General features: G+C 38.9%; 1 protein-coding gene and 1 long non-coding RNA gene across 2 annotated transcripts; both read left to right on the forward strand.

The window, feature by feature from the left end:
- Window positions 1–7716: 7716 nt before the first annotated feature.
- On the forward strand, window positions 7717–49236 carry LOC131246278 (uncharacterized). The gene is made up of 6 exons (XM_058246228.1): window positions 7717–8196; window positions 8407–8515; window positions 8868–8988; window positions 9173–9994; window positions 11022–12906; window positions 48466–49236. Exons 1-6 carry the CDS (start codon window positions 8001–8003, stop codon window positions 48888–48890), a joined length of 3558 nt encoding a protein of 1185 aa, XP_058102211.1. The 5' UTR covers window positions 7717–8000; the 3' UTR covers window positions 48891–49236.
- LOC131246279 (uncharacterized) lies at window positions 23716–30417 on the forward strand. The gene is made up of 2 exons (XR_009171271.1): window positions 23716–24526; window positions 26451–30417. It is a non-coding gene; the product is annotated as an uncharacterized LOC131246279 (long non-coding RNA).
- Window positions 49237–65435: the final 16199 nt, after the last annotated feature.

Genomic DNA, 65435 nt, shown 5'->3' on the forward strand with positions numbered 1-65435 from the left:
TGGTTTTTAACTATTGAATTATTATTATAAATTACAAGCATGATTCTAAATAAAATATTATTAAATAATAGTTTTTAACAAATGAGGTAAAAAAAAAAATATGTAATATATTTACAACATATATACAGTCTATTGTCACAGAGTAGTTTAAAGTAGTGTTTAAAAACTAAGCAAGTAGATTTGAGGTCGACCAATCCATATGGTATTGATTGGATTCTTAGTTGGGCCTCCCTTTAACTCAACCCAACAGATAAGTATTTTGACATGATCACTGGGCTAAAAGGAACACTCGATCGAGTTTTCATGTAAATCGAATGAGTCAACTCAATAGTTAAAATTTAAAACCTATTCTCTCTCTCATGCATACATGTTTTATAATTTATTTATTTTTTATTTCCCACCCTAACTCCCCTTCTTTCCTTCTACCAAAATAAGCCCTAGAATTTAAAAAAAAAATTAAAAAAAAAAGAAAAAGAAAAAAATAACCTCTCTAGCTTTGAAGGAGTTCTTATGGTATTAGCCATAGGGGTTCAAGCCAAACATGATCATGGCCGACAAAGAACTAGAGTTGATCAGGCCATGCTCAGGTTCATGGCATTCCCACTCATAATTACTTGAAAGGAGTATATCTTTTTTTTCTTTTTTTTTCTTTTTTGTCGGATGATGCTGCCAGAATCTAACTCCTTACAAGCAGCCTCATGACACACCTACTTTTTAAAAGAATCACTGACCCATTTATCCATGGAAGCCGATTAGATAGATGGCTACTGAAGTGACGTCACCAAGCTCTGCGGACCCCGCCATGATGCATGTGTTGTATCCATACGGTCCAACCATTTTTAGAGATCGTTTTATGGCATTAAAAAAAGAATGAGATAGATCTAAAGTTCAAGTGGACCCATCACAGAAAACCGTGGGAGCAGTCACACCCACCGTTGAAACATTTACAGGGTAGACCGTGATGTATTTTTGAGATCCAACTTATTCATAAGTTAACATAGAGATGGATAAAGTGAAAAAAAAATATCAGCTTGATCGGAAACTACTGTGGCCCCTAAGAAGTTTTGAACGGTGGATGTCACTATCCCCACTGTTTTCTATGGTGGGGTCCAATTGAACTTTAGATTTATCTCATTCCTTTTGTAATTCCATAAAATTATCTCTCCAAATGGTTGGACGGTATGGATACAATACATGCATCATGGTGGGGTCCACAGAGCTTGGTGACGTCACTTCAGTAGCGATTTGGCTACTGACCTTGTCAGTATCCAATCCGTGCCCTTTATCCACACATATAGTGTTGAGATTGTGCCTTGGAAAACCAGTGTTATTAAACCTTGATTTATGACATGATGCATTCGTTTGTTGGCTAAGTTAATGATTATGGAACATGTTTATACAAATGGGTTTGAGAAGATTTTTTATTTTTTTTTATGTCCTTGGACACTTGAGATTTGACATAACAACTTGTTGGCCAAGGGAGAGTTGTGGTCCATGGATCTCATTGCCCTGGCCATGACCATATATGTTCCCAGACATACCTATGATATATAAATATAGTGAATGATCATTTTACATTAAAGGACCGACTAAGTGTCGAGATGAACAACCTCCATTATTGGGAAGGATGACTTGGTGTTGGTGTGCCTTAGCCCTATCTTACATGAGTATGTGAGTGTGCCGTGACATGGATGATGACCATGCAAACATAAGTTACATCAATGATTTATATAGGGGATGATACAATTTGTGCAACCAACTCAAATAAGTTGGGGCGATACATGTTAAGTAGCCCTCCTAGGTGAAGGTGGCTTAGGTTCTATTATATAAAGGGAGCGACCGAAATCAATATGATAAATATTAAGCGATACTACCAATTTGTACTAGTTTAGGCCAACACTTTAAAAATACTTTGCTTCATGTTTGTCATGGTTTTACTTACAATAATTCACTTTTCACTCATTTTCACTAACCCAATTATATACGGTCGGCATGGTCAAATGGTTTTAACCATTTTCCTAATAACACTTAAGTGACATTGTTCACACCCAATAAAAACCCATGTACCTTGTTAACTACTAAAATCTAAAGTGGGGCATGAAAATTAGTCACGATATAGTGTTGGGAGAAGAATCTCTTCTTGATCACAAATAGAGTAATATCGATTAAAGGAAAAAAAAAAAATATGCAAACCACAACATAGAGATTGACGTGGTTTCTTTTCGGTACATTCATAGTGTTGCACCAATCCATTATGTTCAAAGAAAAAAAAAATGAAGAAGAAACTCTCAATACAATAGTCTCTCTCTTCTCATGACAAAATATATACTACCTTAAAATAAACTAGGGTTTACATAAAACACTGTATGAAGTTACGAAGCTATTGGTTTGATGAACAACACAACTCTGATGATCAGGCTCCACAAATCCTAATAATGGGTAGATATCAACTCCTAAAGAGAGATTATCCAAGTACATTCGGTCAATTGCAAGCTACGATACAAATTACAACTTTTCTTTCATCACTAAATTCATCCATGTGTAGACAATTCAAAATGGAAAGGTGAAATTAGGTTGATTCAATGAAGACTTATGGATCCAGTGATGATTTGCAGTGGAGAAGCAAGTCAAATAACGTATATTTGTTGTTAGGCACTAAATTGCTGGTAGTAGGGTTTTTTTTTTTCCCCACAAACATGTATTTCTTTTCTGGTTTACTCTCTAAATTTTCTCTAATAATTGTTATGAATTTGATATTGTTTTGTGTCTTTGAATTTAGCTTTGGTTATCCTTTGATAGAGCCCTTGATTCGTGGCCATTAGGGTTTCTACTTAGAGGACTTGTTCAACAATTTGAGAGAGAAAATTGGGCTACATGGGCACATGTGTACATGCATGTGTCAACATCACATGTAAAAGAATTCAAAATGTAAAGAAGGTGGAGTCAAGATGATTCTTTGATCGATTTGCATGCAACAACAAATCAACCAATGGTATGACTTAGTGTAACGGTGAGGTCTAAATAATGAGTGATTAGGCTTATTTTTGCATTAGGTGATAATCATGGTTCGAACCACCTTTTGCTCAAATTAGATATTCCACTTATATGACACGTTCGAAGCAAATAAAAAGTCATAATGGTATGTTGTGGCTTATGTCCAATATTTTCCTATATTTCTTAGGGTCTGTTTGGATTTGTGAAAAGTAAGGTAAAGAAATAATATTTATAGAGATACCTTAATTGTAGGAAACTTAGGAAAAGGAAACATAAATTTTTATTTATTTATTTTTCAACAATATTTTCCTAGAGATTTTAGATCTATTATTAAATTTGTTGTTGAGTAAAAACAAAACTTAGAAAAAATTTCTAATAATTATTGGCATGTGCTTGATTAACACATTTGGCACACATGGAATGTTAGATATGGACAACTTCAAATGTGGCATACAAAGCAATGTGAACTTATTGAAGTTGTATGGTGGCACATGTAGCACAAGAGACACATCGTCCCATTTGACACAAGTGACCCCTTGAAGCTAGAGGGTAACACTTGTTTACATTCGCATGATGTCACATATTATATATATAGAACGATTGAAGGTGAAATAAGGCACATGTGGCATATTGGCACATGTAGGGGGCAAGAGAAGAGAGATGGTGGTAAATGTGGCAAATTAGCACATGCACGGTGCTTTGCACATGCGGGCACAACAAAAGATAGATGGTGGTACATCCGGCCAATTAGCAAAATGGGATGCCTTGCACATGTGGTGGAAGAGAAAATAGATGGTTGCTCATGTAACACATTATCACATGTGAGGTGCGTTGCACATATGGGTTATACATTGGGGTTTATGGGTTATACATTGGGGTCTAAGAGAAGATGGATGGTGGTAGGTGTGGCATAGTAGTATATGTGAGGTATGATCGAAGATGGACAATGGTACGTGTGGCACATGCAAGGCAATTGAAGATAGTTAATTATACATTTGGGCTAAACTCTTGAAAAATTCATTTTCCTTTGTATACAATACTTATTTTTATGATAGAGGTGGGAAAATAAATTTATCAACTCTCCAATAAAAAATATAAGTAGGATATTATAGTTTCCATAAATTACCACAGAGAACCTATTCACAAATAACAAAAAGGTAGTTTGATGGTAATTTATATTTCATTTTCAACATGAAATGCTTATTTCATACAATTGGACATAAAAACACAACCATGATCCAGATTTCTTGCAACCCCACCTACCGGGAGGCTAGGTATCCATGGGCTCTATAGGGCCCACCATGATGCGCGTGTGAAAAATAGGGAGACCTGATATTTTGAGTGGGCAATATAATAAGAAACAATGGCTGACAATTAAAGCCTTCATGAGATCTTGGAAGTTTAATTAGGTTGATACGAATGTTCTTGCTTCATCACAGTGAAAATCACTTAATGAATGAATTGGATGGCATATAAACACTGCCGTTGGTGAAGAAAGTTTACTAATTGGCATTTCCACCCACACTACTAAGTTTAATGTGGGCTACATATGGCTCATTTTTGAGTCCATGTCCTGACATTAGGAACGGGGGTAATTGGGGCCAAGTGGATGCCATGAGGACATTGGGATCTGTTGGTCGCATGGGCTGCCCCAATACACGTAGATTAGGTACCATGGCTGCTTGTCCCTAGCTAGGAATAGACAATGGATCTGAGGGGTCACCATGATGTATGCGTTTTATTCATTCCATTCATCTATTTTGTCATGTCATTTTAGAGTACAAATTCAAAAATTAGATAGATCGAAACCTCAAGTAGACTGGACAGTGCAGATTAAACATCTATTGCTGAAAACTTTTTAAGGGTCACCATGTCACCTTACGAACGGTTTGGATGGCAATTAATCATCATGGTGGCCCTCGGAATGTTTCAACGATGGGTGCCATTATCACTGATACTTCGTGCGGTTCATATGCATCGTTACGGCTCCCTAGAAGCGCGGTTGATTTTTGCGTGAGACTGAATTGGGTGGTGCCCAACCCGCGCTCGCCCCTAAACGGGGTTATAGGAAACTCTCGTCCCGTGAGTAGCTGGATCGGAAATACTCATAGGGTGGTCCTCGCAATCAATAAGCATTATCCCAAATCTATGCCTTGTCTACTTATCAACTGGGCCATACATGTAAGAAAAAATGGACTGCATTAAATGTGCACGTGTCGATCACCATACCAATGAGATGATCTGATTCTAAGGACAGGACAGTGAGGTATTTCTGATGAACGTCCAAGATCCTTCACACATGTGCCGCTTCGGCAGGTATGGTGCGTTTATTTTAGCGCTTGAAGATGGACTTTGTCGGATTAGCGTTCCTCATCCTCGTGCTAAATTGTTAAAAAACCGTCATGCCTATCTTATCATCAGGTGGGCCACACCACGCGAAAACCACGTGCGATCCCCCAAGGGCTTCCAAATTCACGCTGTGGCCATACGATCATCGCATTCGTCTGATTTTTGAAGCAACCCCGGGTTGGACGCCACGTACGCACCAGGGTGGGTCCACGCAGCTGAATAAGACCGGCCGCCAGTCTTTAAGACTGAAATCGTCTACAACCCGGGTTTTATGCGGGAACATAAAGCACTCAACTATGTGGGGTCTATCATGTTGTATGCGTAAAATCCACTCCGTCCATTGTTTGCTATCTTCGGTGATAAGATGTGGAGAAAAAACTCAGACATTTCACAGCCCAGGTCAACTACAACACCGGAAACAATGAGAACGAAATGCCAACCGTAGGTTTTCATGTAGGGTCACCATCTTGTATATCCTTCATCAAAACCGTTAATCATGTATAAATCAACAGGATTGAGAGAATATAGAAAAAATAAGCCATAGAAAATACTCATTTGGGCCACGCCACATGAAATCAGAGGTTTTATTATACATTTTACGTTATTTTTCATTGATTGGTCCACTTGAGTTTTCAATCGGGATGATGTTTTTCATGTACGGTGAAAATAATTCTTCTCAGATGATGGACAGAGTAGATTTTACATATACAACAACATGATGGCCCATAAAAGAGGTGTTGCAGATTATTCCGGTCCCGAGTCGCCTAGAAACTACAGTGGGCAGTGACATCTCCGCAAGGACTGCGGTACCCTGGCTACGCGTACTCATGCTACGACTAACCAACCACCATGTAAAGAAGAATATGAATCAGATCCACTCCGTCCATAAGGTGGATCACCGTAATTTAACGGTTAATTATAAAAATAATTCAAATATAACTATACTTGAGTAACACCACAGGTAAATGTGTAAAATCATGCCTAAAAACTATAAATTTACCTATTGTGGTCGACATTCGCCTTGCAATGTATTATCGTTAAGAAAGACATTAATCCTGATAAGATAAGTCATATGAGTGAATAGGATGGAATGTAAAACCATAGTGGACCCCACACACATTCGAACTATTTTAACGATGACACGTCCCATCTCAATTCTTCGCTTTGGTGTGGCCTATATGAGATTAAAAAGTCCTGAAATTTGGTCTCACTCGTAAAAATAGTGTGTTAAACCTGATCAACGGATTGGATCCACTCCACGTGAAGCCGTCCATCCAAGTCAGCAGATAGTCAGCGTAGTCATGCAAGAGTTTTCTTTTCCCAAAAATATCCATCCTTTTATCCCATCCCTCCAAAAGAGAAAACAGAAAATAAAAACAATAAAAATAACAAAAATAATAAATTTCAGACAGCACAGAGTAGAAAGAGACTGCGAAAGAATGAAAGCTTGCTGTGAAGGAAACCAACGGCAAATCTCAACCTTCTTCTTGCAACTCTCCTCCTCTCACTCCATTCCTTCTCCTTCTCTCTGTAAGTAGAAGATAGATAAAGACAGACAGATGCTGCAAAAGCTAGGGTTTCTGCTACTCGATCCGATCCGCTCCCAAAAACCCGAAAATGCTACAGATCCAAGTCCTCTATTCCTTCCTAACCTTGTTTGGCTCGCGAACTGAACTGTTTTCCCCTCGAATTCCTCTTCAATATCGACAAACCCTAGTTCCGGTGGAAGTTCGGAACAGAGGAAGAGAGTGAGGGATCTTGTCGGAAAGATCTCCGGAGACGGTGAGTTTGTGAGAAATTCTCGTTTTCGAGTTTTGTCTTGGTGTTCTTGCAGTCAGGGTTTCGAAATTTTGAGGAATGGTTGGCTTTCGGGGTGTTCTAGCAGAGTTACGAAGGGGAATGCATGTTTTTGGGCTCAGATTGTTCGAACTTTAGGGTTTGGATGTGTGGATAAGGATATGGTGGTTTGATCCCTGCGAGTGCGAGTCTAGTTTCGTTCGAATTTCGCTGAATTCAAGGAGAATCTGATCTTTCGTGTGTCGGGTTGAAATCTCTCAAAATTTAGAATTCTTACTGTTGGAGAAGTTCTGTGCTGGATTTAATTGGTGTTTTGTGTCTTGGGCTTTTGGAGGTTTGAGCTTTGATTTCGTTTTTACAAAGGTACAGTGTTGGTCGGTGAGAAGAGTCAAGAGCTGGTTCTTTTCGCCGACATTGCCTCAAGAAAAGTACATTTCTTTGTTGTTGGATTTTGGAGATTCAAGGTTGGGTTTCTTTGTAGAAGGATAAGGGTATTCTTGGTTTATTTCTTATCTGTTTTTGTATCCCTGGATATGGTAGTATATCTGATTGAGGATTAGGCTTCGGTTTTTGTGATTTGTGAGAAAACTGAGATCGGGTTCCTTTTCTTGACTGAACTTGGCAAGACGCTTCTGTTGCTCGATTTTGGAGATTTGTGGAGTTGATTCTGTGTGCAAGGATAAGACGAAATCAGGGTTCACTTCTGTATCTTGTTGTGCATGCTATGTGCAAGTCGTTCCTCTGCCGAGTTTGAGCAAGATGTGTCTGCTTGGTTGTAGGTTGTTGGATATCTGGGATTTGGTTTTGGATCTCCATAAATTGGTGTGAGATCCCTGTGGGAGGAAATTCTGGTGGTGAAGATGCCTCCTTCTCCAGTGTTGAGGTTCTCTCCAGCAAGGGATAACAGAGCAGAGAATCACAAGAGGGCCCAAAGTCTCGAGAGCGGATTACTTCTCAAGGAAAAAGATGACGATCTTGCTCTGTTCAATGACATGCAGAACAGGGAAAGGGACAATTTCTTGCTTCAATCGGCTGACGATTTTGATGAGACTCTTTGTAATTTCTCTACTCTATTTGTTAGCACTTTTTACTGTTTTTTTTTTCTTCTTCTTCTTCTTCTTCTTGTCCTTTTTCTTTTTGAAAGGCTAGTTTTAATGTTCATGGTGTTCGTATTTTAAGACTTTGAGATTTAGTTTGGTTAAAGAAATGTTTGACCTTGCTGCTAATGCTCATTATTTTGGGAAACTTGTAAATGCTCTTCCTCAGCAACAAAATTGAGATACTTCTCGGACTTCAAGCTTGGCATCTCAATTCCAGTTCGAGGAGATAGTAGTGATCTGCTTAAAGCAGACGGCGACAAAAATGACTATGATTGGTGAGTTATTTCCCTGCTGATCTAAGCTCAATTTCTCAACTCTTTTAGCTTGAGATATTGACTGTTCTCTTTTTAGAACTACTTCCATGCCTGAATTGTAATACACAGAGCTTACTTGTGCGCCTATGCTATGCATGCAAAATTCTTTATTCTATGAGCTGATGATTGAATTTCTTAAGATGATTAAAAAAAGAAAAAAGAAATTGTTGTACCTTTCAGTAGCTGGAAGTCTGGAGTTAGAATGTTTAATTTGTGATTACCCTATTTCCTTTTTAGTCTTATTTAGCTACTTTGCTATTAGCTGTTCATTTTACATGTTACTGATGGAATGCTTGGTGCTTTTGAACTTCAGGCTATTGACTCCTCCAGACACCCCACTCTTCCCTTCCTTGGATGATGATACTCCACCAGTTAATCTTGTACATAGGGGCAGACCCCGAAGCCAACCCATTTCCATCTCAAGATCAGCCAAGGCATGTTGTCATATTTTATATATATATATATATATATATATATATATATATATATATATATATATATATATATATATATATATATATTGGAACAAGTAGTTGTGCTTTTGCCAAAAATATGTTGGATTTCAAAAGTTCGATCTCCTCTCTTATCTGATTCTGGTAATGGTATATTTGATTGCAGGCGGAGAAGAGCTATGCAACCAGTAGAAGCAGTGCAAGTCCGCATCGATTAAGTCCATCCCCTCGGTCCGGTGCTAGTACGTTTCAGAACAGTAGAAGCAGTGCAAGTCCGCGTCGACTAAGCCCATCCCCTCGATCTGGTAATAGTACATTTCAATCGAGAGGGAGGCCATCATCTTCTGCACCTCATTCTAGTCCAACCCCTGTTTTACGATCGACTACACCGTCACGAAGGCCATCTACTCCCCCAAACAAACCCTCATCACCTGCTCCGAGGTCTTCTACCCCCACGCTCCGGAGGATGAGCTCAGGGTCAAGTGGCCATCCATCGTCATCTGGAAGAAGGGGGACTTCCCCAGCAAAGCCAACTCGTGGGAGTTCTGCTTCACCAAAGCTACAAGCATGGCAGTCGACCTTGCCAGGTTTCTCTTCAGATCCTCCTCCAAATCTTCGGACTTCCCTACCTGATCGTCCGGCGTCACATACAAGGGGCTTGTCGCCAGCATCCAGGAATGGGAGGGATTCATCTTCCAAATTTGGAAGGCAATCAATGTCACCAACTGCTTCTCGAAGTGCTAGCTCGTCACATAGCCATGATCGTGACCACTTTAGCTCGCATAGTAAGGGCTCCGTAGCATCATCTGGTGATGATGATATGGAGTCTATGCAGTCTGGAGCTGTAGGAATACCAGAGAGCCCAGTTGCAAGGAGAAATGGAGCATTTCCAAATAGTAAAGCTATGGCATTTTCCAAAAAGCCATCCAGAACTCTGTCCTCAACTTCTGCTCCAAAAAGATCATTTGATTCTGCTCTTCGACAAATGGTATATTTCTCATTGATTAATAGTCTCTCATGGTGTAATTTGCATGCATGAATTACTAGAAAAAGGAACCATACAGTCTTGAGCCAGCATGTGTACAGTTTGCGGATTATCAGGATTTTGTACATGTGAAGACCGTGGTTCAGTGATCTAGACCGTTAGTCTGATGGCTCCATAGTGGATGGGGAATGCCTCGAGAACCCTTTCCATTGGTATTGGCTACAAACAGACTTAAGAAAAGAATACCACAATGGTCCTCATTGAATAGGAGAAAAAGGTCAATGATCATGAGGAAACTTTATCAATAAACCCCATAATTTTTATTTATTTATAACTTTCTAGCTCGTGTGTGGTTCAGTCTCCCCAGCTCAATTCAGATTGGTCCCAAGTCTCACCTAGGATGATAGGCTGCCTGTTTCTTTATTTACCAATGAATCTTTGTGAGAGCTTGTAAGCCTCTCCCATAAATAACTCACCAATTGTTGCAACTTTGGTTGTGGTTATTCTGTGTGAAGCTGTCTTCTGCTAATGCTAGAATTTGCATATTTCTTGTCCTTGTGTTCCAGAAATGTTATTAAAGTTAGAGCAATTGCCCATTCTAGGAAGGAACAACCCATGTAAAATCAGCAGACTAAGCATTGGGATTTCCCACTTTCTTTTATGATCTTTCTTCATTCAAAATCTTTGCTTATTGACCTTCTGTCCAATTGATTGCCCAAGTTTGGTTTGCTTCCCCACATGAGAACTAAAATGAAGAGGGGGTTTTCTACTTATAAAATGTTACTTTCTAATTATCATAAAGAAAAGCATGTTGTGTGACTATGGAAAAATCCCATGCGCGCTTGGCTTACTTTATAATTGTCTTAATTTTGGTTAGTTATAATTGTCTGTCGTTTTGATTATTTATTTTATTTGCTTTTTACATGAGATCTGGTGAGCTTTCATGTTCAGTTTGATGTACTCATGCCATCCTGTTCTTTGAATTTCATCCTGCACCTGCTGAATGTTATGTTGTTTTTTTTTGCTGCAGGATCATCGCAAAACTCCTCAGAATATGTTCAGGCCACTCTTGTCTAGTGTCCCAACTACTGCTTTCTATGTTGGGAAAGTTAATAGCGGAAATCGACCGATGGTCTCTAGGAACTCCTCAATCACAACTAGTAGTAATGCAAGCTCGGAGCTAGGTGTCAGTGTTGCACCTGATACTGAGGGTAGTGACCATGACCAGGATGATCTTGCTAGTGAATGGAGAAAGGCACCATATCCCAGTGCTCAAGAGGAAGTATTTATCTTTGATAGGGTGGATGAAGTAAATGAAGATGCTGGGTATGATATCTGTGATGGAAAACCCAGCAATGGGCATGGAAGCACTACAACTGAAGTTGAGCCAGGGGAATCTGAGAAGCTAAACAGTAGACCCGTTTCAATATCCATTGCTGGAACTGCCTCTCAATCATCACATGTTGCAGCTAGCACTTCAGATGTAATTGGTTGTTATGAAATCATGGCATCTTGTTCTAAATGTGGCCGCAACTTCTGTATTGTTGAGGGCAATGTTGATATTTGCGAAGACTGTGCTAAGAAAGGTGATCAGTCGATGGCAGAGACTCCAGAAACCAATATATTTGCGTCTCAGAGCAACACAATTCACTCTGAGATGGCTTCGGAAGTGAACAAATCTTGTCGTGAACTGACACCTGGGATGGTTGTACCTGATTTGCCAGAAAAGACTAGCAATCCGCATGTGCTTGGCCAACAAGAAAGGAATGATGAGCAGGGCCATGGTTGCTTACCAGACAGTTGTCCTGTACAGTTGATAATGGAGGGAGGGGAAGAGCATCTTGTGTACCGGCAATCCGTGGGCCATCAAGCAGTCTGTTCTGGCCAACATGACAGTAACAATAAAGATCTGCAATCTAAACAATTTCATGCCCATCCAAGCTTAAAGGTTGATGGTTCAGAAGGAGCAGGCATTTCTGTACTTCTGAAACGATCAAGTAGTTGGAAATGGCCTGTTGTTCAAGGACGGACTTTTTCTGCTATAAATATACATTGTGATGATCCCTCTTATGCAAGAGACAGCATGAGTCCTATGAAAAGTATTAGTGTGCAGGGAAGTGCTTCAGCTTCTTCATCTGTTGATTTGGGGTCATCTAGACAAATAGAGGCCCGTGTTCAACGTCAGTTGAGCAGCAAGAAAGCCGACATGGAAAATTTCAGAGACGATTCAACTGTAAAGCCTCTTAGCACCAGGTCATCATTCTCTGGAATTTCAAGTAATGCACACGAAACCTTGGTTCAGGCAGCGAGCACAAGTGAAGAAAAATTGGCTGACTCTCTTAAAGATGTGGAATTTGAGGCTTTAGAAGGAAAGCCATTGGTAAATGTAGAACAAGGTAGAGCTTTTGAAAATCCAGAGGCTGTTGATAAACTTACCTCCTTTACCAACAGAACTATTCTCGAGGAAGATAAAGTCAACCGCACTGATAGTTGCCAATTCATGGACACGTCTGCCTCAGAATTGTCAAACCATGCAAATAACATCCAGTTAGAGGATACTTCATCAGCTGAGCTTCTGAATGATGAAGATTGTGTTTCATCTGGGAATGCTCAAGGCCTCTTAAAAAACGCACAGGTCATTGCAAATATGGAAGTACCACATACGACCGCAGAGTCCTCTGCCATTGAGGAAGGATCCATACTGCACGGTAATGGAATTGATGTATCTGATGTTCCGGTGTACGGCTCATCATTGATATTGGGAGAATTGGAAGATGACCATGACAGTTCTTCAGTTTCACAAACTGAGTGTGCATCCTCCCCAAATTCAAAGAGCATTGTGGAAGCATTCCAGGAATCTATGGTTTCCACAGCAATGGAAAGAAACTCCTCTGGTCATGCCCGTGGTATCAATGGTATCTATTTCCCTACTCATTGCTAGACTTTTTCCTCTCTTTTTTTTTTTTGGTGGAATATGTTGATCCTTTTTCCTTTTTGTAGTATATTTTTTCACTTTTTTTTTTTTTTTTTTTGGGTACTTTTTGGTAGATGAAGTTGGTTCTGAATTTCTTCAGTGCGGATGTTCTCCGCTGCCTGAACTCTTATGGTTTAACATTTAAATTGTTTATGCCCCATACCCTGGGTCTCTTCAAAGCGAGCATCATCCTTTTCTGTTAAAGTGTTGACGCTTCTGTTGAATTTTTTCCTTTTTTGCTTGCAAAAAAGAGAGCAGAGACAAGGCTATGATGATGATGAGAAAGATATTTGCTGTTTATGCCTTACATTTCCTGATATGCTAGATTTCCTGCAAATTGACTATCTTTTTTCTGATGCTAACTTCTCAATCCCATGAACAAAGACACTACATGTTACCTACATTTTCATTCTCTTACTTTGAATCATATTGACTATTTTTTTTCTGATGCCCACTTCTTGATCCCATGAACAGAGCCACCACATGTTACCTACATTTTCATTGTCTCTTGCTTTGAAGCATATTGTAGCTTTTTACACGAGATAATGGTTGTAATTTCTCACATGCTACCCGTTCTGTTTTACATTCCCCTGCATAAAATATGGAGATATCTGGAAACTGACTTCAAAGTTTGTTTGCAATTTGCTTGCTTGCTGCTTTGCATTGCTTGTCTACTAATAGGTATTATTTCTGACTGGTTATTGTGTTGTTGATGCCATGTGTGGTACACTCTAAGCACGGGGATCCTTTCCTAATTGCCTAATTCACACAAAATTTCCCTTGCCCAGCAAGGTTCTCTTCCCTTCATTTTTTATATGCTGTTGCATGCAAGACCACTTCGGGTTGTAGCTTGATGTGTCCATGAGTTATTGTTGCCAATAATCTGGATTCTGGAAAAATAAAAAACTTATAACGCTCAATTAGCACAGTTTAACTGTTTGCAGTTTATCCAACATCATTGTCTGATTAATTGTTGTAAACCTTTTTATATTTTTTTAACAATGAATTCTCCATTAAATATATGTTCTTGCATGGGAAGTTGGGAGCTAGGCATTTTCGGTTTCAGAATCCAGCATGAGCTTGTCTATGTTCTGTTGGAAGGGGCTTCTTTTATGTGACCCACTAACCAGGATAATGCAGTTATGTGTGGGAAATTACTCATCTGTGTCTGCCAAGAGCCTGTCCTAAGCTGTTGTGAGACCCTTATTCCCGACTTGGGGTTGGTTTCTGGGGTCCTCATCTGTTCAGAAGTTGAAAATCTATGGCTGTAGGTTCTTGTCCTAAGCTGTTGCGAGACCCTTATTCCCGACTTGGGGTTGGTTTCTGGGGTCCTCATCTGTTCAGATGTTGAAAATCGATGGTTGTAGGTTCTTGTCGTAAGCTGTTGCGAGACCCTTATTCCCGACTTGGGGTTGGTTTCTGGGGTCCTCATCTGTTCAGATGTTGAAAATCAATGGCTGTAGGTTTCCGGGATTCATGGTATGGTGAAAATTGGTGGAAGGTGCTTAAGTTAGAAGGGTAGGCAGGTTTCAGACTCTCAAAAAAAATTCAAGAACAAGAAGAAAATGTTGAAGATATGAAACCATGACACTTTTGGCAAGATGGAAGAAAGCAAGAGGGAGATGCTCCATCGGGGAGAGGAGTGGGATAAGTAGCGGAAACCCGTGGTGTCTTGAGAGAAAAGGAGTCATTGATTCCAATTAAAGGGAAGATTCCAATGAAATTGCCAAATTGGAAGTAATTGCATGGAGGCAAAAGTTGAGGGCAAGTTTGTTGAAAGATGGAGGAGAAAGATTATAATGTTCTTCCACCAGATTGCTGATACCAGAAAAAGAGAACACAATTTCTAGAGCTAAAAGTGGATAAGGGAATGATGAGGATCAAGAAGCGGCAATAAGATGTTTATTAAGTTTTTTGAAAAGCTTTAGATGGAGGATAAATGTAGCTGGCCATCCTTTAGAGAGAGAGAGAGAGAGAGAGAGAGAGAGAGAGAGAGGTAGCCGGCCGCTCCGTTTTGGGTTACATTTTGATAGAATTATGTTGGATTTTGCTGATCACTTGGAAAGAAAATTTTACCGGGAGGAAATCAGGGGGATATCATGATAAATCTTGGGAATGATAAAGCTCTAAGTCCCATGGTTGCTATCTCGCTTTTTATTTTTTTACCAGTCATGTTGGTAGGTGGTGAAAGATGAAATTATGGAAGTGCTTCATGAATTCCATGAATGGCAAGATTGAATAGGAGCCAGGGTGCAGTGTTTGACGCTCTTTTTCCTAAGAAAGGGTTTGTTGGAAGCAGAAGACTTTCACCAAATAAACTTATTGGGAAGTATCTGTAAGATCATCGTCAAAACTCTTGCATGTTGGTTGAGAACCGTTTTACCGAGCATCATCTTCCAAGGGGCTTTCATAGGTGGGTGTCAAACTTTGGATGGATTTCTTATAGCCAATGAATGTATGCATTCTAGGGAGCTCTCACGGACTGGGTGTTTTATGTAAGATCAACATGGTGATCATGGTTATCTTTTTGGAAAGGATCGGATTCAGAGAAAGGTGAAGAAGATGGATTACATTATGTAGTTTCACCTCATCGTTCTCCATCTTGCTACATGGTTGTCAGTCAATTTCTTCCGGAGTTTAGGGGCCTGTACCAAGGCTACCTTCTTTTTCTCCTGTTCATGCTTGTTGCAGAAGGCCTGAGTAGAATATTTCTTTGAGCAGAAGAGCATGGTATTTGGAGTTGGTAGTCTTCACTGTTGCCTTTCCTGTCTCCACTTAGCAGATGACACTCTGATCCATTGTGAAGCCATGGTGGTCTAAATCAACAATCTTAAGGTATTTTCAATGCTTTTAGGCAGTGTTCGGTTAGCATGTTAATCTCACTAAGAGTGAGTTGATTCGCATTGCTACAAATGATAGGATGATAGAGCCTTGACAAAAGTTTGAGATGTAAGATAGATACGCATCCAATCACCTACTTCTGCCCCATTGCAGTTAAAAGGAAACATGTTTCCATTTGTTCTTGGTTTTTAAAGAGTCAAGAAGCGTGCCAACTGGATCTTTGAGGATGTAAAAACGGATCTTTCGAAAATGACTGAAGCAAAAGTAGTCTCATAACTGGGGCTCTTGCTTGCCCAGAATTATGGGGGATGTGTCATGGTTCTAAATACCAGTATTGGTGGGCATATCGGCTTGGCCGAAACCCTATACGATATGGCATCACGTATTGGTATTGGCCCTGTACAGGACAAATTTTTTAGCCAAAAAATCATGGAATAATATCAGAAAAAGTAAAGAAGAAGAAAAAAAGAGAGGAGAGATCATCATCTATGTTTTTTGTTGTGCGTGTGTGTGTGTGTGTTTTGAACATGTATTGAGTGCTGTATCGGACCATTCTTTACTATGAAATATGAATGTTGTTTGTTGGGTTAACCTGTTGCAAGCCATGATGTTGAGTCTTTTGACTTATAACTTTTTAATATATGATATATTACTGATGTGATTATCTATCAACTATCATCTTCGCAGTCTCCCCAATCACGCTCTCCCGAAGTTCCATAATATGGCTCATAAGTTTAATCCCATGGTAGATGGTGGACCTCTATCTCCTGTAATCTTGTAAATAGGTACCTGTGGAAATATATGTAATTGTGTGTGCGTGTATGTGTATTGTATACTTATGTACATGCGTGCGCGCGCGCGCGCGTGTGTCTGTGTGTATGTGTGTCTATGTTTGTGTCTGTCTGTGTGAGCAACACCGACTCTTGTTACCCTAGCTATTCGTTTCTCTCTCTCCCTCTTCTAAATTTCTTTATTTTTGTTCTTGATATCAAAGCATCTGATCTGGACCTGACCACAACCTGCCGTAGTGGGGCCCACTGTTGATGTCGTTCGTACGCACGAATGATGTCAGCGGTGTACGAATGGTAGTTCTTTTGGAACAGAAAGCACGAGATCTTGTAAATCTAGTTTTTAAAGGAATAATGAAGATTTTTCTGCATAGTTTGGAGTAGTTTTTGTGGTGTTTCCATAGAAAATGAAGAAAAATATTTTAAAAAAAGTTCAGATTTCATGATTTCTATTGTAGTGTTTTTTTTTTTTTTTTTTTTAAAATAAAATTATAAAGGGCTTTTGAGCAGTTGTTCCAAATGGGAAATGTGCGATTGATCAAGAGCAATCTCCAACAACAAGTATCATGAAGTTTAATCGAGATTTGGGTGTACGACATCTTTTGCGAGATATTGGTGCCGATGGCCCTTGTTCTTTGGTTTCTTTGCTGGATTTTCTTCCTTTCTTCATGATCTAATATGCTGCTTGTGATTGCGAAGTTGAAGTTTTGTATCATGCGACGTCATCACCACTCACTTTGTGTTGCATGTGATGCATACAAGTTCTCTCAAGTCTGTGGGTGTAGTTCACTCATGTTGCACTTATTTGTGACAAAATATGTATGTGGATGACAAGTTATTGACTCGATTGTTGTCGAGTTTTGTTATAGCCTCCTACTTGAAGTGAAGATTCAACGAATACAGTACAAACTACAGTCTATATCCTGCCATGTTGTGTTTGAGGGGGAGCAATGATCCATGCTTATAGTTTTATCTTCTTTGTATGTATTCCAAACTGGGCATGATCAATATACATGCTCCAGTTTGAGGGGGAGTGGAAACATATATAATTGTGCGTGCGTGTGTATTTGTACTCATGTGGAGTATTGTAACATTTCCTTCAGAACTAATATGTGTGTGTGTGTGTGTTGGTCTCGAGACTAAGCAATTCATCGACTCTTGTAGCCTTAGTCGTACCTCTCTCTCTCTCTCTCTCTCTCTCTCTCTCTCTCTCTCTCTCTCTCTCTCTCCCTCTTCCAAATTTCTTTATTATTGTTATTTTTTTACTGTACCATATTTCTCCATTCTTTTGGCATTTTCTTCAATCTTACAATCTTGTTGAACAACTTAGTCAACCCAAATAAACCAATCTCCCGCCCACTTCCAAACCTTAATGGCATACCATCTGATCTTGGCCCTTTCTTGTTTTCATCTCTCAAAGCTTCTTTCACTTCAAATTTCCTAATCCTACAAAAGTATCTAAGGTTTATGCCTCATTTGAGTTTATGATTCCTTATATTCCTGAGATCTCATAGTGGTCTTCATTTAACAATTTTTGGTAATAGCTTCTCCAAGTTTCCTTGACCTCATTATAAAGAAGGTGGGCAGAATCAGTTGACCATTTGCTGTTGCATTGCTCTTTCATTTCCTTCATCTGGGCAGAATTTTCTTCAGTCTTCCAAGTTTACCGGTGCTTCCCGGTTTCAGTGGACCTCCTCAAAGTGTGGCACGGTATCAAGATTGGAAAGAAGAAGATGCAGATCTGGAGAATGGCTCTCCTTGCCATTTGGTGGTCAGTTTGGGGAGAACGAAACGAGAGGTGTTTTAGGAATCTCTCAAATTCAGCCGAGGTCGTAGTTTCCAAAGCTAAACGGGTGGTGATCGAATGGGCCGCTAATGTCTCTGGTTTAAAAGATGAAGATTTCCTTTTTCTAGGAGCATAGCTTTCTCTTCACTATCTCAGCGATTCGTTCCCTGCTCCTTTTCTTTTCCTGTTTTGTTTGTGTTTCTGCTTTGTTTTTCGTTTTGTCTGTTAGTTTTCCCTTTTCTTATTAATATAATTCAGTTATCTTTCAAAAAAAAAAAAAAGTTTCCTTGACCTCATTGTTCTTTACTAAGAACATTCGGTGATCGCTCTTAATGCATCTAACATGATCTAGGTCCCACCTTTCATCTTTCTCAAGATGACAAGTTTGAGGACATCACTTTCACATTCTCTTGTCCCCAATCTATTATATAGATCAGCCCTTAAGTATAGCCTCACTACTTTCTTAACGTTCTTTTTGACATTTTTGTATTTTAAAGTTTCTTCATTCCTAGTAGTTTGCTAGGCCTTAAAACATGATCACTTCTCGCTAATCAGGGTATCCCAAATCGATTACATAACGGCCGATACGTAACGGTAACGGTGGGACCCGTTACGCGATACGGGGTCGAAACGGCCGTTATGGAATTCTGTGACCGTAACGGCCGTAAAACCTTACCTTTTTTCCCTTTCTTTTCTTCTTCTTCTCTTTCTTCTTCTTCTTCTTCTTCTTCTTCTCGAGCAGCTGCGGCTGCGCCCGGTTGCGGCTGCGGCTATGGCTGCTTCCTGTTCTTCTTCTTCTTCTTCTTCCTCTCTCTCTCAATCTCTTCTTTCCCCCTTTCCCTCTTTTTTTCTTTTCTTTCTTTCCCTCTTTTTTTCTTTTTGTTTCCCTCTCCATTTTTTTTTAAAATTTGCAGCAGCTGGTTGCTGTAGGTACGTGTCACGCAAAGACGAGCGCTGACACTCCTCGAGCTCCGAGTTGTACGAACGGTTCAAAGGAGATCAAAGTTATATGGGCTCCACAGTGATGTATTTATTACATCTACACCGTTCACCTATTTTCAGAGATCATTTTAGAGCACCAGCCAAAAAATGAATTATATCCAGGGATCATCTGGACCACACCAAAAATAGCAGCAGGGATAATGATTTTCACGGTTAAATAATTTTAGGGCGCACGGTAACGTTTATTTTCCATCTAATCAGGTCAGACCCGAGTGGGCCTCACCATAATGTATATATTTTATCCATATCGTCCATCCATTTTGCCACGTCATTTTAAGTCAGGATTCAAAAAATTAGTAATATCCAAATCTCAGGTGGACCACACCGTAGGAAATAGTGGTTATAGAATGCTCACCATTAAAAATTTCCTAAAGTCCACTGTAATGTTTATTTTCAATCTAACCTGTTAATTGGGTCACATTGACGTGAATGAAGGGAAAACACACATGTTAGCTTGATCTAAAACTTTTCTAGCCCCCAATAAATTTTTAACGGTGAACGTTTAATTATTATTGTTTCTTACGGTGCAATCCACCCGAGCTTTGGATGTGCCTCATTTTTGGGCTCATGCCCTAAAATTATTTGGCAAAATGGATGGATGGTGTAGATATAACACATTCATCACGAGTGAGGCCCAAAAAACTTTGACACGTGTGCTGCACTTTACATTCGAGTCCCTCCTAATTCAAGCCTTAAAAAATTGTACACGAGACATATATTAACTTGAAATTTGACAATTAAATTATGGACTGCAATTGCTAACTCACAATGCCAAAATCAAATTATTTGAATAGTTTTAATTGTTAATTTGTGAACTTTTATTTTTTAAAATAGGGCCTTTTGATTTTATTTTATTTTTTTTATGATTCACTATCCAATAAATGTCCACCAATTTATAAGTGGGATAATGACAATAAATGGCATGAATTTGAGGCTGATTTGGAAAATAAATTGGTCCTCCAAGTCAGCCCCAAATTGGCAACGCCATCTACCTGAATTTAATTTCATTTTTTAAAAGAACCATTGGGAGAAATGATATCAAGATGTTAAGTATATAAATTACATATTTAAAAAATTAAATATATAAATTTTGTAGTCAAATTCAAGTTACCTGGTTAAAAAATTAATCAGACAGTCCGATACAACTTCTCACCAAAGAGTGGACCGTTACACTACCACAAACATGTTCCAATTTATAAATGAATGCATATTTGGAATGCTTAGAATATTCTGGATTTAATCCATATTTTTTTGGCAAAAAAAAAAAATGCACCGTTACGGGCCGTTACGCCCTCGTATCGCCGTTACGCCCCCGTATCCGTATCGGTTTCGGAGGGCACCGTTACGCCAACCGATACTGATACGGGACACCTTGTCGCTAATAGGCTTTTCGACCTCATCATTCCACTACTAAGTTTCCTTGTAAGAGTGGCTTTTCCCGTATATACTCCTAAAGCTTTTTTTGCCACTTTCTTAATGTACTACACCCATCTCATCTATACTATATATAACACCAATAATTTTGGATGTTTTTGGCCTCGTAATTAGTCTCTAGATCTTTGGTTAATAGAGGGTAAAATAGTCATTAAATTGTAGTTGTTGGCAAGAGACTATCTAGATTCTACTGCACAAGGGGCCATGAATGACCTAGATCATACTTGTTTCCTTCCACTTCTTTTAATGCATGTAACACGCATCGACCTCTCCTCTTCTTTCCATATAGCCCGCACAAAGTGTCTAATTAGGGAGACTGTGTGACAAAGGTTCTGTGGAGCCCACATTGATGGCTATGTATCATCCACTCCATACATATGTTGTGTCAGTTCTTGATAGGATGTGAGCCCAAAAATTTGGCAAATTGGGAACTCGAGTGACCCACATGCATTCTGTGTGTGTGTAGCACTCACCTGTGAGTTGCCCCTACCTTTCCCTCTACCTATTTCTCTTTTTTCCTCTTCCCTTCGGATCTCTCCCCCCTCTCTCTATCCCGCCAATTTCCTTCTTCTATCAATTTATTTCTAAATAACACTTCTCTCCTTTTAAATTCCACCCTCTACCAATCAAAAATAAAATAAAATAAACAATAGCTCTATCTACATAGACCCTATGTTTTGGCCATGGTGGGCTTGGGTAAGATTTGGGTCTGGTCCTAGCTACCTGGGTTGGACATGGACAGGCCTTGGCCTAGTACTGACCCATTTGCAACCCTACCCATTGCATCTTATTTAAAACACGTACCAACCATTGCTCTTTTTATGCTTTTTCCATCTTGCCTTTTCCAATTACCATAAGAACTGTGGTTAGCATTTCAAGATTCTGGATTGCTAACGTGTTGGGTGTTGCGGGCGTTCATTCTTGATAGAGTAGACCTAGGACTTTGTAGTTAATCATGAAGAAAAGAGAAAAAGAAAAGAAAGATTGGAGGAAAAAGAAGAGGAGAGAGCAGGGTATCCCAAATCAGTTATGTAACGGTAACGGTGGGACCCGTTACGCGATACAGGGTCGAAACGGCTGTTACGGAAATTTGTGACCGTAACGGCTGTTACGGGCCATAACGGCCATTACGGACCCGTAACGGCTGTTACGGGCCTTGAAAAAAAAAAAAAAAAACCTTTACCTTTTTTCCTTTCTTTTCTCCTTCTTCTTCTTCTTCTCTTCGGCAGATGCGGCTGCGGCTTCGGCCTACTTCCTGTTCTTCTTCTTCTTCTTCTTCTTCTTCTTCTCTCTCTCTCTCTCTCTCTCTCTCTCTCTCTCTCTCTCTTCTTTCTCTCTTTCCCTCTTTTTTCTTCTCTCTTCTTTCCCTCTTTTTTCCTTTCGGTTTCCCTCTCTCCCTTTTTCTTTTCTTTTTTTTTTTTTTTTATTTGCAGGAGTACCACGCACCAGCTGCTATAGGTACGTGTCACGCTAAGACGAGCACTGACACTCCTCGAGCTCCGAGTTGTACGAACAGTTCAAAGGAGATCAAAGTTATATGGGCTCCACAGTGATGTATTTATTACATCTACACCGTTCATCTATTTTCAAAGATCATTTTAGAGCACTACCCAAAAAATGAATTATATCCAGAGATCATCTGGATCACACCAAAAATAGCAGCGGAGATAATGATTTTCACCGTTAAACAATTTGTAGGGCCCACGGTAACATTTATTTTCCATCTAATCTGAACAGACCCGAGTGGGCCCCACCATGATGAATATATTTCATCCATGTCATCCATCCATTTTGCCACGTCATTTTAGGTTAGGATCCAAAAAATTAGTCATATCCAAATCTCAGGTGGACCACAACATAGGAAATAGTGGTTATAGAATGCTCACCATTAACTTAAGGTCCACTGTAATGTTTATTTTCAATCTAACCTATTAATTAGGTCACACTGACGTGAATGAAGGGAAAACACACATGTCAGCTTGATCTAAAACTTTTGCAGCCCCCAATAAATTTTTAATGGTGAACATTTAATTATTGTTGTTTCTTATGGTGCAATCCACCTGAGCTTTGGATGTGCCTCATTTTTAGGCTCATGCCCTAAAATTATTTGGCAAAATGGATGGACGGTATGGATATAACACATTCATCACGGGTGGGGCCCAAAAAACTTTGACACGTGTGCTACACTTCACCATCCGAGTCCCGCCTAATTCGAGCCTTAAAAATTTGTACACGAGACATATATTAACTTAAAATTTAACAATTAAATTATGGACTGCAATTGCTAACTCACAATGCCAAAATCAAATTGTTTGAATAGTTTTAATTGTTAATTTGTGGACTTTTATTTTTTTAAATAGGGCCTTTTGATTTTTTTCATGATTCACTATCCAATAAATGTCCACCAATTCATAAGTGGGATAATGACAATAAATTGCATGAATTTGAGACTGATTTGGAGCATAGATTGGTCCTCCAAGTCGGCCCCAAATTGGTAACGACATCTACCTGAATTTAATTTCATTTTTTTAAAGAACTATTGGGAGAAATGATATCAAGTTGTTAAGTATATAAATTACATATTTAGAAAATTAAATATATGAATTTTGTAGTCAAATTCAAGTTACCTAGTTAAAAAATTAATCAGACAATCCGATACAACTTCTCACCAAAGAGTGGACCGTTACACCACCATAAACATGTTCCAATTTATAAATGAATGCATATTTGGAATGCTTAGAATATTCCAGATTTAATCCATATTTTTTCATATTATTTTGGCAAAATAAATAAATAAATTGCGTCGTTACGGGCCGTTACGCCCCCGTATCCATATCGGTTTTGGAGGGCACCGTTACGCTAACCGATACCGATACAGGACACCTTGGGAGAGAGGCTCAAAACCTTTCACACCCCCACCTCTTTCTTTTATTATTAGGGCAATCACTAATCATATGAAAATTACAATTATACCCCCCTTTCTTAGAGACAATATGAAACGATAATATACATGCCAAAGGCTCTAACTCAAACATATGACCAAGCCTAACATAAACCCAAACCTATATGTGGACCACATGAGTGGCTGGTGGCCCACACATGTGGTCATTAATGTATCAACACTCCCCCCTCAAGCTGGAGCATATATATCATGAATGCCCAGCTTGACAAAGAATCTATCCAAAAGAGCCTAACTTAAAGCCTTCTTAATCATGCCTACCACTTGGTCTTAGGACCCTCATATTTATAAATAGTAAATACCTTAAAGTGTGAGGATGTTTTGCTAAAGTATGATTATCTAAAACTAAGAAAAGGAAATTAGGTCCTAAAACGACTGATTCTATGTTTATAGGATACACAGAAAATAATGCAGTTTATAGATTCGTAGTTTTGAAATCTAAGGATAACATTCTAGATCCAAACACTATTATAGAAGCTAGAGATTCAGTGTTCTTAGAAAAAATCTTACCTATGTAGGTCTGTAGAAATAAAGGAAGTTAGTGGAACTGAACTTGTATCAACTAGTATAGGTATAGACGAGATAAATGAAGAAGAATTAGAACCAAGGATGAGCAAAAGAGTTAGGAAAGAAACTAACCTAGGAGATGGTTTCTACACATTTCTATTGGAAGATGACACTCTTTCTTAATCAGAAGTGCTCGACTCTCTTGATGCAACCTGTTGGAAGGAAGCCATCAATGACGAGCAAGGTGTCCCAAAACGGTTACGTATCGGCCGTAACGGCCGATACGTAACGGTAACGGTGGTACCCGTTATGCGTTTCGAGGTCGTATCGGCCGAGTCCATATTCTGTACATGTAACGGCCGTTACGGGCCCGTTACGGGCGTAACGGCCGTTACTGACCCGTAACGCCTGTTACTGGCCTTTAAATAAAAAATAAAAAAAAATACCTCTTCTTCTCTTTCTTCTTCTTCTTCTTCTTCTCTTTCTTCTTCTTCTTCTTCTTCTTCTTCTGAGGCTGCGGCTGAGGCTGAGGCTGAGGCTGCGGCCTTCTTCCTCCTCTTCTTCTTCTTCTTCTTCTTCTTCTTCTTCTTCTCTCTCTCTCTCTCTCTCTCTCTCTCTTCTTTCCCTCTCCCTCTTTTTTCTTCTTTCCCTCTTTTCTTTTCGGTTTCCCTCTCTCTGTTTTTTTTTTTCAAGCGTACCGCGCACCAGCTAGTGGTACGTGTCACGCTAAGACGAGCGCTGACACTCCTCGAGCTCCGAGTTGTACGAATGGTTCAAAGGAGATCAAAGTTATATGGGCTCCACAGTGATGTATTTATTACATCTACACCGTTCATCTATTTTCAGAGATCATTTTAGAGCACTACCCAAAAAATGAATTATATCCAAAGATCATCTGGACCGCACCAAAAATAGCAGCAGAGATAATATTTTCACTGTTAAACAATTCGTAGGGCCCACGGTAACGTTTATTTTCCATCCAATCTAATTTGATCAGACCCGAGTGGGCCCCACCATGATGTATATATTTTATCCATGTCGTTCGTCCATTTTGCCACGTCATTTTACGTCAGGATCTAAAAAATTAATAATATCTAAATCTCATGTGGACCACACCATAGGAAACAGTGGTTATAGAATGCTCACCATTAAAATTTTCTTAAGGTCCATTGTAATGTTTATTTTCAATCTAATCTATTAATTGGGTCACACTGACGTGGATGAAGAGAAAACACACATGTCAGCTTGATCTAAAACTTTTGTAGCCCCCAATAAATTTTTAATGGTGAACGTTTAATTAGTATTGTTTCTTATGGTGCAGTCCACCTAAGCTTTGGATGTGCCTCCTTTTTGGGCTCATGCCCTAAAATTATTTGGCAAAATGGATGGACGGTGTGGATATAACACATTCATCATAGGTGGGGCCCAAAAAACTTTGACACGTGTGTTACACTTCACAATCCGAGTCCCGCCTAATTCGAGCCTTAAAAGCATTGTACACGAGACATGTATTAACTTAAAATTTAGCAATTAAATTATGAACTGCAATTGCTAACTCACAATGCCAAAATCAAATTGTTTGAATAGTTTTAATTGTTAATTTGTGGACTTTTATTTTTTAAAATAGGGTCTTTTGATTTTTTTCATGATTCACTATCCAATAAATGTCCACCAATTCATAGGTAGGATAATGACAATAAATTGCATGAATTTGAGACTGATTTGGTGCATAGATTGGTCCTCCAAGTCAGCCCCAAATTGGCAACGCCATCTACCTAAATTTAATTTAATTTTTTTAAAGAACTATTGGGAGAAATGATATCAAGTTGTTAAGTATATAAATTAGATATTTAGAAAATTAAATATATAAATTTTATAGTCAAATTCAGGTTATCTGGTTCATAAATTCATTAGACAGTCCGATACAGCTTCTCACCAAAGAGTGGACCGTTGCACCACCATAAACATGTTCCAATTTATAAATGAATGCATATTTGGAATGCCTAGAATATTTCGGATTTAATCCATATTTTTTCATATTTTTTTGGCAAAAAAAATAAAAAAAAATTGCGTCGTTACGAGCCGTTATGCCCCCATATCCGTATCGGTTTTAGAGGGCACCGTTACGCCAACCGATACCGATACGGGACACCTTGATGACGAGTCAGAGTCTATTATATCAAATGACACTTGGGAACTCGTAGACCTTCCACTTGGAAATTAACTGATAGGATGCACGTAGTCAAAAGTGACAAATCTCTTTAACATTTTCTCAACGTAATGAGATTGCGATAAGATAAGACCGTCATCTTTCCTGATTACCTCGAATATACCTAATATCATACTTGCTTCCTCTAAATCTTTCATATCAGACTTAGAGTACATGGATTTCTTAGTTGCAACAACTAATTTAACATTAGTACTAGAGATACATATCATCTACATAAAGATAGATAGTAATACCATAACTTTTTGAGACTTTATTATGCATACACTTATCTACATCATTTACTAAGCATCCATGGGACTTTAAAACGCTATCAAACTTTTTAAGCCATTGTTTTGGTGCTTGCTTCAGAACGTACAATGACTTAACTAATCTACACACTTTATTTCATTTCCTAAGATTTGATAACCCTCAGGTTGTTCCATATATATTTCTTCTTTTAACTCCCCGTTTAGAAATGCCATTTTAACATCCATTTGGTGTACCACTAACTTGTATATAGATGCCATTGCAACTAATATCCTAATCATTATAATCCTAGTTATTGGAGAATAGATAGCAAAGCAGTCAATTCCATGAACATCCGCTGCGAAACCTGAGCTTGCACCTTAACATCTTCAACTAAATTAATTCGCATGTTGCATGGGCCATAGCCTTGTAATCTGCTTTTGCGCTTGGTTGAGTGACAAAACTTTGCTTGCTTTTTTATATTGCCGGATTTTCCCCTACAAACATGCAATAACCTGTGGTAGACAACCTGTCAGAAGGAGAGCCAACTCAATCTGCATTAGAAAACCCTTTTTTACTCGAAGATGTCGATTTCATTTGTAAAGAATTCCACGGTCAAGAACTCCCTTTAAATATCTAAGTATGGGAAGCATGGCCTCCATATGAGACATACGACGGTGGAGGAGACTGCATAAACTGACTAACTACACTGACTGGATAAGTGATGTCCGGCCATGTAATCGTTAAATAAATCAATTTGCCAACTAGCCGACGATCTCCTTGGATCATCAAATACCTCTTCATCGATATTCAGCTTTGAACTAGTATACATGAGAGTTTCAACTGGATAAGCTCCCAACAAATTTGTTTGTTCTTATAAATCCATCACATACCTTAGTTACGACAAGTTAATTCTCACATTCGACCTTGCTACCTCAATACCTGAAAAGTATTGAAGGCAATCTAAATCTTTTATGCAAAAGTGTTGCTACAAGAACTTTAACTCAAAAATGCATGTACTATCACTACCAGTAGCCATAATATCATACATGTTCAAGTTTCAATTGACACGATAGTACCAGTCTCGCTTTGTTAAACAAAAACTTAATGATTTGTGTAACTACGTTTCATTCCAAATTAAAGCACCACCTTACTAAATTTGTCGAACCAAGCACGAGGAGACTGTTGTAATCAATACGTTGATTTATTTAGATGTCAAATTTTGTTTGACACCCCCTGAGCATTAAAGCTGGGCGGTTGCTCCATATACACCTCTTCAAGTAGATCCCCATGAAAAAAGCGTTCTTCAGATTAAGTTGGTACAACGGCTAGTTTAGATTTGCAGCAATAGAGATCACCACGCTTATGGAATGAAGCTTCGCCACAAGGGAGAAGGTCTCAGAGAAGTCAATTCCTAGAGTCCGAGTTTATCCCTTTGCAACCAATTGAGCCTGTAAATGATCCACAGGGCCATCTGAATTGTATTTAACGGTATAATACCCATCTGCACCCTACTGCATGTTTTCCAGCAAGTAACTTAGCTACAGTTACAAGTTTGATTTTGATTAAGTGCATGCAACTATCTATTTTTATCATAGCTCTTCGCTTCCACCCATCACTTTCAAGAGCTTCCTGGCAAGGGTGGGGTACAAACATTGAGGGCTAAGAGAAAATTGTCGACAAGAATGAGATAAGCCATTAAAGGAAACAAAATTAGAGATAAGTTGTTGGGTACAAGAGCATATACCCTTACAGAGAGCAATGGGCATCATCTTCAATCGACAGTACCGGTCAAGACTTAAGAGAATGATCTTTAGATGGGGTGGCAAGATTGATAAAGGACATGCAGGTATGCACTCCACCTCTCTTAGAATGTTTGGAGTATACTTGCAGCGGTGGCGGATCTGAATGTTGCACAGGAACTCGCTCTACGGATGAAGACGTGTCTAGCCAGAGGAAGAGTGATGTAACCTTCTTCAAGTTGCAATGATCTTCCTCCCTTAGAGAAATATGGAGTACTTAAAAAAAAAAAAAACGTGACATTAGTTGACATGTAGTGTCTATGAGTAACTGAATTATAACACTCGTAAACCTGTTGAGTATAAGAGTATCCTAGAAAAAACATGCTTTACAGCCTTGGGTTCAAATTTATTAGATACATGGTCAAATCGTTGTACAAAGCATCCCAAAAACTTTAGGAGGAATTGATAATAGTTGATGGTGGGGATATATGACAGAACAAGGAGATTTACCACCTAAAGACAGATGAAGGAATCTGGTTTATGAGATAACATACAGTCAAAACTGCATCACTCCAAAAACCTTTCTAAACCTTCATATTTAACAACAATGCCCTCACAACTTAAAAGTAAATGCTGATTTTCACGCTCAACAACTCTATTTTGTTGTGGTGTGTGTGCACATGATGTTTGGTGAATAATTTCATGGATAAAAGATGGGAACAAAAATAGTTCAATGTATATTCCTTAGCGTTGTCAGATCTTAGAATACACACTCTAGCATCCAGCTAATTTGGTATTTGCATTTGGATTTCTTTAAAACATGTAAATACCTCAAGAACGATTTGTCATTAGATATAACCATTTCATTCTCGAGCAATCATCGACAAAGATAAAGTATATAAAGGCAGATTAGCTGGAAATATGAATTGGACCCCAAACATCTTAATATACCAAGTAAAATGGTTTATTTCTTTATCCTCACGTGAAAGAAAAGACACTCTATGATGCTTAACTGACACATACGAGAAAGATGGTGCAAGATTCTTCAAATTATTTAAAGATGGGTGAGCAAATCCTGGAATGACACTGATGGGAAGAGACATTGGCCTACAATGCAGCTCAAATTCCTAATATTCCAGGATCAAGGTAATAGAGTTCTTTAAATTCATGTCCTCCACCAATCATCCTCCTTGTCTTTAGATCTTGAAATTCCCAATAGGAAAGATGGAATTTGACAGAATAGTTTAGAGCTTTGATTAATATATTGACATATAATAAGCTTAAAGGAAACTTAGGAATGTACAAAATTGAAGATAATGAGAGATTTGAAGTAGGACAAATAGTGCCCACCCCAAATACAGGAGTTGATGTACTATCAGCTAGTGTTACAGAAGAGATGGATGAAGACTAGACTAATTGAGACAACATACTATGCTTATTGGTCATGTGATCAGAAGTTTCACATCAATGATCCATGGGACACTCTTAGAAGTAAAACAAATCGTACTTGATTGGGCAAAAGTAGCTGTAGAGGAAGAGGCATGGTTGGAATGATCTTTTAGAAGTTTGGCACAATCTTCCTTAGACATAGTAACTGTACCACCTGAAGTACTCAGCTTAAGAAGATTGGCAGACTAAGACACATACCCTTCAAAACCATCATCCAATGAACGGACTTGATTAGCCCTAGCTGGTTTTCCAATTAGGTCCCAACATGTATCAACCGCATAATTGTTGAGGCTACAATGTGTGCAATGTTGATTACCATGACTATGACCCTGGCCACTACCAAAATTTGTGCCATGACCACCCCAAGTATTCCTACCTTTGACATGACCTCCCCTTGAGTCTCTTCCTCCAAATCGACCACCGTGACCTCAACCGCCTCGTAGAAGCTCATAGATACAAATTACGTTCTTTTCACCCAAATACATCTTTCTTTTTTTTCCTTTTTTTTTTTTTTTGAAGGATAGCAACTTATTTTATTAAGAAGCTGCAAAACTTAGTGGAAAAGAATACAACCCAAAGTTACATTCCAAGCAAGGGCTCTACTAAAGCAGCATTTACAATTTTCACCCCAAAAACCCAATTGAAAACATCTTTTCTTTTGATCTCCACACTAGCTCTTCCTAAGATCCTTGCTTGCCCATGAAATGACTATTTCTAACGCACCATATATTTCAGAAGACCGCCATAATGACCAGACACCAACCAACTGTCACATCACATCCTTAGAGGGACTTATGCTGTGCCAAGCCTTTAGTAGGTCCTCTACTGTTTGCGGCATTACCTAATCAACCTCAAAACATGTGAAAAAGGCAGACCACGCTTTCCTAGCGAAGGAACAATGAATGAAGAAGTGGTCTATCGATTCTGAATACATCTCCTTCAAGTTATCCCAGACTTGTGAAAATTTGAGTTTGTTGGAAGCTTGGTCTAAAATTCTTGAAAAAATAGCTTTTTATGATTACATCGGCAATAATCCAGTGAAAGGAGGAATATTCAGAGCAGGCTCAATGGATAACAGGGATATAATGATTGCTAGATGGTCAGGACACCCCATCTTAAGGTGGTCTACTTAAGGTGGTCTACCGATTTTGAATACATCTCCTTCAAGTTATCCTAGACATCTTTGGTGGTCTTGAAGAAGATGACATTCGCATTGATATGTAGCTCTATACTGCTCCACAACAATGCCCTAATTTGAGCATCTTTTGCTCCCTAATCATCATAGTCCATCACGATTTCATCAGGTTTGGAGGAAGGAAGATATTTCACCTTTCTCTTCCCTATCAGAAAAACTTGTAGATTGTTTAATCGATGTGATTTGGAGGGACATTGACTCAGACGGAGACAATGTTTTTCTTTGATTCATCCTTGGTATCTATCTTGACAAAAAGAAGAACTTTGAATACACACTAGGGGAAACTTCCTACTAAATTGACATCACACAAGTAGAAGGATGTATACATCCACAAACACAATCAACTAGATCATTACTTGTTTTTTGCCTTTTATTTGTAGATTTTTTCTTCGATTTATACCATCAACAATCTTCACACATAACTCCTATCTTCAAATCTGATCTTAACCTTTAACCGTAGATTCAACCGTAGATGAGAAATGGCCCCCTTTGACCCATCACACAGGTTGAGTATAAAAGTGGACCAGACCTTACATGCCTTTGTTGAACATGAGCATACCACCCATCAAGTGGTGATATAATGAGGGAAAGGGATTAGGATAGGTCAGCCCCAACATGTTAGGTTTTTCCCAAAAAAAGAAAAGAAAGAAAGAAGAGAGAACAATGGGGAAACAGAAGGGCAATATATCGGATCAACTACGTTCTAATACCACGTAGTTCGAGAAGAAGAAAAGAAATATGGGAGGAAAGAGAGAACGAGAGAGGGCTCAAAACCTTTCACATGCCCCCGCTTCGCTATTTTATTATTGGGGCAATCACTAATCGTGTGAAAATTATAAGTATACCCCCCTTGCTTGGAGACAATCATAGACAATGACATATGGACCCAAAGAATCTATCCCAAACATGTGACCAAGCCCACATAAACTATGTGGACCACACGTGTGGTCATAATGTATCAACAGACTTAATGAACAGGACATAGAGGATCTTTGGTGTCACATTCCTTTTCACCACTTCGATCCAAGTAAGCAAAAGATTGACAACCATTAATTTTCTTTCACCTAAGCTATACCAAAACCCCTAGTGGTGCAAAAGGTTTTTAAAAAAAAAGAGTCCAGTTAGCATTTCAAGATTTGGGATTGTTAATATGTTGGATTTTGCATCGGCCTTTATTCTTGCTAGGGTAGACTGGGGAATTGAGGATCTTAGGTGTCAACATTCCTTTCCACCACTTCGATCCAAGCAACAAAAAGATTGACAACCATTAATTCTCTTTCACCAAAGATATGCCAAAATGCCTTGTGGTGCAAAAGGTTTTTTAAAAAAAGATCAATCCAAATGGTCTATTTGCTTGCAGTTATAGTTTTCCCCCCAAACTATCTGGTGTTCAAGTTCTACCACTTGCACCCGCTAGCTGCCTTTGTAATGACTAAATGGCCTAACTGCCCTCACTCTTTGTTCTTAGTTGGATGCTTATGGTCTCCCATTGAGAAGCAAGAGGGTTGCCATTTCTCAGACATTAGACAGCTTCTCATGGCTCCAGGGTCTTGCATGAGCCAACAGCTTTGATCTTTGTGGTTCGTTGCTAATGTTGCATTTGTGTAGCTTTTCATTGACCGATGCCCATCTGGCTCTAAAGCGGAGAGTTGAAGGCCTTGAACAACATCTCAGGTGTTGCATGCTACCTCAGATTTCAGATATCTGGTAAAGACTGGATCAAGGTTCTGAAAATAGTGTTTGATGGGCGTATCAGCCCTGCACAATCCTGATACAATGCAGGCTGTATCGCCTTGTTGAGCACTTAATAATGCACTATAATGAATGCCCAACAAGCCGAATAACATGAATATCATGAGCTCACTCATTATATTCCTGATATAACATACTGTAATGTGCTCATTATTTAATCGCAATATCATGAGCGCATAGTAATGAATGGCGTGCTATATATAACTAATTATATGCTTGTTATCCCAACATTATCCAATAACATGATGGGGATATATGCTATTTTACTGTGTAAATAGCTCAATCTGTTTAATATGCACAATTCTTACCAATATGATGTCACTGTAAACATGATTGTCAAATGTGGTCCACTCCACCTTGATTCGTCAAATCACGCTTAGATCTTGTGTTTTGGTCTCTAAAATAGGCCTAGATCTATTAAAAAATGAGTTCTCAGCCTTCCTCTACACTTGAAATGAAGAACAAACACTAAAAACGTTAGCAAGTAGGATAAAAATAAAAATGGTTTCTTATAGGCATACCTGTATTAACCATGGCCCAATATAGCTTCCAATTTTTTGAGGGGACCTATTTCACCCCTTATCACCTGATGTGGTTGGCTGATATGGCTGTATGGGCCAATCCAACTTCAATTTTCCAAACATAGGGCAGGATGTTTTCATGTGTCTGATGCTTGTGTTCATGGTGTGGTTATGAGTGAACACGCAAACTCTCATTGCCTGAAGGATGAGTTTGTTATTTGCTGGCCAAGGATTCCTTCTTTTTTTTTTACTTTCTTTCTTTTTTGATAATGAAAGGGTGACTGAATCTTTTTTTAGAAGGTGATTGAATAAGGCTTCCATTTGTTTGATGATCCATTCTAGAAGATACCTTATGTCCTGGACTTGATAACTTCTCATCCCTCTCACCTACGTGGCACTATTGCAACACCCCAACTTTGCTCGAGTCAGCCTAGGTCCCACTTGCACTACCAAGCGCTAGATCCCAAAAATAGCTAGGATGCAAGAGAACTCAAGAGAAACAAGGGAGTAGAATGGGAAAGCTTGTATTGCACTAGAGGAGATTACAACCTGAGGGGTCCCAAATGAGGGTGATTCTCCTATATATAGGCTCGGGAGCCTTCTAGACACTTTAGTGGCTTGGATTGTATCATGTGACATTCATCCAATTGCCAAGAATATTGTAGGAATTTTCTAGACTCTTCCACACAAGCCTAGCTATCGAAACTTACTAGAGAACCTTGAAACTTTACCATAGTGTAGACAACTCTAGAAAATTGTTCAGAGTATCAGTATTGTTACATGTTTTGGTATCATCGATATTCATAAAAATCTCGCTATCTATGGTTAGGGAAACATTGGGAAGGGAAAAGGGGGGGAATTTTTCAGTGAAACTTCAAGAGATGTTATGATGCAGGACATGAAATTTAAATATGATATGCGAGATTTCAGGCTTAAGATCACGTTAGTTCAGAAACAATTACACAAATTCCACGTCCCACATGAAAGTCCAAACATTCAATTAAAGGGGAATCTATGCCGGTCCAGGCTTACACATTATAGGGCTGGATTAATAAAAATTATGGACCAAACAATGCTTAAAGGGAAATAGACATCATCCACACATGCACAATAACCAGTCCCTAATCCAAGGGATTCACGAATTTCAATTCAATGAACCCTAGGGTGAGAAAAGGGGCAAATAAATTAAGGATAATGCAATCTAGAGTTAGGGTTTATGAAAAACTGGTATGAGAGGGTAAATTAAGAAGAAAACCTGAACCGGAATACAGTTTCCGCGCGTGGACAGCAACAATGGCCCAGACGCACGTGCATGTGATCACTACCGCACTTGTGTTGGGCTCACTATTCAGAAAAAGGCCACCTTGACCCTGCTCGGCCAGGGATGGACTCCAAAACCCCCAAATCTCAGCTCGATCCGAAGCACGGTTTGTGCGTGGTGTTCCGCCGAAGTTTCAGCCCTCATGTAGGGCCAGATTCTGGAAATCTGCTGTAGGGAGAAAAACGACTGCAACTATTGATGGATTTGCAGATGAAATGCTTGTAGGAGAAGAGAAATATGGATGGAAGGTGAGATATATGGATGGCAGAGGGTAGGAACGATGAAGATAGATGTGGCTTCGCACCACGGTAGTTAGCCCTTCGAAAAGGGAGGGCTTCGCACCCACTTGAATTTTTCCACAACTCAGAAACTCAAAGAGTAGAAAAAACTTGCAGGGATTTTTATTAAACTTCAATCAATCAAAAGAACTGCAAGGGGTGCTTATTTATAGGGAAAACCCTACACCCCAAAACTCATGCCATGTGCGCAACCTATTACTTGGCGACGAAGTAAACTAAAATAAAAACCAATCAAAGAAATTTAAAGCGTTCATGATGTTCTAAATAACATAAATAAGCAAAACCTAAAGTATGAATTTAATCTGACTAGTGGGCCACGATCATGAGATCCCATGATGGGCTTTTCGTGACTATCGGGCCCACTCTTATGAATCAAAACTTCGTCTTCTAACTAGGAGGCCCTCCCTGGATGTCGTCATCAAGACAGATCGACGGTGGGGCCCTTCTTCGTACTTACGTACGTAGGGGGCGGCGTGCGTGTGCGTGTGCGCGTGATGTCCCCATCATGTTAAAAGACCCATGTATTGTCGAAAAAAGATCAGTATAAAAAAAAAAAAATATATATATATATATATATATATATATATATATAATATTTGTAGCCAATCAATAGATCAGCCAACACTCATTAATGTATAAAATTTCTGCATTAATTAACAGTGAAGAACACATATTTTTCAATGTGAAAATAAAAATATTAGGATTTCACCAATTCTTCCTAATTTTCACTTAAATGTTAATTTTTTTCGCTAAAAACCCATATCAATATTATGAGAATAATGCATAGACATGGATTTTCATTGCCACCCATACTAACATAAAAAAATAAAAATTTCTATAGATTTTGTCACTTTTGAGTTATGGGTTGTCTTTGTTTCAAGTCGAAATTTCTCCTAAACTCCAAACTTTGATTCAATAAAAACCAAGAGTGATTGAAATCACCTAAGGAACCAAATTTTAGAGGAAAAAATCCCCAAAAAATGGAGATTTTTTGGGTTTTGGAAAAATTTCCAATTTTCTGTCAATTTTTTTTGCCTACTTACAGATGTTTCCCTGGTATCAGGATGCTATCGATGGTGTCACCAATACTCGGGAACTTTTATAAGGGATTCTTCTCAAAATATCACAGATATTATTGAAAATATTCGCAATATTTGAAAATACCAGCAGTTTCGGTATCCCTGACCTGCTGATACTGATAATTTGGACGATATTATCAATAATATCACCGATATTTGGAACACTGCTCTACAAATCTATTCTTTTCTGCTATGCACAAGCTTCTTGTGTACAAAATGTTCAGAAAAGGCTGTCTTTACATTAGCCTCCATGCCTATGACATTCAACTGACCAAAGGGATGACAGGAGTGGATAAAGGGGGCAACAAACTGCCCATTCCATTCAATGAAGAAAACTCCTAAATACATGTACGGACAAAAGTAAAACACACAAATGCTTGGATTGTTGGTGTCATGGTGGGATGTGTTCCATGCAAAAATAAAATAAAATCCACGCCCTTCAAGTTCATAATAGCCTCTTGTATTATTCAATTCAAGTACAATACTGATGATCTGTGGTAGTAGGCTAGGAAACAGTGGTGGGTGATCAAAGTGACATAATTTTAGCAAGTGAGGCTTTTTATCCCATCTGCCAAATAGGTTTAGACTCTGTTTGGGGTAGTGTGCAAATTGTTATCGTGCTCTATTTAAATGGCGCTGACTTTTAAATTGATATTGGTGTATGTTCTCTTTTAGAAAGCAGAAGCCATGTTCAACATTGAGCAGAACAACTAGTTTGAAATGGTGAGCTCAATGTGGTGGTTTCAAGCCTGTAGCTCGCTGGTAGACAGGGCTTGTTTCAACATTGAGGCCTTGGGTTCAATACCAACATGCCTATCAAAATCATCATCATCATCATCTAAGCCTTATCTCAACTAATTGGGGTTGGGCTACATGAATCCTTTTCCACCATCCACTCTATCAAAGACCATAAGTTTAGTTAGACCATAGGTCATCAACTCTTTACTTACTACCTCCACCCATGTCCTTTTGGGCCTTCCCCTTTCCCTTTTAGAAGCTTCAGCCTTGTACGAACTCACTCGTAACTGATACAGTCCTTGGTCTCCATTGCACATGACCAAACCATGTAAGTTTACTTTCCCTCATCATGTTACCTATTGGTGCTTCTCCTAAATTCCCATGAATGCATTCATTTCTAATGCTATCCTTGTCTTGCCACTCATCCATCTCAACATCCTCATTTCAGCTACACTCATCCCATGGACATGTTGTTCCTTGACTCCTCAACATTGTCCCGTAAAGCATGACTGTTCTTATAGCCATCCTATAAAATTTCCCTTTCAGTTTGAGTGGTACAAGCAAATAAAACTCCAGAGCTAGGTCTCCATTTCTTCCACCCACTTGAATTCTATAGGCAACATCCTTTGCAATCTCTCCACTCATGAATTGTCAACCCAAGATATTGGTAGTGTTCATTTTGGGAAACTTCTGGGTCAGCAATGTTTACTAATTCCTCGTTCCCACTCATATTGTTACTATAGTTGCACTCCATATACTCTGTTTTAGACCAACTAATTTTAAATACTTTAGATTCTAAAATACCTCTCCATAAATCTAGCTTTGTGTTTATGCCCTCCCTCACTTTTCAATCAAAACTATGTAATCTGCAAACAACTTACACCTGTGGGATCTCTTACTGCAAATGCCTCATTAACTTGTCCATAACCAGTAAGGTAAGGATTGCTCAATGTTGACCCTGGTGCAAGCTATTGTAATTGGGAACTCATTTGTCTCTTGACTAGTGGCCCTCACATTCGTTACTGCTCCCTCATACCTATCGTTATTCATATCAATATATCCTATTGAAACTCCTTTCTCTCCCAACACCCATCAGATTAGCTCTCTAAGGACCTTATGTAAGCTTTCTTTAAGTCACTAAAGACAATATGGAGATCCTTCCTCCTCTCCCTATATTTCTCCATCGATTGCTAAGTAGGAAATAGCTTCAATGGTAGACCTCTTTGGCATTAAACCAAACTGATTTTCTGGTATATTCATCTCATGCCAGTCTTTGCTCAATCATTCTTTCTTTTGAGTTTCATAGTATGGTTCATAAGTTCAATCCCATGACAGTTGGTTCAACTCCATATACTTTTCCTCCATTCATCCGGCATTTTCTTTGATCTTACAATTTTGTTGAATTACTTTGTCAACCAAAATAGTCCAATATCTCCCATACACTTCCAAACCCCAATTGTTATACCATTTGGTCCAAGGGCCTTTCCTGTTTTCATCTTTCTCAAACCTTCTTACACTTCAGATATCCTAATCTTATGTAAGTATGGACTTTGACTTCATTTGAGTTTATGGTTCCTTCTATCTTTATGCTCTCAAGAGATTGTCCTTTAACGAGTTCTAAAAGTGGCTTCTCCACCTTTCATTAGTCTTATTGAAAATAGCTTACCTACTAAAAAAAGAATAAAAGATAACAAAAAGTGAGCTCAAGCGGAGAGCTGAAATAGGTGCCATGGCCATTCTGCTCAATGTACACGTACTGACTTCTGTATGCAGCTTTAATCAGTGTTGCTACTCATAGTAAACCAAAAATTGTTTCTTTGACGCAATGGCCATTCCACGTAATGTACAGATACTAATGAATGCAACCTGTAAGCTAATGCAAAGAGAGATGGAATGGAGAGAAGAAAAGAGAAAAGAGAAAAGAAGAAAATGCAGAGAGAGAAAGGGCTGAAGTTAGGGTTCATGCCCCCTCTCACCTTCTTTTATATTATGAAAGTTTTATAATTACAAGTGTCAATAATAAAAAAGCAAAAATTACCTCTACGTCCTAGACCAAAATAACCTAATTGGGCCTATGTAAGCCCGTGTCGCATTTTTTTTATCCCCCCTAAAGCTAGAGCATATATATTGTCTATGCAAGCTTGGAATATATATGTGTGTGTGTGTGCGCGCGCGCGCGCGCCCGTCTTGAGTGGTTGGTAAACACGTTAGCAAGTTAGTCTTGAGATCAAACAGACGGAGTAAAGATTTCGCCACTGGAAACTTTCTCACGTATGCAGTAACAATCGACTTTGATGTATTTAATGCTTTCATAATAAACCAGATTGTTTGCTATGTATGAAGCGGCTTGATTGTCATAAAATAATTGCATAGGTAATTGCACTGTAAATCCCATTACTTGCAACAATTTTTTGGTCCACCTTAACTCACAGGTCGTATGAGCCACTATGTACTTACTTGGGCACTTGATCAGGCCACCACACCCTGCTTCTTGCTCTTCCATGGGATTAGATTTTCTCCTACAAATGTACAATATCCAGTAGTGGATCGTCTATCTGTTAAGGAACCTACCCAATTTGCATTTGAATATCTTGTGACCCGAAGATGACCATTTCGTTTATACAAAATTCCTTGACCTGGTGCCCCTTTAAGGTTATGCAAAATTCAAATAATTACTTCCATGTGAGGTGCTCTCCGGGAACTCATGAATTGGCGTACCACACCCACTACATAGGATATGTCTAGTCGAGTAATAAGTACATAAGTTTTCCAACCAATCTTCTGTACCTCCCTGGATCCTCCACTACATCTTCTTGATCACTTTACATTATAATTAGGATCCATTGGAGTGTCAATTAGCATGGTCCCAATAAAACCCACTTCCATAAGTACCAGAACATATTTCTATTGAGATAGGTTAGCTCCTTTGGATCTAGCTACTTCTATACTAAGTATTGAAAATGACCTAAATCTTCTATGAGGATGTTATTGAAGATATTTCTTTAATGCTTCAAACCTCGTGTTGTCACTTTCAGTGACAACAATATCATGCACATATACTACTATTACAATGAGACCGAGATACCTTTCCGTACAAAAACAAAATGATAAGCATGACTTCGAACAAAGCCATAATTTAATACAACCTTGCTAAACTTGTCAAACCATGCACGTGGAGTCTTTTTTTAACCCATAAATTACTTTCAGAGTTTACACACTTTGTCACCACCCTTGAGCAACAAATCCGAGTGGTCGTTCTATATATAAACCTCCTTTATAAGATCACTAGGAAGGCAAGCATGTTTAACATCCAATTGAAAGAGGGGCCAGCCATGATTAACATCTACAAACAGTATAATCCGAATGGAATTCAACTTGGCCATATCAGAGAAGGTTTCACTGTAATCAACACTAAGTGCTTGAATATACCCCTTGGCGATTAGATGAGCCTTCAACTGTTCAACCGTATCATCAAGAGGATAAAACTTGATTATGTAGACCAATTTGCAACCCACGACATGTTTACCAGTCTGAAGAGTAGTAAGTTCCCACGTGTCATTATTATAAAGCATATCCATGTCTTCCTCCGTAGCCTGCTTCTACCCCTTATGTAACAGGGTTCCTCATATGAACAAAATGAGAAGACAAGGATAGGCCAAAGTTGCAGAAATTTGTAGATAAGTAATGAAAGGAAACATATTTAGAGATGGGATGATGGGTACATGTATACAGTGTTTGAGTTGTCGACGAAATGTCAATATTATCGCTGATAATATCGGCGTCGTAGTCTAGAGATATCGAAACCCCATTTTTTTGTTTCTCTTCGGATTATTGGCAAAATATCGGAGATATCGGCGAAAATCTTGGATTATTGCCGACAATATCCAGATTATCGCACTGTAGCTACAATCTCGGTAAGAAAACCCCTCTTTCAAAAAATCGGAAAAAATATCGGAACAAAATTGGAAAAATATCGAAACAGGGAAGATCTCCTACCTGTTGATCGGAACTCGGAGCTTAGAAGAACGCCTTGATCCCCCTTTCTTCAGCGGCAATCCCTCTTCCACGAAATTTTAGGTTTTTTTTTTAAATTTATTTAAAAGAAAAACCTTCCAGCCCGGAAGATTTATATGGAAGCCTCGAGCGCTGATGCGGTTTGGCTAGTGACGCTGCCAGGTGGCTAGTCGCAAGTGCTATGTGGGCGCCACCGTGATCTATTTGTTTTATCAACACTGTCCATTCATTTTTAAACGTCATTTTAGTCGCCTGTCTCATAAATGAGATTCATCAAAATCTCAGGTGGACCACACCATGGGAAAACAATAATGATTGAACGTCTACCATTAAAAACCTCCTAGGGCCCACTATATCGTTTATTTGACATATAACCTCTAGATTAGGTCATACGGACCTGGATGAAGGCAAAAAACAAATATCAGCTTGATCCAAAACTGTTGTAGCCCCAATGATTTTTTAATGGTGAGAGTTCAATCAATGTTGTGTGGTCCACTTGAGATTTTAATCCACCTCATTTTTGGGTTCTTAGCATAAAATTATATGTAAAACGGATTAGACGGCATGGATGATACATATACATCATGTTTGAGGTCCACGGAGCACCGACCACTAGCCATTGGCTAGTCGCAAGGAGTACCCAATCCGTTTGAGGTAGCGGATTGCGTAGTAACTCCTATGCTTAGCGAAATTGAGTAAACTCTGTGAGGCCCACCATGATTTATTTATTTTATCCACTCTGTCCATACATTTTAACAGATAATTTTAGGCCTTTAGGGAAAAAAATGAGGCATATCCAATGTTCAAATGGACCACACCACAAGAAACAGTTGAATTGAATGTCTACCATTGAAAAATACATGGAGGGCCACAGAAGTTTTGGATCAAGCTTATATTTGTGTTTTCCCTTCATCCATGTCTGTATGATCTTATGAACAGGTTGGATGAAAAATAAACATCACTGTGGGGCCTAGAAAGCTTTCAATGGTGGAAATCATTATCCCCACTGTTTACAATGGTATGATCTACGTAATCTTTGGATATGAATCAATTTTGGGCTCAACCCCTTAAATTAGATGGAAAAACGGATGGACGGCGTGGATAGACCACATACATTCAAAGGGGGTCCAAATGAATGGTCACTGAATGTTTAAACGGTGGTCACTGAATCTCCACTATTTCCTCTCGTGCGGCTGCCCTGAGTTTTGGATCCACATGATTTTTTGTCTGATGTCCTAAAATGATCCTAAAAAAAGGATGGCCAGGGTGGATTTTTTTAAAACATCATGGTGAGCCCCACGTAGCATCCTAGTGTAGGAAATAAATCCCTAGCCGGATACGGATTAGCTGTTAACAGGTTGAGTAGCGAGACTCACTACCGAGTTGACGTCACCAAGTTCTGTAGGCCCCACCATGATGTATGTGTTGTATCCTCACCGTCCATCTATTTTTCTAGACCATTTTAGGGTATGAGACCAAAAATGAGGTATATCCCAATCTCAAGTGGACGACATTACAAGAAATAGTGTTGAATGAACATAGACCATTAAAAACTTTTTGGGGCCCATAAAAGTATTGGATCAAGATAATCTCTGATTTTCCCCCTCATCTTGGTCTGTATGACCTAATCAACAGATTGGATGTCAAATAAACAGTACAGTGGGCCTTAGGAGAATTTTAATGGTGAATATCCAATCACTATTGTTTTCATGTGGCGTGGTCCATTAGAGATATGGATCTGACTCATTCTTTACCTCATACACTAAAATGATATCTTCAAATGGTTAGACAATGTGGATACGAAACATAAACCATGGTGGGCCCACAGAAACGTCGCTTCAGTAGCAAGTCTCGCTACTCAACTTGTCATAGTACGTCCGTGTCATGTGAGGACGCGAATTGCGTACGAAGTAAATTATGTGGGGTCCACTGTGATTTACATATTTTATCCACTCCGTCCATCCATTTTAAAAGATAATTTGAGGGCTTTAGCCCAAAAACTAAGTATATCCGAATCTCAAGTGGACCTCACCACGGGAAACAATGTGAATTGAAATTATACCATCTAAAACTCCATGGGGGCCACATGAGTCATGGATCAATCTATTATTTGTGTTTTTCCTTCATCCATGTCTTTGTGATCTTATGAACGGGTTGGATGACAAATAAGCATCACTGTAGGCCCTACCAAGGTTTTAACGATGGAAACCATTATTACCACCATTTCCAGTGGTGTGGTCCACTTGGCCAGAAATGTGTAATTTTTTTTAATTCATTTACTTTTACATGTCTTAATTATTGTAAGCTTGCATTTGTATTATATAAACTCTTTGGTTACTATTTGAGTGATTTCTTACGACAACACATGCCTTTTAGCCCCCATTAAATGAAAACTTATTATTCAATGCATTCTTTTTGTAATTTTTTCATTCCTGAATATGTAAATATGTGTATTTAGGCATGTCCTGAAGTTTCACTGAAAAATTCCATCATTTTCTCCATGCTTCCCCATTTTTCCTTGCATTTCCGGTTATCGACGATATTATCGGCGATAACGATATTATATCTTTGGCTCTGGCCAATGAAACTTGTAGCGATACCGACAACTCGAACACTGCATGTATACTTACCTTTTCTTAGGGAAATAGAAATATTATGTATCTGGAGAACTCACTGAACGGCTGTGCCATCAGTCCGTTTTCATCGTGAGTAAACCTTCAGCTGAGGCACAATGAGAATGGAAGAGGCAGTACATAGAGGTTGGATGCCTTTGTTGACTGCAACAGGTATGGGAACCGTTTTCTTATCAAGAGTTTTGTTGTCTTTTGAGAAGAATGGGGTAGACTAAAAAAGGTAACATCTGTACATACATTTTGTCTTTGAAGTGACGGACTGTAATAAGATTACTCCTTTGTGTTCGAGAATATCTAAGAAAAATATATTCTTCTTGAGGATCAAACTCTTATCATATCCAAATTCCAACTGATGGACAAAACAAACGCCAAAAACTTTAGTAGGTAAAGGAAATGGCGGAGTATCTAGGAATAAAGCTCGATTAGTTGATTGAACCTTTAAAACAGATGAGGGCATTCGATTCATCTTAAGGAGTTGATTTTTCCAAAAACTCTTAGGGCCCGTTTGGCCGGTCGGATTGGAAGGGATTGGAAGTTAAATCCCGGGATTGGCCAGGCGTGCCAAACAGAGTCAGTGATATGATCCCAATCCCATGCGTCTTAAGACAATCCACTGACAACACCATCATTACCTTTAAATCCCATCCAATCCACCCTAATCCGTTCAAATTTGCCTGGGACGTGTTTGGTCCAAGGGATTGGAAGGGATGGGAAGGTTTAATCCCGGGATTGGGCGGGCCTGCCAAACAGACTGGATATAGCAATCTAGGGATATAGCAATCCCATGGATTTCAAGACAATCCACTGACAACACCATCATTACCTAGAAATCCATGCCATCCACCCTAATACCATTCAATCCCTTCCAATCCACTGGGCCAAACGGGCCCTTAGGATCATTCATGTGAATAAGAGAGCACAACTTACCCCAAGGAGGAGATGATTTTTCCTTTCAGCAATCTCGTTTTGTTGTGGGGTATGTGCCCATGATGTCTGATTTAAGAATCCTGTTTTAGGGAAAAAAAAAAAACTAAAAGTTTGGGACATGTACTCCTTGTTGTAATTAAGTTGACACACAAAAACCTTCGAGTTAAACTAATTTTGCACTTCCATGTGGAAAGTCTTAAAAATAAAAAATAATTCAAATCTAGCTTTCATTAAACAAAGCCATATCATTTTCGAATAATCATCACCAAATTTAACAAAATAAACCCGGATCTGGGTGTATTTTAACTAAGCCCCAAACATCTGAATGAACTAAAAAGAAAGGCACTAAATGGCGCTTCTCAGCATGTGGTGGAAAAGTAGCACAATAATGCTTGCTCAACTTACACGCATTATACTCTAGATATGAGATCGACAATGGAAGGAACGAGACCCTTAAGAATCCTCAACAATAGATGATCGAGATGGCAGTGCTGCTAATAAGTTGCGATGTCTTTTTGTGCTATTGTGCCCACAATGTTACAATCAAGATAGTACAACCTGTCATGTTCATGTGACCACCAATTTTCCTCTTCATCTTTAGATTCTGGAAAACACAATGTGAATGATAGAAAGTGACACAACAGTTAATGAATTTGGTAAGTTTACTAACAGGCAAAAGGCTTTAAAGGAAATTTTGGAACAAATAAAACCTGTGTTTTAAATAGCGATAGCATGTTACGTAGCGTTCAACCCTCTACAGCATGTAGCGTAAGTTACACGATACTTCTATTTTTTTAATTTAAAAATAGGAAAAATATAATAAATAGTAAGAAGAAAGCAAACAATATAAAAATGCCTAAAAGATTATTCATTTTTTCAATTATAAACATATTCAAATAAGTTATTAATTATCATTTATCAAAAGCCAATCCACATATAAAGTCATAAACCAAATCAAATAATATCACATCAACAACTTCCTAAGCAAACCTTTTTTTTTTTTAATCTAACCACTTTAATTAATAGTGTCTAATTGAAACCACAAGTCACAACTCACAAGTATGAAAAGAAATAATAAGTACAATATAGATGTCATCTCTATACAAAGAGGGTTTTTGAATATCGTCTTTCGAAATCCTTTTCCTTTTAAGTTTAGTTTTAAAGGTTTTTTAGGCGTGTCAGTTTCACACCAACTTTTAAGTGGAAGCAAACAAAGAAAGGTTTGGTTTTAACTTACATTTTAAGTTTTATATATATATATGAGTTTTAGACCATATATATATGAGTTTTATACCATTTTTAACAAACAAAATAAATAAAATAAAAAATAAAAGTACTCATCACTCTTCAAAATAGAAAATACATTGTAGCATACGCTACAAACGCTATACACTATGTAGCTATAGTGTACGCTACAGGGGATTTACTCTATGTAGTGTACGCTACTGCTACACTATGAGCGTTATTTGAAACACTAAATAAAACTTAGGATAATGAAAGACAGAACTTGTATGAATGGTACCCATTCCACATACTCTGGATTGGGCACCGTTTGTGAGAATGACAAAAGAGTCTATTAATGAGCAATCAATAAACAAAAACACACATGACTACCTATAATATGTTTGGACCCTCCAAAGTCAATTACCCATGGATTATGAGACTTAGATCCTAAACAAGCTATACCTAAAGTTACGAATGAAGTCATGGAGGTGGAAGTAGCTACAAAAGTAGTAGAAACATATTGATTCTATAAATTGTTCAACAACTTGGAATATTCTTCATGAGTTAGAGTAACTATCTCATCAGTCATGCATGTCTATGAAGCATTCGATGTAAAGTTGCAAAGGAGGCCTGCTACTCTATTTAGTGTGGGTCTGTGGGAAGCTTGATTAGCCCCTGCAGGCTTCCCATGAAGGTCCTAGCATTTTTAAACAAAATGATGGGATAGCCCACATTGTGTGCATTTCCTCTATTCACAACATTTATCACAGCCACCTTGCATGTCACCACGACCACCTCTTTCATTGCAGCCACCTCCCATGTCACCATGATCTCCTTTTCCACCACGGCCACCATCCTGGCCCCGGCCACAGAATGATGCTAGAGTCGATCTATTATTGGCTCAACTTGTAGAACCCAAAGATTTATGTTGAAGGCGTGCATACACCTCGGTTAGAGATAGCACATCTTTGCCACTCAAAATTTGTGCACAAGCCGGTTCATGCTCACGTTTCGACCTAAATAAGAAATTGACCACATGAACTCTTCATGTTGCTGACATGGTTTCTCCAAATCGGTAGTCAAGGGCTACTACACATTCAACTTTTCCCACATTCCTTTAGGGCCTGTTTGGTACGTGGGCTTTGATGGAATTAGGTGAGATGGAATTGCATTTGGTCCCGTGCAAATTCCATCCACCCTTTGGGGAGGATGAAAAGGGTTGGGATTAGGTGGGATGGAATTGCATTTGATCCCATGTGGGATTTCTAATGGATTTTGAAATCCACTACACATGGCCCCACATTGATGCATGTGTTTTATCCATGCCATCCACCCATATACGCCTTTTACACATGACATTCTAGTTATATATGTGTACAAGTGACCAACATCCGTTGTGAATTTGGTTCATTGATTACAATTCCATTGTCCTCCAAACGGGATTTTGCTGGTGTTTTTCCCATGGCAAGAATTCTATCCTGAACATAGGATTGAATGGCCCAAATACCATGGTATTTCCAGACATGCAATCTTTGTGCAATAATGGTGTTAATCCCATCTAATACAATGCCATACCATTTAATACCACAGACCAAACAAGCCCTTAGTATTCACCCAACGATTTATCTCCTTGTTGGAACTCGAATATTTTTTTGTATGATTGATGAAAGAATGTTGTTATCAGATGGATACATCTATCGTAGAGCATCCCACACTTCCTTAGCCATATAAAAAAACATGATGTTTGCGCTTATGAAGGGTTCCACATAATTCCATAACTATGTCATAATGTGAGCGTTTTCTTGGATCCATTGGTCATAAGTATTGGATTCTTCATCCGGTTTCTCTAAGGTCAAATATCTCAATTTTCCCTTACCGTTAGAAAAACTTAGATTAACTTAGACGACTGTAAATAATTTGTCTCATTTAATTTAATAGAGGTTCCTTGGACCTCTAAAACTCAGATGGATTTATAAATCTGGATTTCTGGTTACTTTTTATCACCATAACAAATAATTTAAATAAATTTTTTTTTTTTTTTTAAAAAAGCAGAGTACCCCACAAGCACAAATGCGAGTTGACTTAGCATAATCGATGAGCACCCTAGTTGAACACTTCATATAATGCACACATCACCTTAGACAAAAGAATTAGCTCACACATCCATTACTTCAACCAATCATGAAAAAATATAGTCACGAACTAGGCATCCAACATGGGCAAACAACCCGTACATTTGCCACGATCACACATGAGGTGATATCATTCAACAAGCCGATGCCTCAATTCCCCATGCACACATGGACCATTAAAAAAGTCCGGCACATAAAAGAAACCCTAGGCTTCTTAAGAAATTATCAACACAAACAAGATAAAGGACACCGAGGAATAAAAGAAATGAAGAAATAAGAAGATTTGGAGAAGGATCAGAAATGACAAAGCTGTGATACCATGTAAACTAGTGGAAAGAGAGATGGAATAGAGAAGAAAGAGAGGAGAAGAGAATGCAGAGAGGGGAGAAAGGGCTGAAGTTAAGGGTTCACCCGGCCATTAATAACCAAAATAACCCATTTCATATCACATCAATTAACACAACCTAAATTATTGTTGTTCTTGGATAGCAGAGAAGAAGCCATTTCGTTAACTTTGGTATTCCCACCTTATCTTTTGCCTTAAGAAATGCACACTCACAATGCTAAAACTGATCAGATTATCTAACTGCTTTGGCAGTAGATCTCTTACCACTGGAAAAAGTGTTATTAGTTCAAGTTTCATTTATAGTTGTGATGAATAGTTTTTTCTATATCTTGTAATTGATTCCTGGCTTTTGACAGGAGAATCGACAATAACAGTAGAGGGCCCAAGAGGACAGAGGTCAAGAAGCTTCACACTGGAAGAAGCAACTGATACCATACTGTTCTGCAGTTCCATCATTCACGATTTGGCTTACGAAGCTGCAGCCATTGCGATGGAAAAGGATTCAGCTCCCCTTGAGGGTTCTCGGCCGACAGTTACTATCTTGGGTAAATCCGATTCTAACAGAAAAGAGCCCCGTGGCAAGACTTCTAGTAAGCGGACACCAAAACCTCATAAGGCAAGGCAGAGGCGGTTGGACACAACAGACGTGAAGGCCCCATCAACCGAGGAGAGCAATGTGAAAGCCCAAGAGCCATTGGCCCATGATTCAATGGTTCCGAACAAGGTTGACAGTACGAAACCACCAAAGCTGGAATCCAAGTGCAATTGCACAGTCATGTGAGTGTCTCTATCTATCCGGAGCATGATCCGGAGGCAATTACATAATTTTTGTAGTGGAACTGCTCTCCTCTCCTCTATTTGAGGGCAAGGAGGGTTTGTACTTTTAGAGTTTTTCTTTCTTTTTCTTTTTCTTTTCCTTTTCTTTCTTTTTTTTTTCTTTTTTTCTTTTTTGTTTTTAATGTTTGCCGGGGCGGCACATATATGCCCCACCAGTTTCCTCTCCTTCCGATTTATTTGTAAGAAACACCACATTGCGTTGGTGACATAATCTTGTAAAAATTATTGTCTACAGGTAATTTCCACGATGAATCAGAGCTTTGTGGCTGCTCTTTGCTGCCTTCTTTTTCTTTTCTTTTTTCATTTTTTTTTTTTATAAATTTTATTTGTTTTCTTTGGTTACAGTGTTTTTCTGCTGTCGTTCTGTTAGCTTCATGAAAGAAAATGATGCAGATTCTGCCATTTTGGGGCACTTCTGTGTGTGTGTGTGTGTGAGAGAGAGAGAGAGAGAGAGAGAGAGAGAGAGCCTGGGGCAACAGAAGGCCGCATGAAAAACAAACACTTGGTCAAATAAAGCACAATTGTATGTATTTCTTCATAAAAGGCTAAAAGACAGTGATTGCCGACTGGCCAACAAAAGAGGCCCACCTTGATGTATGTCTTATGTTTATATTGTCAATCCAATTTGCCATATCATTTTAGAGTCTAAGTGATGCAGGTGATAGAAACTGTCCTAGGATGCAAGACGAGAAATCAATTACACAATAATTTCAGCAATCAATTATGTAAAATCAAGCATATTCTTATAATAAATTCAAAATTTTAGATTTATAACATGAAGATCTAAGGTTTTCACATACATGGTGCATGAAAATATAAAATACTTCAAGAGTGGCCCACTTGAAAGTAGGGATTTCCAATCTAGCGTGGGTAGTGTGACAATCACTTGGATAGATAATGATGCAATCAAAATTATGATTTTGGAAAAGTTTCACAAAAATAAAATTAAAAATAAGAAATCAGATTTTGATTAGAGTTTTGGATTCACTGATGGAAATTTAATGATCGAGTTTTTAGGGTTGGAACTCTACACTAGGGTTGGAACTCTCCCCAACCCCCCCCCCCCCCCCCCCCTCCCCTCTTCATAATTTTATAATTAAAAATTCAACGTAATTACAACTATATCACTCACTTAAGCAAAGTGGCCTATCATCCAAAATAAGAAAACTAAAATATTTATTATCAATTTCAACCATCAAATAAATTTCAAAAATAACAAAAAAAAAAACATAATTAAAGCAATATCAAAGTCTAAGGGGCTCAAATCAGAAAGATCTGATGGCCTGATCGACAAGATCCAACGGTCGGATCGACACGAAATAGAAATCCTATTACTAAAATGGTCTCCTAAGTAGTTCGCATGCATCATCCCAAAGTGAGGCCTTCCTGATGCACGTCCAATGCATGTGGGGTTTTCAAAATTGCCCGGCAAGCTCCATCTAGAACTCGTCTCTCATCAGCAAAGAAAGCTGCGTTGATGTGGGTGGTCGTCTCCGTCTTTGGAACACTCGAGTAGGTCCTCTGATGTCCCCATCAATTCTCCTTGGCTGAAAAGAATTCGCCACGGGTGAAATAAAGTTATGATAACGCTCGAGGAAATCAGGATCAATACACTGGAACTCTGCTCTGTAATCTAAGTGTTGTCTGACTCTGACCTGTTCTTTCATTTCACAAGGTATTTCTGATATCTTCCCTGGCGGGTAGAAATCGCTTGGTGGTCCAGAGCATCATCGATCTCTTCTTTCCAACCAGGTAGTGATGGAAGAAAAGGCAATGGGTGGGAAGTAAAGTCTGGTGAGGGCCATGGGCTGAGGACAGGGTCAAGAACACCACCATTTGGAATAAGAGAAATGTTTGTAGGAGGGCTAGAAGATAGATGTGTGGGTCCGTAACAAGCTACAAGGTCCTCCACGTTGAATGTTATACTAATGCCCATGTCTGATAGAAGAAGATAGATGTGTGGGTCCGTAACAAGCTACAAGGTCCTCCACGTTGAATGTTATACTAATGCCCATGTCTGATAGAAGATCCACCACATATGCATTAGGGCTTACTCTTGTCAAAATTTTATATGGACCTGCACTACGGGCATGCAATTTTCTCACGATTCCCTGTAGGAATTGTTCGAGCCTAATGCGGACCATGACGTAGTCGCTCGCCTGAAACTCCTTGAACCTATGATGTGAATCTGCAAAGATTTTATAATGTTGATTACTAGCATTAATGCACTTCTTGATCTCACTATGCAAATAATAAATATCATGAAAATACCTTGCGGACTCAAATGGCCTATGTGAAACGGACATGGGTATGATATCTATAGGCTCCATGGGGTTCATTCTGTAATGAGGGAGGTTTGGGAGAGTCGACCCGGGGACAAGATCAATAACATGCCGAATGTCTCTCATAGGTGGAAGCTTATCTGGGAGGTTGTTAGGAAAGACATCACTGAACTCGTCCATCACCGAAATCACCTCACTAGGCAACTCTACACCAACTTGGGGTAAAGCTTCTCTAGTCACGAGGGCATACACCTCTAAATCCTTCTTGGTCTCTCTTTCAAATTATTTTGCATTAATGATGTGAAGAGACTTATGTTTGGGCTTCCTCGATGTTCCAGGATCAGCCTTTTTGGTGATATCCTTCTTTCCAGTATGCTCTTGGGCGGAAGAGGATTCAATCTAATTTTCTTGCCCTCAAACATGAATGTACAAATATTCGAGCGATCAAATATTGTAACGTCCAAGTCAAATAACCAAGGCCTACCCAAGATGATGTGACCGACATTCATGGGAAACACATCACACCATAACGAATCCTTATACGACCCAAACTAGATGGAAACACAACATCGTTGTGAAACCAGAATGGAGGACTCATCAACCCACAACACTCTATAGGGGTGAGGGTGAGACACGGCTTTTAAGCCTAGTCAACTCACCGTGCTAGTAGAGACCACATTGTCACAATTGTCATTGTCCACGATCACTTTACAATTTTTTCTCCACACTTGGTATAAGTGTAAAATATCATGTTCCTACGCCAATCATCATTTTCTTTAGCTTAGGTACATGCACATCTGACTACTGTGAGAGTGTGAGTCTCTTAATCATCAAACTCGTCATCACTCGCACCAATATCAGGCTCATGTTCCTCTATGTCACAATTGTCCTCATCATCCTCATCTGCCTCATCTATTATAAGAGCTTTACCTCTTTCTTTGTTTGGGCATTCCTTTACGAGGTGACCATAACCATTGCAACAAAAACACTGCATGTGCTCATTTTCCTTCGAACTAGTGCTAATTGGATCCCCACCTTTAACATCTCTGTTATAGGTGAGAGCACCAGTTGGGGCTTTAGTTTGGCTCCCAAGGTTAGGTTTGGCTCCCTAAGGAGCAACCCTGCCATTGGAATCACCCCCACCTTTAACATCTCTGTTATAGGTGGGAGCACCAGATGGGGCTTTGGTTTGGCTCCCAAGGTTAAGTTTGGCTCCCTAAGGAGCAACCCTGCCATTAGAATCACGAGACTCAAACCACCTCATGGTTAGTTACACTAAGTATCACTCAAGCTCCTCTACCCTAAGGTAGGCCTCCTCTAGTGTACCAACATCATGAGGGATGAGCTCACGCCTAATCTCATGGCGCGGGCTTGTCGTAAAACGAGACAGGGTCGCAGCAGGGGACTCATTGACATCACATCGCATCATGTACTCCTCGAATCTCAATGTAATCCGATACAAACATAGACTCTTGCCTTAAGGACTGCAGTTGGTCCAAAGGATGATCATGGTAGGAGAATGGGATATATTTTTCTTTAAGAATTTCTTTCATCTCAACTCATGATGTAATGGGTTCATCTCCACACTGCTTGCATCAGCTTTGACGCTCTTCATAACCATATCCTCAAGGTCGTAACGATTCCGCTACTCTCTACAGGGCGCATGAGTGTGCGGTCCTACATGACCTACTCTCTTACCAAAGTTCCTATTATGACCCCTAATGGGTTCTACTGGGACTGGACCCTCCTCAACTGGGTCCTCATCTGTTGGCTCTCCTGCTAAAGACTGGTGGTCTTCTCCGGTGACGGGGGTACCATGAGAGGTAGCATCTAGCCACGTGATACGCTGATTGTAGGCGGTCAATTGCGCAACAGTGGTCTTATTGTGCGTCTCAATGGCCGTCAAACAACAGTTAATCCTTTCGAGAGCCTCGGCAATCTGATCCGGATTTATGGTGGGGAATATACTAAAACCACGAAATATTCGCGTTTGCATACACTAAATAACCCTAACAAGAAACAACCTAGATGTGTGTGTGTGTGTGTGTGTGTGTGTGTGTGTGTGTTATATGATGAATGCGATGCGAAAATCAAATTTGATAATGTCCAATGTGACACTATGTGATGCACATGTACTTTATGTATGATAACCCTATATACCTTGAACCCTATGGACAACTCTGGAATGATTCTAATAAGGCTAAAACTGAAAATTCAGCAACTAGGTATCTTAAAGTCACTAAATTTAAAAATTCTAGCAATAAAGCAGAAAATTCACTAAGCTATATGTGACCTATATGCTCTATTATAGGTATGGAAATTTTTTCGAACACCTACCGTAGGGTAAACCTAAGCTCTAAAACCAAATTTGATGCAAGATGATAGAAAGTATTCTAGGATGCAAGCTGAGAGATCAATTACACATTAATTTCAGCAATCAATCATGTAAAATCAAGCATATCCTCATAATAGATTCGGAAATTCAGATTCGTAACATGAAAATTCTAGGTTTTCACATACACGGTGCACGAAAATATAAAATAGTTCAAGAGTGGCCCACTTTGAAGTAGGGACTTTCAATCTAGCGTGGGTAGTGCAACAACCATGTGGATAGATAATGATGCAAGCAAAATTCTAATTTTGGAAAAGTTTCACAAAAATAGAGATAAAAAAATTCAAATTTTGATTAGGGTTTTGGATTCACGGATTGAAATTTAAGAATGGGGTTTTCAAGGATTCAAAGGATCTCGTGTAACGCCCTGAAATTCGGGGGTCGAGCATAACTCAGCTCCCGAGTTCCAAAACATCACTTATGCAACATATTTAATGATGAATGTATGTTGACTGTATTAGTGCATAAAACATGGAATAGATTAAGCCAAAACACAAATATGATTCAGGGATAAGTGAATAAAGCAAGCGGAAGACTTATAGTAAAATATGTGTACAAGTGTAAATCCCTGAATTACATATACAAGCCAGATCGTATGAAAGTGTTTGGTAACAAAATTATAAGTATCAATTACATTATTTCAGTTCCCAAAATAATCCCAGAGATCCCGCGCAACAGACCCAGGCTCGCTAGAACCCGTCTGAAAACTGCATATAGGAGAAGGCAGCCTCGTCGTCATCCAGCTCCTGCTCTGCCTCAGACGTCGCATCCACATCTGCAACATCAGGGCCTAAGACAGACTCTGGTGTGTGTTTAACACCGCCCCAGAAACGTGGGAGTGAGTGATCAACTCAGTGGAACAATAAGGCACTGGTTAACATGTTATCAGTTCAATCAAACAGTAATGATAAAGCAGGACAATTAAATAAATCCTAAGTACTCTTGTTAATGCAAGTATGAATGCGGTATGATGCGTGCCCTCACGCATACACCCTCAGCGTCTTCATCTTACGTTACGCATGACATCGCCTCAAAGTGCGCCACATCTACAAAGCACATGCAAATGCGGTGCATGGATATGATTACCAAGTTGTTATTAGTCCGTTTCACACAACAGGATTGGGAAGCTAAGATACCTTCCTCATATCACCATCCAAACAGTGATCCATACTAGGGTCGTCAATCCTAGACATCTCATACGATCATATATTTGAGGTCGTAACAAAGGGCTCGTCACCAATCAATGCACGCCTTTCATGCCTTTACTACCACAGATCGGCTCGTCACCTCCTTGCGGTATCCAGGTATACTCGAGGTCACTACAAAGGGCTCGTCACCAATCAATGTAGGCCGACAGCACGAATATAGTGTCCCATACCACCATAATCGGCTCACGAGTTTAGTTGCTCACTGGTCACTACAGGGAGGCTCGTCACCCCAGCATAGGCCGACAGCTCGACCACGGTGTCCCATACCACCATGTCGGGCTCATGAGTCTTAGCGGATCAAGTACCATAGTTAATAGGATGCCACTGGTAAGTTCGGTACCCTAGATTCAAGCAGTAGCGTCCATACATGGTTAACATACATCGGACAATCGGGTTATTTGACGAACTCGACTAGCACGAGCGCACGTTGAGTTGAGCGACATAGAGTGCGCAAACACTCCGCGTGGCCAAACCACTGCCGACAACTCTAATACGAGTCGGGTTCGTCTAATACGTCCTAAGTGGCGAAAGCAATCTCAACCACGCATATAGGGTCAATTACCGATTTCCTGGACTAAGGCATAGTCCCAAACACTTTACACTACTACAGATATTCATATGGAATGTAAGACAGTAATGGAACAACAACTCAAATCATGGTACACCAGCACTTGAAGAATATCAACTTAACATAAATGAGAGCATAGGTAATGCTTGAATTTAAATAACTTGGAATGTAACTGCATAAAGGAAATCATGCGCATCAATAGGAGTATTGAGAATCGCTTCTCAACGCCCACAATTAGTGTAATCAATTACACTTAGGTCATTCATGCATTTCTACAAACACTTAGCATACATGGAACAACATACATGACGTATGTTGAAATACATGCACTTAGGCAATTCCTTTTACTAAGGAGTTGTCATACATGCATCTAGCATACATACATGACAAATAATCATGACAAACACAAGTGCATATTTTATACGTATACGGTACTTTATAGATACACATAGAATACAAATCTCACCATAGCACATGCATATCAGGAAAGCAATGTAAACATAACATTTGACATGTGAAATCTCATCCATAACAAGAATAAATCACTAACTGGTGTTGAAAGCCTTGAAAACCATAACCTATGCACTTAAAGTCCTCACCTTAAGCGAAGAAAGAACCACCGAACTGATTTAGACGAGTTGTCTTCGTCAACGGCGTTAGAATACCCTAGAACAAAGATGGAAATGAGATACAACAACACCAAGTCTAATCTAAGCTCTAACACAGGTTAGGGTTAGGTTAACTTACCCCAAAAGAACTCAGAACCGTCAGAAGAACGATTCAAAGTGAAGGTTCAAAGATAAAGAAGAACAAGGAGGAATCCAAGGTGATTCACCAACTTATCTCTCTCACTTTCTCTCTCTTTTCCACTCTCTTTCCAAGCTAGGGTTAGAGAAAATCGTATGGAAAAGAGGACTAGGGTTTAAGGAATATAAATAGGCCTATTCTTGATAAAAATAACCCTAGGAACAAGGTATACTTAGGTTATAATCAAAGTAAGCCTTTCTCGATCCAACGAAGCACTTCTGGTGGGCCTATAACCACGAAAGGTCGGACTTAAGCTCACTGACCATGAATCTAGGTCAGGCTGAGTTCTCGTACCGACCGGCTCTTCAAATCAGCCGTGGCGGACCACACTCAATTCAACGATCACGGAATCTCGATCAGGTCCATAAGCACTAGGATATGCCTGGGCCAACCATCCTGATCAGAGGGTGAAATTGGGTCAGAATCCAACGGTCAGATAGCTTAAAATCGTCACGCAAGCGACACGACTCAGATTTCATAAAAGCTTATTAAATTCCAACCGTTCTCACACTCTTCACTCCGAACACAAGCAAATCGACCCAGAACATCACATGGACTTGATTTTCGAGATGATAGTCAAGCTCAACTCGGTGACCGCAATAGCCTAAGATCATCGCTATCGGACTTTCGACGCGCGGTCCAGGTCCGATCCAGATCTTCCAAAAATTCCCCAGAATAACTGGATTTAGCGATGGATCCCAGAGTTCAGAGTAACATAGCGCTCACTAATCTACACGCTTAGAGCCATGCAGATACAATTTAAAGTGATTGATGCGAATTTCACAAGCAATCGAGTAAAGCGCTAATTACCCCAAAAACAACTACTTAAGGAAAGATTAGCACAAAAATTCCAAGGTCATTACATCTCGTGTTTAGATTGTTGTAATGAAAAGTAAAACAGGAAGACAATGGAAGAAAAAGAATAATACATTTCGAAGAAGAGAGATGAAGGATGTAAGAAGAAAAATACCTTCCGAATAAGATGAAGAGGAAGGATACCTTGGGAAATCCACCACCAAACAAGCTTTTACCCTTCCACAATTCAATTGGAATGGAGGGTTTCTCACAAACCCTAAAAACAATGAGAAAAATTCTTCCACACAAGAGAGCTTTTCTCTTCTTTTTTTCTTCTTCTTTTCAAATCTCCACTAGGGTTGAAACTCCAACCTCCCGTGGTTTTGTAATAAAAAATTCAAAATTAAAAATTTAACATAATTACAACTATGTCACTCGCTTAAGTGAAGTAGCCCATCATCCAAAATAAGAAAAATAAAACATTTATTATTAATCTCAACCATCAAATAAATCCTAAAAATAACAAAAAAAAAACATAAAGAAAGTAAAATCAAAGTCCAAGGGTCCCAAAGTAGGAAGATCCGGTGGCCCGATGGCTTGATTGACAAGATACAATAGTCGGATCAACACGAAATAGAAATCTTATAACTAAAATGGTCTCCTAAGTAACTCACATATATCATCCCAAAGTTAGGTCTTCCTGATGCACGTCCAATGCATGTGGGGTCTTCAAAATGGCTCGGTGGACCCCATCTGAAACTCACCTCCCATCCACAAAGAAAATTACACTGATGTGGGTGGTCGTTTCCGTATCTATTACACCCGAGTAGGTCCTCTGATATCCCCATCAATAAGCTTTAAAATGTAACAGATTCAAATCTCAAGTGGACCACACCACAGGAAATGGCGGTGATTGACTATTAAAAACTTCTCGGAGGCCACAGAAGTTTTAGATCAAGTGGATATTTGTCTAGTCCTTTCATTCGATTCTTTGTGACATTCTCAACAAGTTGGCTGACAAATAAAAATTCCAGTGGCCCTCAAGAAGTTTTTAATGGCAGGCGTTCAATCACCACCGTTTCCTATGGTGCAGTCCAATTGAGATTTGGATCTGCTGCATTTTTGGGCTCATATCCTAAAATGATCTGGCAAGATGGATGGACAATGTGTATATAAGACACAAATCAAGGTGGACCCACAGGGATCCACCAAAGCTGCGTCCAATAAATGTAGGATTTCTACTTAAATATCAAAACCTCCTCTTATTGAAATCCTCTCGTTACCTCTGGTGGTTGATGAATTCATTTTTGTAGCCATGGATTCCAGCTTATCACAAAGGTTATGTTCTTGAAGATTTTTAAGGCAGCCACAGTAAGTTGTGCATCTTACTCATCAAATGAACGTTTGGATCACATATATGACCCCATATCCAACTGCTACATATAGTCACTATGTAGCCCACAACAGCTTGTGTAGAGTTGTACACGAGTCGAGTTCGAGTCTCAGCTCGACCACACCATGACCCAAGCTCGAGCTTAGCTCGACTTAGTCTTCGAGCTCACCCCTCTAGCTCACCTCGGCTCACTGGTTCGAGCTACGATCGAGCCGGGTCGAGTGAGCTATTCGAGTCGAGTTGAGTTATATGATTTGTTTAATATTATTTTACAACTTATTATCAAATAATTAAAATGATAAAAATCAAAATTGTTAGAACTAAGACAAGTGCAATGGTAGTGCATAACAAGTTATTACAAGCTACTAAATAATAATATGAGAATGTTTGTTACTAGAAAATTATAAACTCACTCAAAATTCATCAATATCTTATTAATATGGTCCATATGAGGAACGCCTTCTTGGCCGATGAATAACAGAGTTATCACCTTCATCTGAACCTGATCTATCAGCATCGCTTTCGTCATCCTATCCACTTAATGCTTTTTTAGTTTCATCGACGACGAGAAATATATTTGTATATCCAGAGGTATTATCTTCTCCTTGGTAATTATTTACTTCTTCTGAATCAAAAGGTGATGGAACTTCACCATTATGTTCCTGTATAGATTTAGCTAAAATTTTCAATCTTTTTTTATGAGCCAATTTGTAAAGAGTTATCAACATCATATAGAATGAGGAGAGCCTGGCGAAAAACTTTGATGTTTTGCGGCACTTCTTTATTTTCATACTCAGCCCTACCTCGGCATCATGTTGTCTTAGAGGACATCGATATGTAGATTACTTCACCCCTTCCCTACTTATCTTCAAGGCAAGTTTCAGTTGTTCTTCTTCCAAAGCTTTTAATCTGTCATTTTCTTCTTCTTCTTTCTTACTAATTCATTGCACTCTTTTTATTTCTAAATCTTTATCTATTATAATAGGCTTGTTATTGTATTTTTTATGGCTAGTTGAATTTGATGTAGAGGGGTGAGATTTTTCTTATTTGAGTCTAAGAGAGCCTGGAATAAAATTCGTACTTCACGCGAGGCATTAGGACATGGTTTTGCGTCTCCTCCCTGATTAGATAAGTGTATTCTTAGCCGATTTGTTTTGTTTAGAATTTGTCTCCATACAAATAGCATTTAATCTTCATTCTTTGAGATGTTGGGGAGTAGACTTGGGTACTATAATCCCAAATGTCGGCAGATGGGTCATCAGATGACATTTATGCACAAGGACTTTTGTTAATAGAGAATTACATTTTTAGGCAAAGTCATGAAGCCAATATAATTTACAAGAAATAAATTATATATTACATTCAAAATTTCAATGTCAATGTCAAGTACGCTACTCCAAAAATAACAGAAATTAAAGTCTTACAGAACAAGTAATAAGATCAAGATGTGTAAAAAATTAAAACAACGTTTAAACTTTAAATATATGAAGGCGTAGTGTTAGTCTCGTCTAAACTCTCGGTCTCATCCTCTTCATTATGCTCTTCATCAAATGAACAGTCACCGCAAACTAGACGCAACTAATCTTATATACAAATGAGCGCTTCAATTGTTTTAGGTGCAAGAGAGCTTCTATACTTGTTCACCACACTACTACTAGTGCTAAATGCAAACTCTGATGCCACTGTTGTTATCAGAATTGATAAAATATCTTGAGCCATCAACGATAGTGTAGGGTATTTTTCTTCCCGAGCTTAAGTATTCCACCAATGTAAAACGTCAAAGTCTTGGCTGGAGACCATCACGACTGGCTCCTTGAGATATACAATTCTGACTCGTTTATTTACTGACTCGCTTTATCTTATTCTAAGGCTGAAAAGTACTCGTCGAGAAAATTATCAACACTTACAAACAAACTGGAGCTATGTTCATACATAAGTTGTCCTGACTTGTGGTAGAATTACCCACATAAGAAGAGTATAATTCTTCAATCGCCACATGAACACTAGATGTTTCAATTGTTGCCTTGTCAAACAAATAAATCTTCTTATAAACGTAACTAGCCAGTCCCATTTTGTAGCGAGGATCAAGTACAACAGGTAAAGCCATCAATAGATGACATTTGCTCCGGTACTTTTCAAATTTCACTTGCATGCTTAGCGCCATATTCTAAATATAATCCGGACCTGTTGTGACACTTCTCTTAAGAGCATCCTTAATCTTCCAAAGCTTTAGAAGAAATAAATTTACCATTGGATATTTATTTTCAGAAAATAACTTCATACAGTCATAGTAAACTCGAAAAAAACTACAAACATCTTCAACTCTTCTCCAATTATCTTCATTAGGTAACCAAGCATATGCTTAATCACGATCGCAAATTATGAAAATACAATTTTCAACTCAACTACCACATACAGCATTTTATATGTTGAATTCCTTGGGTGCACACATCTAACTTCAATGTTTTTTGTATTCTAACATTTAAACGTTGGAGTATGTCATTACAGATACTACGTCGTAATGATGACCCCCTTATATACTTCACGCTCTCTCTTATATTCTTAATCGTTTCATCAATTATTTTTAACCCATCTTACACAATTACATTAAGAATGTGAGCATGTCTAACTTAGAAAACTTTTCCCCCAAAATAAAGATTCTCTGCTGTTTTGAATTGGCTCCGCAAAAAAGAAATCATAACATCATTTGTATATGCATTATCTAGCGTAATTGAAGATATCGTACTTTTGATGCCCCACCCCTGAAGACAATTATATATGCAGTCTGAAATAACCAAACCAGTATAAGGGGGAGGAATGTGACGAAAGTTTAAAATTGTCTTACGTAGATTCCAATTTGCATCCACATAGTTTGCAGTTAGCAACATGTACCCCTTCCTTTGGTTGGATGTCATCCATAAGTCTGAAGTAAGACTTATACGTGAGACTGATGATAGAATAGCTTTCATCTTTGTCTTCTTATACATATACATCTTCATGCATTCTCTTTTCACCGCGACCCACGAACACTTCTCAAATTTGGGATTCAAGTATCTGCTATATTCGCTAAAAACTATGATTTCTATAAATCTAAATGGTTCATCCTCAACAATAACTATTCTTGCAAACCACTCTTTCAGTTTGTCTTTTTCAAATTTATGAGTGATGAGAACAGCTCGCATGTCAGAGTCGCTTCCTCTAGATAAGGCAAATGAGAGCAATTGTTAGCCTAAAATCAGGATTTTTTGGCTCTAAGCATAATTAATATTGTATCTACGATAATATGAAGTTAACCCCCATAATGCTTTGTGAATGTTGACTTGCGATACTTACATCTAACCTTGATAACACGGTTCAAACATTCTTTTACCTCAATCTCTTCAAAATCGTCCTAAACTGCTGATTTTTTTTCCTTTATTAAATGTATCTAAATTTAAGTTTTTCTCATCTCGTTTGACATCAATAGTTAGAGAGGATGTGGCATAAGCACCTAGGGGTGTACATCGAGTCAAACCGAGTTGAGCTGGACTCAACTCGACTCGTTCCTCGAGCTTGACTAGCCAGCTCGGCTCGGTTCGGTCAGCAACTCGGGCCAATTCAAGGCGAGTTCGAGCCAAGATCGGGCCAAGTTCCCCTGTGCAACATTTCCACAAACACTTGGATCGCATTTCAAAATCCCACTATGTAAAATAGAAGTAATGGTTTTACAGGTATTTTATCAAACACCTTCTAAGCAATACAAAAACCAAGAAAAAAGGGTATTTGTTTCATGTACATACCTCCCTCGCTGCCAGCCACACTTCATTGAGTCATTTCAATAAACACTTGGTGAGCAACATCAATAGAAAAGTAACCGAGTCACCGAACTAGTTCGATCCGAGTTCGATTCGAGTTGGATTCGATCCAAGTCGAGTCGAGCAGGGGCCAGCTCGAACTTGGCTCGAACTCATTTTCAAGCTCAAAAAATCAACTCAACTCGGCTCGAACTCAACTTTGATCCGAGTCAAATCGAGCTTTTTCAAGTCGAGTCGAGCGAGCTAACCGAGCTAGCTTGATTCGTGTACACCTCTCTATGCACCAGCATCAGGGGTAGTAGGGACATCATCCCTAGCCATCTTTTTTTAAATAATAATAATAATAAACGCATAAGATATGTGAAGCTAGAAGGTGTGATTCAAATATGTGATTTATAAGTAGGCATTTTCTAAAGTCTTCTAAATTTTAATTTTACTTTTTATCTCATTCAGTAATATATCAAGTACTTTACTCACACAATTTACATTCGAGTCAAAAATTCAGTAGCATTTCTCCATAATTCTCTAAATATATGTAAAAATTCTCTACTGTTTGAGTGTCATCACCATTATCTGTTATTCACAGAGGGTAGGCAGTTAATCGGTTGAGAACCATATATTCGGAGAATAAATTGGGTTAATGCATCAAATCTCGAACTCTATGTAAATTGTGTAAGCAACATTAAGGTACATAATATATTACTAAATTGTCCAACTTGGACAATTTAAGAATTTATATATATATAAAGAATATCAAACCAATAATTGATTTGAATACAATTTATTGTATATGAACTCTTAAACAGGTAGGTAGATTATTAAATTCATTTGTCAAGCGTGTCAAGTGACAAGTGTCAAGTGGAGTCACTCTAAAATTAACTGATTTGTGTTTAATTGAAGTACACAACTATAAATCATATATTTAATATATGAATTGTAGTCGAATACTTGAATTAAGCATAAATCAAATTTAAGTAATTAAATACAAGTCTACACAAGTTTATAATTTCTCAAGTAATCAAGAATCATATCCAAGTAAATTACTTTAACAAAACACAAATCAATTACTTGAAGTAAATTAGAATCAAATTCAAGTCTACACAAGTTTTGCATTTCTCAAGTAATTAAGAATTTAAATTCAACTATTCAAGTAATCAAAAATCATATCGAAGTAAATTACTTTAATAAAACACAAATTAATTACTTGAAGTAACCCAACCCGACGCTGCCCCAACCCGATGCAACGCAACCCTGACCCAACCCTATTAGGGGTGCACATCAAACCGATAGAACCGTGTAACCGAACTAGAACCGTTGGATCGGTCCGATTTGGTCCGGTTCTAGACAGGACCAGTTCCGGTTCCAAAAGTTCGAGAACCGTTGGATACAGATCGGTTCCAGTTTAGGGTCCTGTAGAACTGAACCGAACCATTTATCCGAACCGTTGACCCGGACCGTGACCCGAACTGTCGATCCGAACCTTTACTTTAAAGTTTCTTTCTTCTTTTAGCGGTATATTAGAAAGATAATCCATAGCATTTCTTTCTTTCCGTCGAAAGATAATCCATAGCATCAATTTATTTCTTTTGAAACTGAAGCTCAAAGACAGCCATGTACAGAGCCATCTTTTATTACCTGAAATAGATCTTCCAGCTCATTTTGGTTGTGTTGCATCGAATTCCTTATTCTTCTTCTTTTTATGCCATCATTTTTATCTCCTCTTTACTAGTATCATAGTTGTGAGGATTTTCATTGTTTGATCAGTAGGATAAACATGGTGCTTTGTTTTGCTTTGCTATATGCAAGAAAATACTAACGTTCTATGTTGACTTAATGACAAGGATGACTGTGCAATTATAATCTTACAACCTTGCCTACATGGCTAATGCAAATCTCAGCTCCATAATTGTTTGACATGTGTGAAATCTAAGCCACTCATCTGGCGTGTCTCACCATGTAGATCCCTTGGCTGGGAAATCTAGCCATCTGCTCATTGGGTATCTAACACAACACGTGGACGATTAGAAAAACTGACCAATAGTCATTCAACACAGACGTGGGGACCACTGAATTGAGTGAACCAGCTTGATATTTGTGCCAGAGCTTACAATGCATGACCTGTGCATCTGTGGCCACTAAGTGGGGCTTGCATATTGAGTCTCTAGGATCTTGCATGTTTGGCAGCAACTATACTGGCAATGACCCACTCCCTTTTCTCATTGTCTTTCTAATACTTGATCCTTGTTATACATTGGTTGGGAGGTTTTTCATTCAGCTTTCAACGCATCCCAGTGAAGAAAATGAGGGCAAGAGCTCCAACTGATCGGATAACCCAAGGAAAAATAAAATAAAATAAAATAAAATCAGAACATTATCTAACTGGGCTGGATTTTTAAAAGCCCAGAACCGTGGAACCGAACCGTTTTTCACAATCCGGTTCTAGTTCGGTTCTAAGGTGCTAACGGTCCGGTTTCAGTTCGGTTCTAGGGTGCTAACGGTCCGGTTCCAGTTCCAATATTTGAAGAACCGTTAGGAACGGTTCGGTTCCGGTTTCACCCCAAAACTAGACCAAACTGACCTGTGTGCACCCCTAAACCCTATGTAACCCAACCTTGGCCCAACCCGACGGAATCCAACTCTGACCCAACCAAAGCCCTCACCCAACCCGACGCAACCCAACGTTGGCCCAACCCAAAGCTGACCCAACCTGACGCAACCCAACCCTGACCCAACCCAACCCAACCCAACCCTGACCCAACCCAACACTGACCCAACTCGACGCAACCAAACGCTGACCCAACCCAACCCGACGTAACCCAACTCTGACCCAACCCAAACCCTGACCCAACCTGTCGACGCAATCCAAACCCCGATCCAACTCAATTGCATCATGCAAGGAAAAAATTCAAAAATGTTACCTGACTTAAAGGATTGAAGGAGAGTAAAGTGAGAGAGAGAGAGGTGGGGTCGCTCTCGTTAGTCCACTTGGCTCATCGGGTGGTGGGGTCTGTCGTCCTACTGCTCGCTCGCGCTCAAGTAGGGTAAAACGAAAAAGAAAAGAGGGAAAGTGAAGAGATAGCCGGGTACAGTTGGGTTTAGGGTTTTTACTTTTTATTTTTTTAACATATATATATATATATATATATATATATATATATATATAGATATTTCGAGCAAGTCGAGTTTGAGTCGAGTCGATTCGAGTTTGACCAAGCTCGAACTCGACTCGATTTTTTTCAAGATATGGTTT

This window comes from Magnolia sinica, chromosome 5 (genome assembly GCF_029962835.1).
Source record: "Magnolia sinica isolate HGM2019 chromosome 5, MsV1, whole genome shotgun sequence".
NCBI classification, from domain to species: Eukaryota; Viridiplantae; Streptophyta; class Magnoliopsida; order Magnoliales; family Magnoliaceae; genus Magnolia; species Magnolia sinica.

Excerpts from the sequence above, each read along its gene's own strand:
- LOC131246278 (XM_058246228.1), top strand. The coding sequence starts at position 8,001 with ATGCCTCCTTCTCCAGTGTTGAGGTTCTCTCCAGCAAGGGATAACAGA. Across the intron at positions 8,197-8,406 it reads CGATTTTGATGAGACTCTTT|CAACAAAATTGAGATACTTC; the intron begins GTAATTTCTCTA and ends GCTCTTCCTCAG. Across the intron at positions 8,989-9,172 it reads CCATCTCAAGATCAGCCAAG|GCGGAGAAGAGCTATGCAAC; the intron begins GCATGTTGTCAT and ends ATTTGATTGCAG.